This window comes from Lacerta agilis, chromosome 9 (assembly GCF_009819535.1).
Source record: "Lacerta agilis isolate rLacAgi1 chromosome 9, rLacAgi1.pri, whole genome shotgun sequence".
NCBI classification, from domain to species: Eukaryota; Metazoa; Chordata; class Lepidosauria; order Squamata; family Lacertidae; genus Lacerta; species Lacerta agilis.
In genome coordinates, this window is record NC_046320.1 from 59,682,746 (window position 1) to 59,743,693 (window position 60,948).

Here is a 60,948-nt window from a genome sequence, read left to right on the forward strand (position 1 = left end):
GCAGGACTTGGCAGAATGGTTCAGTGGCCTCCTCCCACTTGCTACTTCTCTACTTGACATTGCCTCATCATGAGTCCCAACTCACCGTAGCGACACCCTCTGAGCCTAGAGTGTCATTCTGTTTCTTTTCGAGGCACAGCTCCACAGTCCTGTTGGTTGCAGCATCTCCACCAACATCTCTTCCCCCATTAGGATGGCCAACTTCTCTGTCATTGTCGCAAGTCTGATTGCTATGCTTCCCTCTCTTGTTTCCCCCCAGAGCTGTTGTGTCTTCATCACGTCCATCCCCCCAGCCATCGCTAGAACCTTCTTCATTTGGACCTCCGCTATGACCACTGCCAGCTTCATTAACGTCCGCCCAGTGAATGCTTTCTCCATGGACCATATTTATCATCGATGCCCTTGTTATGTTTCCTTCAGGTTCAGCATTTGCATATCCACCTCCACCTGCACCATTTAGTCCTTGGATGTTGTTACTCTGGTCTCCTGGGGTGCCACCATATCCTTCTCCAACCATGTTGCCAATGTGGTTTTCCTTTCCATCGTCATTTTGAGTGACTGTGGAAAGGTCTGTCTGGATGGTATAATCAACATTCCCATCTCCAGTCCCACGACTGGTGGCATCACTTGAGTTTCCACCTTCCAAGTTACCCCTAAGAATTTCCTCTCCAGTAACATCCCTTTCAGCAGTGGGTTCTTCTCTACTTCCATTTGTTGTGGCATGACTAGGGTTGCTCTCAGGTCTTCTGTCAACATTTCCAAGAGCATTCACTAAACCATCAGCTCCATTGATTATATCTGTGTGTGTAGCAGATCCAATTCTTCTACATTCTTCATGGCCAACATCTCCTCTGTTGATGCAATCAGTGGTATTTCCACCGGTATTTCCATTGTTTCCACTTTCATAAAATCCCTCGTCATTCTCTGCACCATCGTGTTTGCTGGTATGGCCCACAATTGATACATCCTATGGAGAGAAACATAATTAGGAAGCAGGAACTGAACAGAAATGAAAAGGGAACATAGGAAGCTGTCTTATTCTGAGTCAAGTCATAGGTCCTCCTAGCTCAATGTTGTCTCCACTGACTGGCAGCAATGTTAGAAACTGAGATATGAAAGCTAGCAGCTAAATGGCACCTTAAACCTAGGTTATGGGCACAACAGTGAAATGTCTAGGCACACTTTTTTATAAAAAGATTACAAAGCTGAAAGTCAAAACAAAATAAAAAATTCTTTCCAGTAGCACCTTAGAGACCAACTAAGTTTGTTCTTGGTATGAGCATTCGTGTGCATGCACACTTCTTCAGATACACTGAAACAGAAGTCACCAGATCCTTAAATATAGTGAGGGAGTGGGGAGGGGTATTACTCAGAAAGGTGGTGGGAATGGGTGATCAGCTGATAGGTGTGGAAAACCTGTTGACGACTCTTAATGGCTGCAATTAGTCTTGCAGGGAAAGGCAAGGGGTGAGATTACCTGAAGCGTATGTAACCTGGGGTACCACTGTACTAAAAAATGAATCTGATGCAAAAGGAGACTGGAACCTAAGGTGGTGATCTTAAATCAATGCAAATAAATAAATAGGTTTCTTTGGGGGCATTTCCTCCTCATGCCACTTCGGGGAGCCTTCTCTACTTGTCTAGGTCCCTTGTGTGAGAATCCTGATCTTCCAGGGTTCTAAATTGTGGGGATCTGCCTCCCTACAGCAGAAAGTTCAGCCACCAATACATGGTGGAGCAATTAAGCTGTCAACAGTGATGCTCTGAGGGGGTGTGGCTAGGGAGGTCCCTCCCCTTCTTCTTGGAATAGGGCTAGCACATGGGTAGGCAAACTACGGCCTGGGGGCCAGATTTGGCCCAATTACCTTCTAAATCTGGCCCGCGGACGGTCCGGGAATCAGCGTGTTTTTACATGAGTAGAATGTGTCCTTTTATTTAAAATGCATCTCTGGGTTATTTGTGGGGCATAGGAATTCGTTCATTTCCCCCTGTCAAAATATAGTCCAGCACCCCACATGGTCTGAGGGACAGTGGACCAGCCCCCTGCTAAAAAAGTTTGCTGACCCCTGGGATAGCATGTCTTTAAATGCTTTTCACAGCAGGGTGTCAACCAGTTTTCGAATTGCAGGATGGCCAGAGATGTGATCTAACCCTCTTAGCTACCATTTTCAGAAAGCTACAGAGGAAGTATTGATTGCCTAAATTTGGAGAAGATGGGTTTGTGGTCTTCTCTTCATAATCCAATTGCTCTTTCAATTCCTTAAAAACAACAACACCAAAACCTGTCTATCTGTCACATTCTATTACCCATTCCTATAAAATATAAAATCAAAAAATCAAAAAATCAAAAAATCCATCCAGTAGCACCTTAGAGACCAACGAAGTTTGTTCTTGGTATGAGCTTTCGTGTCCATAGGTATCTGAAGAAGCACACGAAAGCTCATACCAAGAACAAACTTCGTTGGTCTCTAAGGTGCTACTGGAAGGGTTTTTTGATTTTTTGATTTTATATTTTGTTTTGACTATGGCAGACCAACACGCCTACCTACCTGTAACCATTCCTTTAACTTTGGGGTTGTTTTTCAAGCAACATATATGTCAATGCATTTCCAACAAAACCTTTTCTAGCACTTTTTATTTATTTATTTATTCTGCTAGAGGTCACTCCCCAGTGACCAGAAATAAAAGGAGTTGACACGTTTTGCTTGACTGCTGTTGATCTTGCTTAGCTTTAATTGACGGCGACAATGGCAGGTGGGTGGGCTGTTTCCAAGGCTTCAGGCCACATGCTGGAACCTGTGACAAGAGCTAAAACGGGAGCTTAATTTGGCACAGACAGGAAAACCACTGTTCTTTAAATATTAGTTTTTCAGGAAGTGCCAAGTTAGGCCTGGGCGGAATGTCAGATTTCAAAGGAGTGCAGGATCAAAACGACACGGTTGGGTGTAAAGATAGCATCACCTGATCGTCTTGTTTATTCCACCAAGGAATAGCTGCCATTATTAGGCTGCATATGCAGTATAACATTCAAAGCACTGTTATAACACTTGGACAGTCATGGCTTCACAGAACGGTTTAACAATCCCTCTTTTTAGGGAACCCTTCCCAGTTTTGCCTCTGGCATTGCCCAACACTGGTATGTAAGAAGGAATTGTGGCCCTCAAAGTCAGAATAATCCAAATGTTCACCGCTCCACCTTAATCTGCAACAAACCAGCCAGAGTATTGTGGGACAAGAGTAGGGTCGCATCCTCACCAGGCATTTAAAGCACTACAGTGGTGCCTCGCAAGACGAAATTAATTCGTTCTGCGAGTCGTTTCGTATTGTGAAAAATTCGTCTTGCGAAGTACGACCATAGGAATGCATAGGAATTTAATTCCCATAGGAATGCATTGAAACTTTCGTCTTGCGAAGCACAACCATAGAAAAATTCGTCTTGCGAGTCACCTAAAAATCGCAAAACCCTTTCGTCTAGTGAGTTTTTCGTTGTGCGAGGCATTCGTCTTGCGAGGTACCACTGTATTATATTGCTTAACAGTCATGGCTTCAACCCCCAAGGAATTCTGGGAGATGCAGTTTGTTAAGGGTGCTGAGAGTTGTTAGAGGATACCTGTTCCCTTCACAGAGCTACAATGTTCAGAGTAACCCAGGACCAGCCCAATACAATTTGCCGCCTGAGGCAAATCACAAAATGGTGCCTTACTCCCCCTCCCCACCTCCAGTGCATGAGTGAAGATCTACATCAGGAATAAGGGAGGAATAAAGATCTACATCAGGATCAGCTGCCCCTGTGGATTCTGCCGCCAAAGGCAGTTGCCTCACCTTGCCTCATGGGTGGGCCGGCCCTGGAGTGACTCTCTGCCCAGGCTATACTTTATTTGCTGTGTTGCATTTGGAATGAGAGAGTTGGGCTCCCCAGATGCTCATAGTAGGGGGCCAATATGGTTAAGCCCTTACTAGGAGCAGTGGATCTTGAATATATGTCAAAGGATATCTGAAATCTGATTCAACTTTGTAGAATCAAATCACAGCCAAGAAATTTCGCAAAGATGAACTCACCTGATTCCCCCCGATGCTACTGTTGTTGTCCCTTGGCTCACTCTGTGAGAGCTTTTAAATAGGAAAACAAAGTTGAAAAGGCAATTGAAGCTCGCTTTTAAAAATTAACCAACAGTTATCAAGTGTCATATTGGTTTTTTTGTCTGATGTGCAGTGGAAATTTATGTAACAACACAGAAAATTCTACAAAACAGCAGCAGGGAAAGATTTAAACTAAAGAGGCCATGGAATAAGGACCAATTTAATTTGAGAATTTCCCATCATTTGTAATTTGAGTCAATAGTCCAATAGCACCTTAGACTGAGACCAACTAAGTTTTTATAAGCTTTCATGTGCAGTCACACTTCTTCAGATAAACAAAAGCTTATACAGTGGTACCTCTGGTTATGAACGCTTCGGGTTACGAATTCCACTAACCCGGAAGAAGCTGCTCCTGGTTGTAAACTTTGCTCCAGGATGCGAACGGAAATTGTGCGCCGAAGGCACGCACGCAGTGGGAGGCCCCATTAGCAAAAGCACACCTCAGGATAAGAACGGTTTCAGCTTAAGAACAGACCTCCGGAACAAATTAAATTCGTAACCAGAGGTACCACTGTACCCAGTACAAACTTTGTTGGTCTCTAAGGTGCTACTGAGGGACGTGGGTGGTGCTGTGGGTTAAACCACTGAGCCTCTTGGGCTAGCCGATCAGAAGATTGGCAGTTCGAATCCCCGCAACGGGGTGAGCTCCCGTTGCTCGGTCCCAGCTCCTGCCAACCTAGCAGTTCGAAAGCACATCAGAGTGCAAGTAGATAAATAGGTACCGCTCCAGCGGGAAGGTAAACGGCGTTTCCGTGCGCTGCTCTGGTTCGGCAGAAGCAGCTTAGTCATGCTGGCCACATGACCCAGAAAAACTGTCTGCGGACAAATGCCAGCTCCCTCGTCCTATAAAGCAAGATGAGCGCGCAACCCCAGAGTCGTCCGCGGCTGGACCTAATGGTCAGGGTTCCCCTTTACCCTTTAAGGTGCTACTGGACTTTTTTTTTATTATTATTTCAACTACGTCAGACCAACATGGCTACCTACCTCTCCTTAACAGTTACTCACATGCTTCATAAGGACTGCTGCTGATACTGCTGCCCAGCAAGGACCACTCTGCTGAGAGCTTGAGGGCCCTGCTCCTGCCTCAATCTACCTGGCCCAGGGTTGGGCATGACAGGTTTTATAAGCACTGCTGTTGCTGCTCAGCAGAGAGGGCTTCCTCTTTTAAATTGTTTTTTAAACTGTTTTAATATCATTTTAAATTCTTTTTTTTAGTGTTTCAACGGTTTTTAACTAGCTGTGAGGGCACTTGGTGGGATGTGCCTGGGAGGAGAGGAGTGGGAGAGAGCAGGGGGAGGCCCAATTACAGCGGTTCTGGGTAGGGGGAGGTATGGCTTGGAAGGAGGGGCAGCTAGGGGCATGCGGCCCAGGCAGTTAGTGATTGTGCAGTGCGCCAGCCCCTCCTCCATCCTAGGGAATTGCGGTTGTCATATCAGAAAGCCCTCAAGTCTGCGGCTGCTGCTGTTGAATGCCAAATTGGTGGCTTTTTGCATATGCTTTGTGAGCCCCACTGCAGCGCGCGAAGGTTTCTAGGCCACGGCATGCATCTTCTACCTAACAGCCATTGCGTTTACGTAAGAATGACCGTTCCCCACATCAAACGGGGTGCGCATTTTGCGTGGTTGCGTGCAGCCCCCTTTGATCCCAGGGCAGCACATGGTAGTTCGGGCTGACACCACCTTCCCAGGTCAGATACCTGTGGTCTCCGCCTACCCAGCCATCTGTCCAATCTGGCCTGGGGAGGTTTTGCCAGGGGGATTGGCCAGGTAGGAGGAGGGACCACACAGTGCATACAATAGAAAGTGAGACATACCTGAGACATACCTGAGCTTCCCCACTCTCCACTCCCTCAATTAACGCTTACTTTGCAGGATAACATTTCTTCCACAGGCGCACATGAACGCAGGCGCTGCTATGTCAAGGCCGCTGTTATAGGGCCGGAAAGGAATTTCCCTGCATTGGCAGGATTCACCTTTCCCATAGCAATTTGTCACAACTTTGGCGGTTGCAGGCCTTGGGCGGAATCCTTTAGTCATCTACCTAAATGGGCGGGCATAGGGCGGTGACCCCTCCGCCCCCATTGCGGCGGCGATACCAGGGTTCCCGTTAGAGGGGTCTTAGGGGGAGGCAATGGCCATATGCTCAGAGGTTGTCATTGCCCTCCTCCTCCAGCGGCGGCGAACAGGGGGCGGGCTATCTGCTTGAACATATGTTCTCCAGAGCTAGCCCAACCCCCACACATGCTGGATAACCCTGAATTTACCCAGTTCCCCACCCAATGCCTAAGCCCAGGTCTCCCTACATCTGAATCTTAATAAAGTTGTGGCCAATTTTAATCCCATAGAACCTTGTCTTGTGTCATTATTCTGCTCAGGGGCTGCCTGGGGGTTTGGGGGGACTCCGCCTGACCATGCAATACATTCCTTTCCGTCTCTGCATGCACCCATTTGACGGCTAATCCGTGCCCGTGGACATGTGTGACATATACGCAAGCCATTAAGAAGAACTTACTGGGGCTGCCCAGGCTATGGCAACAATGCAAAGAAACACAATTGTTCTCTTCATCTTCATCGACAGGCACAGCCTGACCTTACAAATGGGGCTGCAAATAAACAGATCATTCAGTAAATTATAAATCCAAGCACACATTGCTACATACACTAAACGCACTGTTCAGTGTATGGTTCGGGTATAATTTAATTGTCTCCAATTTTCTTTCTTTCTTTCTTTCTTTCTTTCTTTCTTTCTTTCTTGGATGTAGTAGTTTCAATGTCAAATGAGGACCTGGAAACCAGAGCTCAAATCCTCATTTAGCCAAGAAGTTCACTGGGGGGTTGCCCACATCGCCATTTAATATGGATTTGGAGCTTATACGTTGCTTCCTCCAAAGAATCCCGGGAACTGCCGTTTACCTCTCATAGAGCTATAATTCCCAGCACCCTTAACAAACTACAGTTCCCTGGATTCTTTGGGTGAAGTAATGTGCTTTAATGTGCTTTGCAAGTGCTTCAAATGTAAGGTCTGTACGCAACCAGTGAGGAGGAGGAAATTGAACTCTCCTTCTTGCATTGTTGGTCTATTAGCCCCAACCCTGCTCCAAACAAGACTAGAATGAGTTCCTGCATTGCACTTGCAAAGCTTTGTGGCACAGGCTGGCTAGTCTTTTCTAAGCAATTATAATTCAAGAAACTTCCTCAGTTGTAATTCAAGACTCTCATATGCAACAGAACATCAGTGCAAACAGTGTTTTCTACTTTTCATTTTAACATGCACATGGGCTGGAGAAGATGAAAGATCTGGAATATTTCCCTAAAATATGTGTATGGGGTGGGGGAGAGAGTATATTAATATATATTAGGAATTTTACATTCAAACTGCAAACTATTTCTTGCTACTCCTTTGGAAACCCAGGGCTTTTTTTCCCAGCCAGAACTTGCCAGAACTCAGTTCTGACACATCTCAGGTGGGCACCATTGGCATTCTAAGAGAGCAAGTGAGGCATTCATGGTGAGTTATCTTTTTCCTAGAAATATAACACTGAGTAGACCAGCTGAATAAGAAAAGGATTCCTGCTCCCTCCTAAGCCATCTCACACTTCCACCCATCTGGGTGATTCCGAGCAATGTTCCATCTTATAGTTTGATTCAGATTAGGCAATAGTCTATAAAGCCTTATGCTACAATGAATCTGCTAAACCCGAATGCACCTCAAGACATTTTTAAACAGCAAAACTAAGTAGCTGACACAGTGAGTTCTTACCTTGACCTCCAAGACAGACACTATCTTCTAGACCTCGAATCCACCTCACCGACTCCGGACGAAGCTTTGCCCCTCACCTTTGAACCTGCTGAAATTTAAACTCCGCTTGGGTAGGATACTAACCAATCATTGCTCTTGGGGCGCTGCAAGGTGCAACTTTGGTGGTGAAGTACATATTAACCACCCACGTTTCCTTAACAGGACGACAGGTTTTCAGGGGCCCGAAAATCAACTTGGTTCCAGTGTGACTAGACTGCATTCCCTCCACTTAATTAAAAAGTTCACATCAAGCCAGTATAGCCTCTCTTAAATATATAGAATCAGCTGCCTGCAGACACGGTGACCCAGACATTTCTTTTCCCATTGTGGTCATTTTACTTTATAATCTCCCAACTTTCCCCGGTGAATAGCCTTTACCGACGAAAAATGCACTTTGCTTGGGATGGGCATTAATTACTCTGAACAGCCGCGATAAAACGTTGATTGCTCCATTGGTGGGTCATCATGACATCCTCGGTTTTTCCTTTATGCCGATGGTTTTAAAAGTCAGGAAAGTGCAGAAGCAATTGCCGTTCAATTGGTTACCTGGCAAATCTGCTTGTGAAGGGAAGTGTGGCCTTGCATGATATCTCCAGACCAGCCTTCCACAAACTTCATCAGCCCCTGGCAGTGTCTGATAGGCCAGGGATGATGGGAGTTGTAGTCCAAAATCTCTGGAAGGCATCAGAATTTCACTCTCTGACATTCTGGAGAACGGCTGCCAGTCAATATGAGCTGGATAGACCAATGATCTGATGCTATTAAGATAGCTTCCTGTGTTCCAAAATGGTGCCGCCCGGAAGTTGTTGGACTTCGAATTCCATCTGTCCCATTCAGAACGGGCAACAGTCAGAGAAGATGGGTGTTGTAGTCCAACAACATTCAGAGCTCACCACATTGCTTACCACTGCCCTATAACCTGCTGTTTGTGCAGTCTTGACAAAAATGTCGCCATAACAAATGGAAGCAGCAGGGGACTGCAACAGACAGGGAAATTTAAGATGAGGCCTAGAATGCAAGTAAACATAGGAGCTCTTAGAGGGCAGGGAACAGTCCTATAGAATGCCTTAAAGCTTTCTCATAGAAGGAAGTTGATATCCTTTGGGGCTTGTTTCCTGTAATTATGCCTCCAATTTGTCTAAATATATGAGTTCTGCATGTAGCTGGGTCAGGAAGCAGCACCACATACCGCTTCAAAGCTCAGGAAAGTGCTATTCTCAATGTCAACAACCTTCTCAGGCGATAGCTTAGCTTGTGTTTTGAATGAGACAGTCTGACTTTGTAGGACCAATGGGGGCCTGTAGCTTCTGCAATTCATACCAGAACTACAACTTAAGCTTCTGTTCAATGCTTTCTAGGATCTGCATTGTGGTCCCCCAGTTCTGACTTGCCTTTATGCCAAAATCCCCCTCCCCCCCAAAAAAAAGCCATCCACAAACCAGCAATATTTTGACATAATTCTGTTTTATTGCACGCCACCCTGATCTCCGAGATTCCAGAGGTTCCAGGCACTCAGAGCCCGTGTTTCTGTTTGGGAATAAGGCACAGCAAAGACTGTGGTGTCTTCATTTACACACATACAGAACCTGAGCTTTCAACGGAGGGGTTCACAGCATTAACACCCCAAAACATAGCTGTCAACTTTTCCCTTTTCTTGTGAGGAATCCTATTCGGAATAAGGGAATTTCCCTTTTAAAAAGGGAAAAGTTGACAGCTATGCCCCGAAAGGGTCCTGTTTCTCCCATAGCCACAGCCTTGGAGTCAAACAGATATCAAACATCATGATCTGCCTGCTACTTTGCTTCTCTGTCCCATAACTCCTAACTCTAACATCTCTCACCTAAGCTCTGCCATTCATTAGCCATCTCACACCAAGGACTAATCTACACTCGTCATTTAAAACATTATCAATGCATTGTTAAAATGTGACATCAAAGAAGCCACCAACAATGGAAAACTCCTATGAAACTTTATAAAACTTTTTTTAAAAAAACAAGCTTAGCAGATCAATATAAATCCAGCCCAGGTTCCTTTTGATCTTTTGTTCTCTTAATGGCCCATCACACAAGCTATCACCTCACGGGAGCTAGCCTGGCTTAAATAGCTTTTAATACTTGCTAAGTTCAGAAATTAAAAGTGTCCAGCACACACTCCAAGCCTTAAATGAATTATAACATGTGTGGAGTCCAAGAATTATAGGTGCCAGACGCTCACAAACTCATAACACTTATTTGTCCATCTGTGATCAAAGCACACATAGAACGGTATGTCTAGCCACAGACACACAGTATTTGCAGCTGTATCGAGTGTTTCACTGTATTTGATAAGTTGCATTTCAATGGTGTCTGGCATTAGACACTATTTGATCATTGACATGTGTTTCAAACACCATGCTGGGTTTGGATTCAGACAACATTTACAGCTGACAGTTTGTAGTTCATATTGTGAAGACTGGCAGCAACAACCCAAAAAAAAAAAAAACAGCCAAGAAGTCTGAAGCAGTCAAATTTTGAAATTTGAGGTAGAATTTCACATTCAATATGGAAATGTGAATCCACCTGGTCACAACATTCTCATGAAGAATGGCTGAGAAATAGCCGTTTAGAAATATTGTCCATGTCTAGGCCATATTTTGAACATGTTTGTGCATCTGTCTATCAGTCTAGAACTCTAGAGCATATTTTTAAAAAGAAATTAAAGGATAGTGTGGAGGTCTCCTTTTTGATTAAATTATGTTATGTATTCCAAAAATTATGAGGTTTCAATAACCAGCCAGAGTGAGTTATTTAGAGGGATGGATGAATCTTGCATTTTTTGTTCCCCTCAGTTTCTAATCCTTCCAATCTTATGCAGTTCTCCACATTGCCAGCTCAGTTTGCTGACTTCCTTTAAGCCCTCGTGAAAACTCACCAGCATTTTAGTGCCAATTTCTTCACGTTTTAGCAAACAATTTTCACTAATATATGCGTTTTCATGCACACTTTTATCCTAGTTTTTTCCTCTTTTGCTACACACTATGCGGTCAGAAAACTGCATTGCAAAATTCAGAGATGGGTGGCTGTGTTCCAGTTCACGTCTTGCTTTAGGAAGGCTTGTGGCTGTCCACATGTTGTTGGGCTACAATTCCTAGCGTGGCTCATGAACAGGAATGGGAATTCCAACATGTGGGGTGCTGCAGTTCCCCCAACCCTGCTCTAACCACTCCACTCCACTGCATTTATTCTCTGTTTGTGTAAACTAGCCTTAAGTAAGCAGGCAGCAAAAGGTAAACTGCTGGAAGCCCGAAAACAACGAGTTGTTGTATAAGGTTACCTTTTTTTGGCACTCGGCAGGGTCAAAGAAGGTGTGCAGTCTAAATAACTATGCTCATCCCAGTTATTATCTGTCTGGCAAAACAATGTTCTTGTGGGGAGTGGCTGCCTTTAAATAGATTAAACCACAGTGTATTAAACACAAAAGGGGAAGTTACTTCTGCAGGTCGCTTTGGAAATGAGACATAACAGCTCTAAGAACCACACGCACACGCACAAACAATTGTGGTGGGTGGGTATGTTTTAAATCAGCTTATCAGAAAAGCATGTTCAGTTAGTTCTTTTTTCCAGCTGGATTATCTTTTTTAAAAAAAAAAAATACCTGTAGTCATTTTATCTTGTTGCCACTAAAGCTATTTATCATCTCACAAAAGTGAAGGCTTGTTCACGCTTCCACTAGAAAGCATGAGTCTGAGTGGTTTTGTGCTTGTCCCATGCTTTCCCCAGAAAACCTGCTCTTTAGCACCAAAATCAGAGCAAACATCAGTCTGGAGAAAACCTGGTTGACATTTGCCCCAATTCAGCAGCAAACAGCTGGTTTCTCCAGGGGAAAGTAGAAGTGTGGGTTTTAATTTATTTTAATTTATTTATTAAATTTGTATTCTGCCCTTCAGCCATAGACGCTTAGGGTGGTTCACTACGTCTTCTAAAGTCAAATTTTCTGGAAATTGGCTGTGTTGAGTGTTATATTGGATTGGGTTGAGTGAATATTGTTTTTATATAGTGGGCAGATAAAGAATCAGAAGTTCTTTACTTTCCGAATCTTATTTTCCTATCTTTCTCGTTTAACCTCTTTTCTATTCTTTTTAAATTTCTTTCTTTCTCTCTCTCTCTCTCTCTCTCTCTCTCTCTCTCTCTCTCTCTCTTTCTTTCTTTCTTTCTTTCTCTCTCTCTCTCTCCCCCCCCCCTGCCCTTTGTGTTTTTTATTGCATCTAGATAAAAGTCTTGGTTTGGTTGGGGGAAAAGAGGGGGAGGTATTAAGTACTGTTCAGGATAGCCGTTTCCGCAAAGATGCTTTGGAGAGGTTATCTTCAAGACTGGTTTTGTTTGTATATTGAATGTTGTTGTTGTTATTCATGTTACTCTTATTGCATAGCATGCAGCCACCTCTCCAGGTGTGCCTCCCCCCTTACTTAATTCTAGATAACAGGGAGGACGACCACAATGCACAAATTAATCCCTCCCATCTCCAAAGGTCCAGTATACCTGAAGGAGCGTCTCCACCCCCATCATTCTACCCGGAAACTGAGGTCCTCCTCTGAGGGCCTTCTGGCAGTTCCCTCGCTGCAAGAAGCCAAGTTAAAGGGAACCAGGCAGAGGGCCTTCTCGGTGGTGGCACCCGCCCTGTGGAACGCCCTTCCATCAGATGTCAAAGAGAAAAACAGCTACCAGACTTTTAGAAGACATCTGAAGGCAGCCCTGTTTAGGGAAGCTTTTAATGTTTGATGGACTGCTGTATTTTAATATTTTGTTGGAAACCCAGCCAGATGGGCGGGGTATAAATTGTTGTTGTTGTTGTTGTTGTTGTTGTTGTTGTTGTTGTTGTTATCCATGACAGACACACACCCTGAAAATCCTAATAGGTGTCAATGGAAACTTCTTTTTTTACTCACTTCTGTAGCTGCTAGGGTGGTGGGAGTTTCAGTCAACCCCCACCCCCATGCCTGCAATTAATGGAGACGTAACTTCATGCCATGCATTAAGTGTAATGTATAGTTTGACTCTGAGCTATACATGTAGGCAAATAGACAGATTCTTCCGCTGGGTTGGGCTACAACCCCAGACCCACTGCTGAACCTACTCTGAACCTCTCCACACACTGGCAACACCCCAGAACTTGCTCTAGCCTTCACCCCAACCCAGAAGGCAGATTTTCCAGGCCTCACCCAGCTACCAGAATTTTTCTTTTCAAAAGTTGGCACTAGGTATGTGCGTATGGGAGCGCCGGATCACCTCATTTGTGTCCTGAGAAATCTCTATGTGGAACAAGAAGCTACAGTTAGAACTGGATATGGAACAACTGATTGGTTCAAAATTGGGAAAGGAGTACAACAAGGCTGTATATTGTCTCCCTGCTTATTTAACTTATATGCAGAATTCATCATATGAAAGGCTGGACTGGATGAATCCGAAGCTGGAATTAAGATTGCCAGAAGAAATATCAACAACCTCAGATATGCTGATGACACAACCTTGATGGCAGAAAGTGAGGAGGAATTGAAGAACCTTTTAATGATGGTGAAAGAGGAGAGCGCAAAATATGGTCTGAAGCTCAACATCAAAAAACTAAGATCATGGCCACTGGTCCCATCACCTCCTGGCAAATAGAAGGGGAAGAAATGGAGGAAGTGAGAGATTTTTACTTTCTTGGGCTCCGTGATCACTGCAGAGGAAGGGAGGAAAGCAATGACAAACCTAGACAGCATCTTAAAAAGCAAAGACATCACCTTGCCGACAAAGGTCCATATAGTTAAAGCTGTGATTTTCCCAGTAGTAATGTATGGAAGTGAGAGCTGGACCATATAGAAGGCTGATCGCCGAAGAATTGATGCTTTTGAATTATGGTGCTGGAGGAGACTCTTGAGAGTCCCATGGACTGCAAGAAGATCAAACCTATCCATTCTGAAGGAAACCAGACCTGAGTGCTCCCTGGAAGGACTGATCCTGAAGCTGAGGCTCCAGTACTTTGGCCACCTCATGAGAAGAGAAGACTCCCTGGAAAAGGCCCTGATGTTGGGAAAGATGGAGGGCACAAGGAGAAGGGGACGACAGAGGATGAGATGGTTGGACAGTGTTCTCGAAGCGACTGGCATGAGTTTGGCCAAACTGCGGGAGGCAGTGGAGGATAGGGGTGCCTGGCGTGCTCTGGTCCATGGGGTCACGAAGAGTCGGACACGACTGAACGACTGAACAACAACAATGTACGTATGTGAAGTTTTTTGAACTCACTAAAGTGCTCTATGCTGACGGTGGCAGTGATTTATCGCTATTGCTGAAGAACACAAGTAAAATGGTTTCGATGTCCATCGTCCGAGTTTTACAGTGGCTTCTAAAGTCCCTTTAGAAGCAAACTTTGTTCATCTCCTATAAGGAAATACCACCTTTGACTAGCTGCTGGGGCTGCTTGTGCTGAGCTTGGAAGTAATTACACACTACTACTTGTGGTCGTCTTCAAGGAAATTGAGTAACTGCCACGTTCTTTGGAGAGGCATCCCTTAAGGCAACAACAGCAACAGGGAAGTCAGGACCATATATGGACTTCCTCTGGGTGCCTGGTCCCCTTCCCACAGATTGAAAGCCAGCCTTAACTGAGAGCTTCCATGAAGGAATCAATGTACATCCCTCTGGACAACTAGGGATGGGCTCACCTGTCAATTGTGGTTTCTCATTAAGTTTGGGTTCTTCACTTTCCCACAGCTTTTTTGTATTTTAAAAGTTCTCATCATTTCAGGGTAATATATGCAGAATTTTGCCTTGCAATTTTGACCCATTTTATGTATTTTATGGACATTTCCCTGTGTCCTGTGGCCTTTTCTTTTTTTAAACTGCATCATTAAAGTCTGGAGAAGTGAGCAGTTGTAAGGATAGTTGTGTTTTGGTTTGAGTTGTATTGCTTCAGGAGATGCAAAGTTGAATCATAGAGTCACAGAATTGTAGAATTGGAAGGGACCCCGAGGGTCATCGAGTCCGGCCCGCTGCAATGCAGGAATCTCAGCTAGATCATACATGACCGATGGCCATCCAACCTCTGCTTAAAAACCTCCAAGGAAGGAGAGTCCACCATCTCCTGAGAGAGACTGTTCCACTGGCAAACAGCTCAATGTCTCAAAGTTCTTCCTGATGCTTAGTTGGAATCTCCTTTCTTGGAGCACACAGCCAGCAAAAGTTGAATTTAAGGGAAATATGTGGTTGTCATCAAGTAAGGCCTACTCATAACAGACCTATTTTAATTAATGAACCTAAGCTACTGACTTCCATGAATTTGAGCCATAATTTTTCAAATGCATTAATAACATGTTGGGAGCCTTGAAAATAACAAGTAGATAAACCAATCAGCATCCTTTTCATGCATCTCTTGCAGAGTTGTTGTTTTTTACCCTGATGGACCTATGCTGCTGTTTGAGGCTTTTTTAAAGAGTCTAGTCATTTTAATGATAGTTTTGTGCTGATCTTAATGGTGTTTTATAGTTTATTGGCCTGATATTGCAGTATACAAATGGAGGTGTGTAAATATATTTTTTTTATAAATAATTTTAGAGGCAAAAATCTAAACTTTTTATCACAGAATTGCTGTAGGTCTCCATTGACCCCAGTCAAAGGAAACAGATACCCCCCACAACGCTGAGAGAATGGGGTGTGTGCGCGCAAGATACAAACACACACATGTATTCACACCGGTCCCAGACTGTATAGAATGGCCTTTTGTGTTCTGCATTATTTTGATTCTAGTTACAAAATGTGCTTGAAAAAAATTCCTCCTAAATATAGAGTTGACTTAGTGAAGCCTACTTAACAGGTGGGTGGGTTTGGTGTGGCTTCAGACTGGGCCATGAACATTCTGCACAGACATCCTGTTGACACAAGGGAGGGAGCCTCCCTTGGAGCACATAGTATTTATAATAGGTTGGGATTTTCAGCCAGTAGACCCCAAACATCTAATTTTCTATGGGAAAGAAAATAATGCTCAGCCAGTTCTCTCCATTGAGATGCTTATGTATCATGTATTCCCTCCCTCCCTCCCTCTCCCTCTCTGGTTTCTCCTTCAGGGCATACAGATATGGGAAACTTTGCCCATCCACAAAATAAAAGGGGTGTGTGTGTGTGTGTGTGTGTGTGTGTGTTTGTGTGCGTTTCCATTGCCTGGTTCCTGCCCCCACTGCCACATTCTGTAGTGAAACTGTAATTTCATCACAAGACCTTTTCTGTTTCCAGAGCTATTTTTAAGGCAATGATTTATTTATTTTATTGAAGCTACAGCAGAATATCCTCTCTAATGTGGCTGACAAATTCATAATCATTATTATATCCTTGATCGTAGTTCACTCTACATAGTCCTGATGTAGAAATGTGAGGTACTCCCTGCTCTCCCCATGTCTTCTAACACCATCCAGTTCATATTAATCATAGAATCGTAGAGTAGGAAGAGACCCTCAAGGGTCATGCAGGAATCTCAACTAAAACATGCATGGCCGATGGCCATCCAAACTCTGCTTAAAAACCTCCAAGGAAGGAGATTCTGTCACCTCTTGTTGGAGTCTGTTCCACTGTTGAACAGCTCTTACTGTCAGAAAGTTATTCTTGATGTTTAGTCGGAATCTCATTTCCTGTAACTTGAATCCATTGGTTCAGGTACTACCCTCCACTCCTGGAGAAATCAAGTTTGCTCCATCTTCCATGTGACAGCCCTTTAGATATTTGAAGATGTCTCCTCTTTTCCAGGCTAAACATTCACGGTTCCTTCAATGGTTCTTCATAAGGCTTGGTTTCTACATCCTTGATCATCTTGGTCACCCACCTCTGCACACATCCCAGCTTGTCAATATTCTTCTTAAATTGTGGTGCCCAGAACTGGACACAGTATTCCAGGTGTTTTCTGATGTCAGAAAGGAGTGAGACTCCTCCTCCTCCTCCTCCTCCTCCTTCTTCTTCTTCTTCTTCATCTTTTTCTTCCACTCCTAGCAGAGTAAGATTGTCTTCCATGAGCACAGTCTTAACAGTGAGTCCGTAACAGGTAGGTAGCCATGTTGGTCTGCCATAGTCAAAACAAAGTAAAATAAAAAATTCCTTCCAGTAGCACCTTAGAGACCAACTAAGTTTGTTCTTGGTATGAGCTTTCGTGTGCAGTCCGTAAGTGACTGTGGAGGCCAATTCTGGATCCACAAGTCCTTCCACAGTGGGGACATAGATTTCTAGGCAGGAGTTGCCTTCCTCTTAGCATGTTTCTCCCTTTCGTCCTGATTACATCCCTTGACACTTCTGTTGGTGCAGCCTAGAATAGCATTAACTTTTTTGCTTCTGTGACACACAGTTGTCTCATGCTGAGGTGTGTGTTCCCAAAGGAGACATTTTGGCTTTGAATGTGGCAGCAGGGGGAGAAATGGGTGGGCAAATCTGACCATTTGAAGTTGTCTCCATTCCTCATTTTTTTCCAATCTTAAATCCAATTCTCCACATTTCCATAGTTCAGGATTGGGAAGTGTCTGATGGAGATGGGCTTTCAGCAAAGCTGACGGAATGAGTCCTGCTTCCTAGCTCTCCCACTGAGGCAGTCCAATGGAAAGGCAGATCCCAGTTAGAAAATAATGTATAATTACTGTGGAAAATGTATAGATTACTTTTAGAAAGGCACACAAAGGATGAAGAGGTAATACAGTGGTGCCCCGCTAGACGAATGCCTCGCTAGACGAAAAACTCGTTAGACGAAGGCATTCGTCTAGCGGAAGGCTGCCCCGCAAGACGAAAAAGTCTATGGGGCTGCCTCGCAAGACGAATTTTTTTTTTGGCGCGAAAACCTCCGCGCTCCATTGCGCTTCGCTAGACGAAAAATTCGCTCTGCAAAGACACTCGTAGAACGAATTATTTTCGTCTAGCGGGGCACCACTGTATTGGTAATAATACACTGGGTGAGGGATTGGGGGCAAAGCAGTCAACTTTCTGATTGGGAAAGGTTATGGAAAAAGGATTAAAAATTTTCAGCATGTTGTATGTTGAAAGAGAATTATATGAAAATGATGTATAGGTGGTATCTGACTCCTACTAAATCAGCAAAAATGTATAAGACAAGTACAAATATTTGTTGGAAATGTAAAGCACAGGAAGGTACCTTTTATCATATTTGGTGGACGTGTAAGGTAACAAATGCATTCTAGGAAATGATATATAACGAAATGAAAAAAAAATGTTTAAAATGACCTTTATAAAGAAACCATAAGCATTTTTATTAAGAATTGTAGGTACCGAGATTCCAAAGGAGCAGAAAAGTCTTTTTATGTATGTAATGATGGCTGCATGGATGCTACTAGCCCAGAGATGGAAAGAAGATAAAGTCCCTACCAGAGAAGAATGGCAAACTAAGCTGTTGGACTACGCCAAAATGGCAAAACTGACCGGAAGGCTTAGGAAGCAAGAAGACAAAAGTTTTAAGAAAGAATGGGAAAGATTTACAATTATTTAAGAGACCACTGAAAGCAAATGAAAACATTAGCAGGGTTTTAACAACACTTGTAAGGTAACAAATACGTCGGATAATATGGAGAGATTTAAAATATGGATGGTGAAATAATATGCAGTTGGAAAAGATGACAATAGGACCCATGGAGGGGATGAAGGGAGGTCTTGAGATTCAGAAGAATCTCTAAACCTCAGTATGTCTTTGATATTGTTATAATTTTACACTTGTAAAATCAAATAAAAATTACTTGCACAAAAAAGGAAAGGTTGCTCCCAGCTGACAGCTGAGGGAGAGGAGGCCAGATGGAGCTCAACGAGTAGATACTCTCCCTCTTAAATTGGTTGGAATAGTTGGAATGTATACAATAGAAATCTCCTTTTTGCCCCTTCCACGTTTTTAAAAGGCTCATGTGGGGGGAAGCAGCTCCATCTCCGATCACAGTTCTTCCAAAAACATCCTCTTTCTGAGGCCTGAGAGAGGATGGTGGCTGATCCAGGCCTTTTGTCTTCCCACCCCATTTCCGAATTGGTGGAAACTTCTATCTTTGTTGCCTGTCCTTGTTAATTTTGGATGTTCCCAAGTATGAGATAATATAATTTTCCAAATTATAACCTGCAAGTACATTCTGTGGTTCAAATATTTTTCTGGCAATTTTTAAAGAAAAAAATAAAGGATAATTTAAGGCATACACACAGAGAGAGACACAGAAAGACATACACACACACACACACACACACACACACGAACACATACAAGGAAGAAATGCATCTTTATTAAGATGGTACGCAATTTATTGCGATGAACATACAGAAACAGGGCAATATAAGATACAAGTTGAAGCAGTTGCTTTAAGTCAATTGGCTTCCCTTTTGAGTTTGGGTTGTCATTTCACTCCAGTTAAGTCTGGAATAGAATTGGGGTTGCCAGAAAAAAAAATGCAATATTTGTATGTTCTGATGGTATAAAAATCACAAGCTAACATAAGATCAAGAGAAAGTTTAAAGTTTAAACATGAATTGTGGTCCTTCATATCTGTCGATCTGGCTCTAAACTTCCCCCTAGTGATCTTATACAGTAGAACATCCAATAGCATTGTTTGTTTGACTGGCATGGCACCTATAAATGGGTGAGAAGGCATTTGCAAAAATAATGCTCTTCTTTCTTAAGTACGGAAAGTATCCATCAATGCTTGGAAATCTAAGAAACCCAGTTATACTGAGATTCATAAATGGGTTATGTAGTTTGTTAGTTTTCTGCTAAACCAGTGCGGTCTTGAATGGCCTTGAATGGTTTAGTCTGCCATCTTGGTTCAATGGTATCCAAACAAGACCTAAACCTGCTCCTCAGTCTCAGGAACCACCATGCCAAATTTGGCGATGATATCTTCAGAGGGCAATGCAAAGAATAGATGGTTTCAGGGCTGAAACGACCTTGGTTACCCAGGTGTGTGACCTTTATCAAGAGAGGGACAGGGAGAGTGTGACCCTGCTGCTCTTGCTTGATCCATCATCGGCCTTTTATACCTTTGACCATGAGTAGGCAAACGAAGGCCCGGGGGCCAGATCCGGCCCAATCGCCTTCTACATCCGGCCCACAGACGGTCCAGGAATCAGCGTGTTTTTACATGAGTAGAATGTGCGCTTTTATTTAAAATGCATCTCTGGGTTATTTGTGGGGTATAGGAATTCATTCATTATTTTTTTCAAAATATAATCTTCCCCCCACCCCAAAGTCTGGGGGACAGTGGACCGGCCCCCTGCTGAAAAAGTTTGCTGACCCCTGCCTTTGACCATGGTTTCCTTCTGGACCAGGATGGGTATCAAAGGCACTGAATTACTGCGGTTTCTTTCCTGACAGAGAATAGCAGTGGGGGAGCATGTCTCAGGCCACTGGCACTTGTGCTATGGGGTTTTGCAGGGAGCTGTTTTGTCCCCCTCACACAAAAAAGCTACACTTGTGTTTTTCCCTCTTCCCCTCCTTTTTTTTTTTTTTTTTGAGAAAACCACTGAGACAACTGCAGGTGTCATACTGCTGCTGATGGGACAAGTTCTTAAGTGCTTTTGTTGAGTCTGAGCATTACTGTCTAATCCCGAGGATAGTGACGTCAATGAAAACACTCCCAGTGGTTTCCATGGGGTTTCCATGGGAAGGCGTTTAAGTGGGTACAGCTTAAGTTCCCTCCTTCTTTAGGCTGCTATCGTGAGACTCGGCCATTGGGAGTGCTCAGGGTGGAGTTTCGTAACCCTTGTGGCTCAGGTAGGGCCCCAATGAACCATGTTTGAGGTTAGTGTTCAGAAGGGAGGGGGGTTGGAGAGGACTTGGAATCACAGGCTCCAAGTATGGGGGAGCTGTGGGGGCCAAGCCCCCCCCAAAAAACCCACTTCTGCAGCAGCCTCGTGGGCATGTTGCGGGGCGTCCACACACATTTTCACTTTAAAAAAATACATGGCAAGCCGATGGGAAAATGTGGAGAATGGACTTGGATTAGAAAAATAAGAAACCAAGAGAAACCCAAAGCCACACATTCACCCACCCTGGCTGGTGAGTAAACTCCGCGGGTTACTTTCTAGGTCTTAGGAGATTCACCACAGTGAGAGGGTTTGGCACTCTCCGAACTGAGGCAAAGTATGATGAAGTTCCATACTGGAAATGCCTTCTTAATCCTGCAAAGAATAAAGCAAATCCCATGTGAGTATTAGACATAACAAAGTAAAACTCTGGAGTTAGAAGCCAATGGTTGGGATTAGCAGACATGTTTTGCACAAAAGCCTTGCAGAAACATCATGCCAGCTCCCTTAACCCTGTTAAGGTGTTTGGTTTTTACACACAATGGAAAATCATGTAAGACTGAAAGAGTGGGGTGGGGGTGCATTTTGCTAAGCCCCCACTCCCTCCAGCATGTCACCTTCTTCTCCCCACCATCCTTGGGCGCAAATCATTGGGATGAGACTCCAACAAGGGTGTGCTGGGCCCAAGCGTAATCCGAGAGGCGAGGTCCAGGTCCGGTCCGGAGTCCGAAGAGTCAGCAAGGAGTCAGTCCGACAGAGCCAAGGCAGGAAACCAGGCAAGGTCAGGAACAGGATCACAGGCAAAACCCACAGCCTGGGGCAGGGTCCGACAGCCTTTTATCTCTGACAAGGTAATGGCCGGTCCCGATCCCTCGACGACTCATCACCCTGTCTTGCCCGAAGGCGAACACTCCTCCTGCGAGTACTCAGGTCTCTCCTTCTCGCAGACCTGAGTCTCTGCAGCTCAGGAGATGCCGGTGGGTTACTAGACCCAGGGGCCGCCTCAGCCTCTCCTGACCCAGTCGGTAGTGGAACAGCTGTCAGTGATGGCCCAGCTGACAGCAAGGAGGTATTCCCCACATCTGGAGCCAGGACAGGCTCAGGCCCCTGACTCGGCCCAGCTGGTGCTTGTTGCAGGGGAACCTGTGCAGACTGGGGCTCTTCAGGATCATGACCCAGATTTGGTTCAGATGATATCTGAGACAAAGGATCCGGTGCAGAATGAGACTCCTCTGGTTCCAAGTCCGAGCCCCAGGCCATCACAAAGGCAGTGGCGGAGCTTCATTCTCTGGCACCGGGGGCAGGGAGCAGGTGGGGGCGGGGTTGGCACATGTCCCAGGGGCAGGTCGCACCGGCCAAAGGGGTGGGGCACGCATACTGGGGGCGGGGTGCGCATTCTGGGGCGGGGCGCGCAGCCTGCGGGGGCAGGGCGCCCAGCACGGGTGGAGGGGTAGCCGCGATGGAACTCCAGCAATGGGACTACAACAGGTGGGAAGAAGGCCTCTGAAGACCAGTTGATGGAAATCACAAACCGGGCACTGTTACACTCAGGTCCTGCTTGCAGACGTCCCATGGGCATCGGGTTGGCCACTGTGAGAACAGGATGCTGGGCTAGATGAGCCATTGGCAGCTTGCCTGGTCCACCGGGGCTCTTGTGTTCTTCCTTAATCTATGGGATTTCCAACCACAAGATGTGGTGATGGCCACTAATTTAGATGTCTTTAAAAGGGGATTAGACAAATTAATGGAGGATGACTGCGTGCTACCTCCAAGATCAGAGGTGACATGCTCTGAGTACCAGTTGTTGGGGAACACAAGTGTACTTATGTCCAGCTTGTGGGATTCCCATAGACATCTGGTTGACCTCTGTGAGAAGTCAGCTCACCTTTTACCCAGTGGGCAGTATTGCGGCCAAGCAGCCGGGGCTCAACAGTTTTCCAGAGTAGGGGTGGAGGTACGTGCCTCCCCCCTACATCACAGCTGGCAGTGTCATCTGTGCTGGGAGACAGCCCCCACCAATCAGCTGGCAGAGTGGGTGTGGCCGCAGGTAATTTAATCACAGTGTGGGCAATCTGCACCCTCTTCTTGCCTCTTTGTTGGATCACCCTACCCACCCACCCACCCACCCTCTTTTCATGCCTTGCTATGGCAATTGTCAGTTGCCATGTTATTGGGGCCAGGTAGGAATTTTTCCCACATGACAAATTGGCCATTTGGTTTTTCCCTACCTAGTAGCAATCGTCACAACTTTTGTGAGGTTAGGCATTGGGTAAGCCTTTGGTTGGTTGGAGGGGAGGTTGTTGCCTTCGCCTGCCCCTCCTCGGTAAGGGTATCCTGTTAAAGGGATCCGGGGTGTGAATACTATCTGAAGCCTGGATATGGGCTTAGGGCCATGTCACAGCCCTTAAAGTCATAGGGCACCCCCTATCAGCTTCCCTAAGCATTGTAAAGATATGAATATGATCACCTGGGCATACCAGTAATTTATTAATGAATTATAAGCCCATTTGTTTAGTCCAGTGGCTAAAGTGTGGTCTTGAACAAACAAACAAACAAACCCTTGGGATCAGATCCTGTCCCTGAGATGCAATAGTGGTCATAAGCAAAGGCCATCACATATAGATCCAACCATTTCAGCCCAGAGTGGGGCAGTCATCTTTATGGCACCATCACTATCAGTGCAATCCTGCGAATGTAGAGTCAAAAATAAATCCACTGTTTTTAAATGCACTTACTCCCAGGTACATGGATTTTAGCTTAATAATTTGGAGCTCAATAAGATGCACACAGTCTCATTCTCTGTATCCAAATCTGAGGAATGGATCTGAAGTTTCAGGAGCAGCCCAAATCACTTCAGACCAAGTTGGAAGAGATTGCTTTGCTTCAAACAAGGTCCACAACTCTTTGAAAAGGGTTGCCACTGTACAGGTTGTCCAGAGCAGATGCACACCCTAGGAATTTATTCCATTGTGGTACTCAATGAAGTGGAGATATTATTTCCCAGATGATATTGAGGTAGTGACCTTAGCTTCAGCAAGACTGCTGCATTAGTACATACCGGTACTTCATCAGTTAGGGGCAGTTCCTCTGACAATTGCTTCTTATCACAATAAAAAGATAGTCCAGGGATTTCTGCAGGTAAACCACAGACACAAAACCCAAACTCCTAATCTTATTGGGCATTAACAAATTATGACTCAAGAAGACCAGTGGTTTTTTTCTTCTTCAGTGGTTAAAGCCATGTCATTGGGACATGACTATAATATAAATACCAGCTGCTTACATAGAGCTGTGTGATCAAGTTGACTTCTAAATTTTTCTTCAGTCAGCCTTGAAGCAAAGCAAAGGTAAGGCTTGGGGTGCTTCCATTTTGGGGATTAAAATTGCAAACAGGTTCCTGAGTTGTCAAATATGGCTTTGCTAACAACATGTGTTTATTTGTTTTCAACTTAATGGGTTTTCCTTGAAAATTGAAAATCTGAAGGGGGTGGGTAGCATTTTGATGACAACAACACTGTGTGTTTGCTGCCATAAAGGAAAAAAATTTCATGCATTGGGAGCATCGGCCCCACAATAATCACCCATCTGGATGCACCCAAGGATTTTGGTGCAATTTAGAGAGTCTAAACTACTTGGATGTGTTATAAATGTACTCTACAGGTAAAATTACATATATTCATTACATCTTATTAGGGCTGGCATCCAGATTGGACTCCAGCTATGAGCCAAAATGTATATATAGTGGTCAAAAAGTAACCTGAACAGCTGCTTCCTCTAGAATGTCATAACATTACTAAAATATATTGCTTTCGTAGAAATAAGTAATTAATTTCAATGGGATTTACAGCCAAGTAAAATTTTATGCTGTTGAATTCTGGTGCTGGAGGAGACTCTTGAGAGTCCCATGGACTGCAAGAAGATCAAACCTATCCATTCTTAAAGAAATCAGCCCTGAGTGCTCACTAGAAGGACAGATCCTGAAGTTGAGACTCCAGTACTTTGGCCACCTCATGAGAAGAGAAGACTCCCTAGAAAAGACCCTGGTGTTGGGAAAGATGGAGGGCACAAGGAGAAGGGGACAGCAGAGGATGAGATGGTTGGACAGTGTTCTTGAAGCTACTAACATGAGTTTGGCCAAACTGCAAGAGGCAGTGAAGGATAGGCGTGCCTGGCATGCTCTGGTCCATGGGGTCACGAAGAGTCGGACACGACTGAACGACTGAACAACAACAACAAAAATTTTATGCAGAAATTGTCCTTGAAGAACACATGGGAGGAGGAGTGAACGGGACACATGGGAGGGAAGTGAGGGGGTCACACTGGCTGTGTCCATAATATCACAGTTGTTACCAGCTCTGTCATTCGTTGGCTGGAAGTTCTGAAGGGTAAATGATGTGCATTCAGGAGGAACCTATTTGTGTTCTAGCCAAACCCAGTAGACATGAAGGACTGGGAGTGGAGCCAGTGGGTTGTGAGATGCTGGGATGGCAGCAGCACATGTGGCTCCCCTCCCCTCTCTCCACACAATCTTGGATAACCTCTGGATAATTTTTGTAAAGAGTTCTGCTGACTACCCAATCTTTAGCAAGCTGGTGGGGGGGGGGTGTGGAACCTGCATCAATTGTTCCTTACTTATGTTTGCTTCAGGTTCCTCTGCCACAATGAAATTGCTGGTTTGTCTTTCCTGCATTCTGAGCATAGCAGCTGCTGTTCCAGTCCGTGTAAGTACCACTGAACCTGTGGAATGGGGAAACCTGTCAGGCCAACTACAGCTAGAATCTCTTTGTAATACAGTTGTTGCGCACTGTAACAACATGACAATGAGGTAAAAATAAGTAAAGGTGGTGGGGGATGTCAAAGAGATAACCAGAGTCATTTGGGCTGCTAAGCACATGATATATTTCCTACTCTGGGTATCAGTTCTGCATAGAAAATTGCAAGCGTGCCACCACATGTGCATTTTGCCCAGTGTGCATATAATGGGAAACTCTGTTTCACAGGCTCTTCCAATCCTGTGTATGTTATACAAACAGCAATTTATCACACCTGAGTTCACCATTTCAGAGATGTGAATGCCCCAAACTGGCATTCATGGAATAACCAACTCTGTATACTGATTATATAAACAAGTCCTGGCTCATATGAAGCGGCTGCCTCAATCTGCCTAATGGAAGGGCTGGGTGCACCCCTGGGCTTACCAAGCAGCATCTCCTTCCTTCCTTCCTGTTATGCCAGGCAGCTGGAAAGCCAGGCGCCAGCCTCTAGTTGCTGAATCATCTTCTTCCTTTCCTTACACCAGCTGCCCCTCTCCTCCTTTGCTCAGGGAAATGTCTCTGGGCTCAGAGACGTGTTAGGGAAGGCTGAGGGGTCTAGACACCTGAAATACATTTTCGAGCTAGGCCAGCATTTCCCAAATGAAAAGAAAACAAATGAAAAAGAACTGTTTGAAGAGGCAGAAGCCTCCATGGGCTGCAAGAGGGGTGTCTGGAAGCACCATGCTAGGGACTCTGGCCTTCTCCCAGCAAACTCTCATTGACCAATCCATGGGCAAGGACAAGTTGTGCCTCCAACCGCATTGTGAGATGAGAGAAGAGAGAAGAATTCACATAGGAGGTGACATGAACCGGGGGAAATGTTGAATATAGTATATGTGGACCCTTTGCTTGGGTTCTAAAGGGACACTTTACAAAACCTCCCAATGTCATCCTGGGAGGATAAAGCAGGCATGTCCAACAGGTAGGTCATGATCTACCGGTAGGTCACTGGACGTCTCTGGTAGATCACTGGCTCCTCTCAAAGAAGCAACTTTTGCTCCTCTGGAAAATTTTGGCCCCCCTACAAAAAGCTCAACATCTTTGCCCAGCATGTAAAAAAGGGGCTTTCCCCCTCCCTAAAAAAAGCTGAACAACTTTGACATGAACCCCCAAAAAGGGGGTAGATCACTTCCAGTTTTTAACTCTATGAGTATATCTCAATCTCTTGGGGGTTGGCCACCCCTGGGATAAAGCATGAAATCTAACCCTGTTTTTATTTCATATGTTTTTACAGCGGTCAGCAAGTGGCAGTGCCAGCAACGAGGTATGTGTATTTTTTAAAACAGTCTTAATTGTTATATATATATATTGTTTTATTGTATATTTAATGTTGTATGCCACTTAGAAGCCATTCTGGTATATGTGGTTTGTTTATTTATTTATTTGTTTGTTTGTTTGTTTGTTTGTTTGTTTGTTTGTTTGTTTGTTTGTACCCTGCCCATCTGGCTGGGTTTCCCCAGCCACTCTGGGTGGCTTCCAGCAGAATATTAAAATACAATGATTTATCCAGTATTAAAAGCTTCCATATATATATCTCAATAATTTCCTGTGTGCAAGAGCCTTAGTGCCATGGAAACAATATAAAAAGCACACATTCTGGAAGATGCTTTTGATTTCTGGGAGATTTTTTAAGAGCAGCATGAATATGTTTGCTTGTTTGTTACCTTAATTTCGACTCCACTATTTTTAGGGCAGACTCTTCACAAGGCCACTTGTAAACTTCATATATCAAACAAGTATGAGATGTATGTGTGTGTAGAAGCATAAAGTCATTAATCAAATTCCAACCAGTTTTTAAAATTCGCTTGATTTTGACAAGCTTCTGATGATGACTGGTCTCAGGTTCACCAAGATGCAGGTAGTCTTTCAAGTAACCTGGTCCTTAACTGTTCAGGGCTTAAAATATCAAAACCAGCTCTTTAATATAGACATGCTAAGGCTGATAGGAGTTGTACTCTGCAACACTCGGAGAGCAACAGATTAAAGAAGGCCAATATACATTCTTAAACGTAGCCCTGCAGAGAGAGCATTACAGGAATCAAGTGTGGATGTAAGCAGAGTGTGTTCAAACCACTTCCGCCACACTTGCAGTGTTAATTGTCTGTCTCCACCTTCTGTTTCTCTGGTTTTGCTGTTTCCACAGCGCATTCCCATCATGGTTCCTCAAGTGCCTCCTCAGGTTCCTCCTCAGATGCTTCCTCAGTTTCCTCCTCCACTTCCAGCACTGCCATACCCACCTCAGCAGGTAATACCAGCATGCCTATGCTTGTGGCAAGAACTAAGCTCATTCCAAGGGTGCCATGTTGTCAGGCTGGACTTGGATATTACCTGGGAGCAACAAGAGATGGTGTGCAAGTCCCTCCTCAATTAGGGCTGCTCCTGACTGCTGCTTTGTTGTGGGCAGCAGCGCCAACTATAGGGTTTGGAAGAGGATTCAGCCCCCTCAATATCTGTGGGCAGGGAGCTGAGTCCCCCCCCCCCAATATTGAGGTCATGTGTATGACTTCACATGATGCTGGGCCACCTCAATGTGGGGGGGGCAGGTCGGCGCCCCTAATTGTGGGTGTGCTTTGCAGCATGCTCTTGATACAATAATTAATTAATGCTGCCTTTATTCTGCTTTACTTTGTTCTTCAATGCTTCTCCAATACTACTGCATTATTGCTGTCGGGGTGGTGGGGTGGAAGAAGAAGAAGAGAAGAGTTTGGATTTGATATCCCGTTTTTCACTACCCGAAGGAGTCTCAAAGCAGCTAACATTCTCCTTTCCCTTCCTCCCCCACAACAAACACTCTGTGAGGTGACTGGGGCTGAGAGACTTCAAAGAAGCGTGACTAGCCCAAGGTCACCCAGCAGCTGCATGTGGAGGAGTGGAGACACAAACCCAGTTCCCCAGATTACGAGTCTACCACTCGTAACCACTACACCACACTGGAGTGGAGAGCTATAGCACAACAAAAGAAAGACAGAAATAAACCAGAGCATTTGTGCTGTAAAAGTTGCAGGATCTCAGCAGGCTGTTGCAAGATATGCACTGATTGGAAATGGAGCAGTGTGACTGCTCTGGAACTTTTTGCGGGCGCAAACAGTATTGAGAGCAAGATCTCGTATGAGCAGCCCAGTAGCATGAGCATAAGTCATTATGAATGCAGGATAAATAGGAGGTCTGGAGGGGATCTTTGTAACTCTGTGTTTTCCTAGGCATTGTATTAAACTCATTTATATACTCCCCACCCTCTCACTATATATAAGGGTCTGGTGACTTCTGTTTCAGTGTATCTGAAGAAGTGTGCATGCACACGAAAGCTCATACCAAGAACAAACTTAGTTGGTCTCTAAGGTGCTACTAGAAGGAATTTTTTATTTTTTTAATGTTGTAAGAATATTAAGGTTTTATATAATTGTTCATTAGTGTACTAAGTAAACATGTGCATGAATGTATAGGCCATGTCTGAAGCAGCACAGGAAGACAGACTTGACACCATTTTGACTCTCAAAAGTGACCAAATGTTTACCAAATGGTTCTCTGCAAGGAAAGGTAACAAAGTACACACAGTTCTATGTTGAAACAAAATATATTAAAAAAAACCTTCCAGTAGCACCTGTTTCAGTGTATCTGAAGAAGTGTGCATGCACACGAAAACTCATACCAAGAACAAACTTAGTTGGTCTCTAAGGTGCTACTGGAAGGAATTTTTTATTTTTATTTTGTTTCAACTACGGCAGACAAACACGGCTACCTACCTGTAACTCATTTATATACTGAGCACATTTGCATAGTACCTTCAATTAAAAATAACATCAAGGTGATACAGTATACAGCAATAAAATATGCTGCTGTAACATCCGAGAACTGACATACATATTTCTAGTATGAGGTTTACCTTTGATGTTGGTTCGATGCTGTTCTATTATGTGTAGAGCCCACATTACTAGCCCTTCCTTCAGCTGATTCCTGGACGGCTGAACACTTCCTAAAACCCTTAAAGCATTGCTATACCACCAGGTAGCGCCATTGTTTCAAACAACTGTAGTTCTCAATAAGAACTCTGGTGTGTACTGTACACAGGGGAGAAAATGACATTTCGTGCAACTGGGCATTTTGTTGAGAAGACGCCTTAGCAACCGGACAGAGACATTTAATGAGGGTGATATGAATAACAAGATAATTAAAGGTGAATATGTTAGCATGATTTGTTTCATAGCCTTGTTTCTTTTACAGATGATCCCCATCTATGTGGCCTATGATCCAGCTCAGGTAACTTCTTGATATCCATGCATGGGGGAATTCTAGCACAGAGGGGGAAAGCAAGGATTCAGACTGGGGGGATAAGGGCTAGGTGGGAAATCCTGTGATGAGTGTTTATATCTCAAAGATAAACCAGGTGAAGGTAGCTGTCGGGTCTTGAACCCTCGGTGAGTTAGGGACTTTCACTGCATCCAAAGACAAGCACCGGTAGACTGAGCGGATGAGACCAACACTGGGTCCATGAAGGTGGTTTCTGCCCATGTTGTAGAGCAGGTTTCCTCAAACTCGGCCCTCCAGATGTTTTGAGACTACAATTCCCATCATCCGTGACCACTGGTCCTGCAAGCTAGGGATCATGGGAGTTGTACATCTGGAGGGCCGAGTTTGAGGGAGCCTGTTGTAGAGGGAAATGAGGGGCAGATGGGGCTTGTCAACCTGGGAAGGGAGCCCACCTAGGAGAAGGAATACTCTGAGCATTGATCAGTGTGTTAGTAATTAACCTGCTTTGCCACAAGGAGGCAACCTAAATAGTGTACTGTAACCCATCAGATTTTTCTCACTTTTGTTTTAATGTGTGTGTGTTATTTGCTGTTGTGAGTCAATGAGTTGCTTTTGCTTTTTTAAAAAGTGACTAATAAATTTAAATATTGATATTGAATCAAAACCAATTATCTCCCTTGTTTTCTTCTTTTCCCTTAGGGTTTGCCCTCTATTCTCGCCAATCTGCCAGGCGTGGTAAGTTCAAAATTCTACTTGCTTTTTATACCACCACTTGTTTCAGACTTTCATAAGCAGCAGCCGTGGTTAACGCCCAGATTGAGTAAGAAATGAGAGTTCAAGAGTGAAATATCATCCACAGGGTAGTTCCTTCCTTGGTTATCTCCTGCCATGTCTCCTGCGGTTCCATCAGTACATTTTTTTATTATTAAAAAGAAGTTCACATTTTTGAATGTCCATGCTGACATGACCAACCTGTTTTCCTCCAGGTGTTCTGGATTACAGCTGTATGGCTCTCCTGGCTGGGGCTGATGCCCAGAACAGCTGGAGGATGTCAGTATGCATGCAATTCCATACAAAAACTCATGCACATTTGATCAAATGAACTGAAAAATAAATATACAATGCCAATTCTGGCTTAAACCAATTTCAGGACAGACTTCTTTGTGGGGATTCAAAAGAGCACGAATCAAGTAATGTTAGTTTTGATCACTGAGCACACTTGCAGCACAATACTCAAAGCCTCTCTACTCAGAAGTAAGCCACATTGAGTTCAGTGTTATACCTGTTTAACTAAAGGTAAAGGGACCCCTGACCATTGGGTCCAGTCACAGATGACTTTGGGGTTGCGACTCTCATCTCGCTTTACTGGCCGAGGGAGCCGGCGTACAGCTTCCGGGTCATGTGGCCAGCATGACTAAACCGCTTCTGGCAAACCAGGGCGGTGCACAGAAAAGCCGTTTACCTTCCCGCCAGAGTGGTACCTATTTATCTATTTGCACTTCATGCTTTCGAACTGCTAGGTTGGCAGGAGCAGGGATCGAGCAACGGGAGCTCACCCTGTTGCAGGGATTCGAACTGCCGACCTTCTGATCGGCAAGCCCTAGGCTCTGAGGTTTAACCCACTGCGCCACCCACGTCCTTATACCTGTTCACCTGGAAGGAAAAGTCCCTGTGAACTCAGTGGGAGTTACAGTTACTTTCTGAGCAAACATGGATAAGATTGCATTGTGGGATGCCTTTTACTTTCTCTGGGTTGCTCCCCAAATTTATGAATCGGAGAGATGGGAAAGGAATAAAATGCACCAAGAAAGCAACACTTCTTGTCAAATTCTGCATCGGTGTTGTAAATACTTTAGCTAAAGTGAATGATCCTATTAATTCCTCATTGCCACCACATTATGGTAGCTCCCGGATATAGAAAACGAGAATTTGAAACCAAGCTTTATATGATTGAATGAGGTCCCTTCTCTTTAGCTGAACCCTGGAGCTGGAGGTGCTGGTGGCCCAGTTCTGGTAAGACAATTTACTGTTCATCATTGTTACTAGATCGTAGCACAGTGGCAGGGGGCGGGGGCATCTGTTACAATAATGCAGTGTACTGATTTTTTGCCTCTCTCTAGATGCCTTATCCTGGAATTCCTGGGGTGGTACCGGTAAGTTCATTGATCTTCACTGCATCATATTTCCATAGTCAGAGATCCAAGGGGAAACTCAGAGGTCTTTGAATGATTGCCTGATTGTATGAGTGGGTTTGGGCCTTTGCACTTAATGAAAGGTATCCTGCAATAGAAGTGGGGAGAGACAGTCCTCAACACTTGTGGGGGAGGTCATGGGCACATTTGGAATTTTGAAAAAGTGGCTTCCGTGGAGTTGTTACCTGTCAGAACCACAAAATAATAATCAAAAGTGGCTTGTGATGCATCTGCATGCTTTTTAAGACATATTATTTCATTATTTGCCACTCTTAACATATTTATGATCTCAATACAAATTAACAATAAACAGAATGTTTAATTTAAAACCCAAAAGGCAAACAAAATCTTCAAAAGAGGGTTACCCATTATAGTGCTGTTTTGAATTCCAAAACACTCTAGAAGTTTCCCATTCTTCAAATTTATTGGCAAACTGTTTTCCTTTCCCTCACATATACATGCTAAATACTTTTATTCGATTCTGCAAGATCCCAGGAGTTCAATATACAGTACCAAGATCATAGCTTGCTTTTTATTCATACTCTGCCTATATGAGTAGGGGACATTTATGTTTTTCATAAGTATGGGACTTTTATATTTGGGGAATGTAAGATATCCAGCAAGTCAGGGGAAGTTGAACAGAGAGAGAGAGAGCTTGTTTTCTAGAGCTGGTGGTCACTAATCATACTGAGTTTTAGTGTATACCTTTCCTAGTTCTAGAAATACATTTCATTCATGATCGGACAATGCTGAGCTTGATGGGCAAATATAAAATATATAGATACCTTACACTGTGCTGTCATGCAGGGATGGGTGGGAAATAGATTGAAATCTACTGCAGATGTCCGCGTGATTTGAAGTAGATCGGCAAGGATTACTGACTCCCAATTACTTTACAGAATACCCCCTCCAAATATGTGTGTGTGTGTGCTAAAATGAAGAAAACGTGGGCAGATGGGGCAGTAACAAAGAGTTTGGAAGAACAAAGGGTTAGGAAGAACTATAAGCTCAGAGCACAGTTCAGTTTGGCACTAAAAACAAATTCCTGGGCTCAGAATTCCTTAACTCCTTAAGTCAGGGGTCACAGTCTCTTGGAAACTGTGGACACATTTGAGATCTGGAGAAACTGTTGCAGATCACACACAAAGACCAGTCACACACTGAGACCTATTCCGTTGGCTACAGTGGAATACTGCTTTCAAGTGTAATTCCAGAAGTGGGAAGGGGAACCTTCTGAGTACCAGGGAAGGTACCTGGGGGTGAATCAAATCTCTTTTTTTGCACATGGTTCTATTGGTGGATTTCCGTTTCTGGGTGCGGGAAGTGGGTAGCAAAGAAAGTAGATTCCTTTCTGCCTGATATCTGCCCACACCTTTCTTGGAGGATACCAAGATTCATGTTAAATGCTTTTCAATAGTCTTACTGTCTTATACATTTTTAGGGCTTCACACCTATTGTGGGGGTAAGTATTTTTACGTTTCTATTGGTACTAATAACAACCAGGTGGCGTCTGGGGGGGGCACCTGGTTTGTGCCCCCTCATAATTGTGCACCCAGGGCCACGGCCTCCCTGCTTCCCCTGCTATGCCCCTGCCTACCGCAAGGTTCAGTTTCTATGCCCCTCATCCACAGCCATGCTTGTCCCATGCCTTTCCCAGGTAAAACCTGTTCTATAGCTCAAAATTGGAGCAAAAACTCAACTTGCTATTTGCTCTGAGTGGTGTCCCCACCCCCAATGGAGAAAGCAACGTGATGAGAGGAAAAGCTGGGATAGATCTGTCATGAGGCTCTTAATCTCAGAGCTATGGGTTCAAGCACCACATTGGGCAAAAAAAATTCTGCATTGCAGGGGGTTGTGCTGCTAGATGGCCCTTGTGGTACGTTTCAACTCTTCAGTCCTATGATTCTATGCCCTAAAGGGAGGAGGCCTAAAGAAACCACTACAGCATGTGCATGAGCTCCTAAAGGCTTCCCCCAACATCTCCTCAAAAAGCATAACATAGTATTATGAACAAATCATGGCTTATGAATGAGCCTCAGGGCTGAGTACTCCCCACTCTTCTTCCCTGTGTTAAGCCAGAGTTCCCCATTACATCTGAACTGATGAACTTTGACTGAATGATGGGATAATAAACCATCCAGAACCATGGTGGATGAAGCTTTAAAAGATCATCCAAGCTGTGACAGAGTTTTACTAGGGACCAGAATCAGACATTGGGAACAACTGAGCAGATCCTGCCTACATACTTTCTGTATAAGGACTTTTAATCAATGAAGCATTACTTTCTTCAACAGAAATAGCACCCCAGCTGATATACCCTCTTGCGGTATGTACCAAATGTTTTGTTGGCAAATTCCATTTCATGTCATTTATAGCTTTGCTGCTTTATGAAATGCTTAACTGTCAGCAAGCCAAGGTATGTCAAAACCTGTACAGCATCCCGTCATGTGTGCCAACTTCCCTCATTTATTCAGGACACATTCCAGTGAATGTTTAAAAATGCTTAAGGCTACAATCCTATTCCATATACCTGAGAGCAGGTTTCATTGTATCCCCACGTAAAAACACATAAAATTGGGCTGGGTGTCCCATGGCTTTCAGTGAGACAAACGGAAACCAATGGGATTTTCAAGAACTTTGCTTTGTCTGAATTATATACCCTTGGAGAGCAGATTTGTAGCACAGTGAGACAAGTGACCAGGGCTAGCCCAAGACATTTTGGATGTCCGAGGAAAACCACAAAATGGCATCCCCCTCCCTGCCAGGGAAGAAGGAATGAGTTAAGATCTACATCAGGAACAGGAGAATAAAGATCTACATCTGCTGCCCCTGTGGGTCCTGCCGCCTGAGGCGGTTGTTTCCCCTTGCTTCATGGGTGGGCCGGCCTTGCAAGTGACAGAGAAGCTTGTAAATCTGTCACAGGAACACACATCAAATCAGACTATTGGTCCATCAAGCTCAATATTGCATATATTAACTAGCAATGGCTCTCTAGAATTTTCAGGCCGAGGTCTTTTTCCTACCTAACCCTATCTGGGATCTTCTAGGTACAAAGTGTATGCTCTACTACAGAGTGAAGCAGAGTAGATTGATGGGATCTTGCAAAAAAGAAAAAAGAGCTGTTGCCTATGCTTTTTAAGCCCAGTTGTAAGAGATTCATTCAGCTTCAAATCTGATTTTGTGTTCTAAAGGTGACAGCAAGAACATGAAGGATGTGCTCCATGCCTGCTTTTACATCCCTGCTGCAGTCTTCAAGCCACATTTGTATGCATCTTGAATGGCAGTTATTTACTTTAAATGGCTATAAGTAATAGTAATTTCTCTCTTTTTTTTACAATGATACACCATCTGTCATTTCTTGTGAAGAATTGTTTTCACCTAATGCAATATAAAAGCATCAGTTTCTAATCTAAGCAGTGTTCATATTTGATTGGGTAAATTTAAGCACTGACAGTTCCATTTTGATATTGTCAAATTTTAAAAGAAAAGACTGTTTTAACTATGGATTTAAAGTTCATTAACACCACTAAAGATGATAAATGTATGAATGCTGTATTGTGTAACACATAGATAGAAATGCATAAATTTTGGTTTGCTGCTCTGCCTCAGTAAGTGATTGAAATGTCTCGCTTAACAGATTTCAGTCAATAGGTCACTTTCAGTTAATTGTGTTTTAATTCCATTCCAATCAATGGGGGAAAATAGTTATGACTAACTTAAGTCCCACGGGACCAAGATGTAACTAACAGTACCCAGCCCACAATTTCTTTTATGTTTCTTGCTGGAAAGTGGGAGGGGTATTCCCTTTAAAAATTGCATGAATAAAGAATACAAATGAGCACATCAAATTTATGTTTATAGTCTGTTTGGATGTACCACTGTATAACACTTAAAACAAAAAAATGTTTAATGAACCTTAGCATAAAGTGTGAGCCAGATGGTTTTATTATATCAGCATTTCCCAAACATTTGATATCTGGGTTAATTTTTCTTCTGGAATAAATGGAGGCCATCTCACATTCGAAAAAGATTAAATACCAGCTCCCAGGATGATGAGCATGCATTCTCCTTACAATGGCAGGATTTTGTTGGCATCAGTCTGTCTCTGGAGCCAAAGGAGCAGTGATCCTTTGGGGAGTCAAGCTGTTGGGTGGTTGCAGAACCTGCTTTGGCTGTAGAGACCAATGCGGTAAAGATATGTTTTGTTGCAGCTGGGGCAGATGAAGGTGTCCAGTTGTGCTGCTGGCTTGAGTAATATTGTATTTCAGCATTTTGCCCTGCCATTTGTCCAGAGTCAGGACTCCGGGATGGAAGCACGATTGTTGGGAAATGTTGCTTTTGGGCCTGTCCGAGCAAAGCAAAAACAGGTAACATATGCAGAAGGCAAGGCATGCCAGAAACTGTGGCTGCTGTGCAATTTATTCAGAAAACAAAGAATAAAATCGCTACATTGTGTGTTTTAGAAAATATTGGCAGTTTGACATAACAAACAGAAGGGTACATAATGAAGAGCCATCCCAAACTTTAGCCAAAGGTTCATAAGAAAAAAAAACTAAGTGCTACAATATAACCAATGAGAAGTTGGCTGACATAACAGGTTAGCGTTATTGGTGATTTGCTGATAAGCCTTCCTCATTACAGGGCTGGTTCCAAAGTATAATGATATTTAGGCAGACCATGGCATGAAGACACTCCAACAGTGGCTTGGAGGCAAAGCTATTCTTCAGAGTGGTCCAAGGTAGTTTACAATTACTTTGGTGGTGGAAATATTAAGTGCTTGAACGCAGGTTTCTAAACTTCTCGTGGTTTCAAATAAGAATATTCTGTGACTGGAGTCCAGAGAGCTTCTGTTCACGCACTAAAACAACCAGTTCCTGTATATCAGAATATTCTCCAGTGGCCAAAACAGTGAAAGCTCAGCCAGTACAGGAAACAAGAATAATTAAAAGAGCTATTTGGATCCCAGTCTGTTTTTTAAAAATTGGAAATGGCAATATAAGATAAGCTTACTGGAGTGTTTCCTTCCAATATGAGCTAAGCTTAGTTGTGTGTTTCATTCATCCAAGTAAATATTTTAATACATGTTTGTGTTGCCCTCTGTTTCCTCAATCATAGGCTCCTGGGTCAAATCCTATATTACATTTTTTTTTTGCAATTATACCGAAGATTTCTTTTCCCTTCTCTACAAAGATTAGGATCAGTGTGGTAAAAACAACAATAGTATGGTGGCTTATTTTGTATGATGAACAAGAGATCATTCAGATTCTGACTTAAAGACACACAATGCAATTCTGTGCATGGTTTACTCATAAGCAAGTCCCTCTGGGTTCAATGGGGTTTATTCCCGGATTAAGTGCATAGGAGTGCAACCTAAATTGCTTCCTGATTATGACAATAAATATTAAGTGCTGGCACTAAAGGGTTATTTCCATAACATTAGATCAATGTCAGGAAGTAAAACAGATTGCAGCTGTTAATTTTTATAATTGTAAAATGCCTCTCAACACTCCTGTTGATCAACAAAAATCACACCCTTATACATGTTTTTATTTACGTATAATGGATGCAGAATGTGTTCTCGAATACCTTAGCAATATTTCTTGATAAAAAGAGAGGGCACCGTGCACCCAAAGCTCCAAATCTAGACATTTAGAAGTCACACTGATTTTATTTCATTGGAAAATTTAATGGGGATTTGGCATCACTTAAATTTGGCTGCCCATCCTTTGTGGCTTTAAAACAAGGATGAGGAAGCTGTGGAACTCTAGATGCTGTTGGATTACAACTCCTATCAGCCCTGCCCATTGGCACATGGTGGATGGGGCTGATGGGAACTGGAGTCCAACAAATCTTAAGGGCTGCAGGTTCTCCATCCATACATCAGTACAGTGGAACCCTGGGTTATGCACGCGATCCGTTCTGGGTCACCGTGTGTAACGCGGGTGTGCATATCCCAAACACATGTAAAAAAACCCGAAAACCCGGAAGTAGCGCGATTTGAGAGCATCTGCGCATGCGCGAAGTGCGCAGAAGCGTTCTGGACATCCGGGGGTCGTGCGCGGGTTTCGCGCACTCCAGAAATGCTTCCGGGTTGCGGGTGTTCTTAACCCGAACATCCACAACCCAGGGTGTGCGTAATCCGGGGTTCCACTGTAATCTCATTCTTCAAAGCAGCATTAACACCTCATTCCATCCCTAAACTTTTATCAGCCATGTTTAGGCTTTAGTTTAGGCCTTGATCTCAGCCCCATCATGGCAAACCAGGTTAGGATATTCCCTCCAGTGTGCTCCTCTTTTCTCTGCCACGAGCCTGATGAAGTCAGCATGACTGGCATAGAGTTTCAGCTTTTCTCCAATGTCAACCCATTTCACTTTCCCAGCATCGTCTCCTGCTTCCAAGTGTAAGTTCTCCATTGCTTCACCTGTTATGCAAAGAGAGATTCTGACATTAGTTTGAATCCTTTTACCTACAGCACAACCCATTAAATCATCCACCAGGACTTCTACCCCATGACAGCTTCCATGGCAAAGCACATTAAGTAAACAGTTCTTTTCACAGAACATTCTTGTGACAGAAGTTCTCATACCTTCGGTAGATTTGACAGCCCACCTTGTCCCAAGGAATCAGGCTTAAACACAAAGGAAGGGTGATAGCTCAGTGGCAGAGTGCATATTTTGCATGCGGGAGGTCCCAGGTTCCATCACTAACATCTTCAGTTAGAGCTGGGAAAGATCCCTATCTGAATAGCCACTGCAATAGTGAACTAGATGAACCAATGGATTGGTTTGGTATGCAGAAACCTAGAAAGCTGCTTAAAACTTAAAGCAACAAATGACAACAAGATGACATTTTTTGTGCAATGGTACCCATGTGGCAGGGGACCCAGGTGGCGCTGTGGGTTAAACCACAGAGTCTAGGGCTTGCTGATCAGAAGGTCGGCGGTTCGAATCCCTGCCACGGGGTGAGCTCCTGTTGCTCGGTCCCAGCTCCTGCCCACCTAGCAGTTTGAAAGCACGTCAAAGTGCAAGTAGATAAATAGGGACCGCTCCAGCAGGAAGGTAAACGGCGTTTCCATCCGCTGCTCTGGTTCGCCAGAAGCAGCTTTGTCATGCTGGCCACATGACCCGGAACCTGTCTGCAGACAAATGCCAGCTCCCTCGGCCTACAGAGCAAGATGAGTGCTGCAACTCCAGAGTTGGACACGACTGGACCTGATGGTCAGGGGTCCCTTTACCTTTACCTTTTTACCCATGTGCCACTATAAGCAACACTCCTGAGTCATCAGGAAACATTTTTTTGTTTTTAGTGTTGGATTTAAAAAAAAATCTAGCATAACAATGCACAGGTAAGTGTGCCAACAATTAGGTATTCAAGTATTACTTAAATTTCTTTTTCTGTCCTCCAATTTCCTATAGTCAAGAATGTGCAAAAAAATGGTTAGCAACTGGAAAAATAATTATCATCCTTCCCAGCTTCTAACAGAGATGAGGAACTTGTGGTCCTCCAGTTGTTGGACTACAATTCCCATCATCCCTGTCCACTGGCCATGCTGGCTCGTGCTGAGAATTGTAGTGCAGAACGTCTGAAGGCCCCTGGTTCCCTACCCTTGTTCCAACAACATGACAATGGGTGAGACCACAAAACAAGGAAGGCAGCATCCCTTACTCACCAGTTTCATCATGGTAGTTTACGGCTTCTGTCTCCATCCAAGCATTGTCTGTATTACGAGGATCATCCACATACCCTTTGTATACCTGGAAAGCCAAGATACAGGCTAACAACTGTATCATTTGGGCTCTTCCCCAATTAAAGAAGTCTTAGGCAGCTAATCATGTGAGTTTGTCAACTAAATAAATCTGCAAAAATGTGCATTTGAGATGGGAAATTTAAAGAAAAAAATATTTGTTTTTGATTGATGCATGCTTAAGTCACACCAGGTATCGTCTTGAAACAAGGCAAATGCCATTTAATGTATGCTTGCCACTGGCAGTTTTTAAAAGCACTTTTCTTTAAAATGTACAAAAAACGGGGTGGAGAGAATGTTGCACAGATTATTTTAATCAGTCCATTAAAGGTTGTTATACCGGTACTTCCTGCTACCAAAAACTGCTTAATAAGAAGCTGCTACTCTTTGAAATGTAATTGAAAAGAGTTTCATCGACCTTCACATGTAATATTTAATGTTAATGGGCTTGCAAAATTATAACAGGAGCAGAGAGGCCACTCACCACAAAGTAATCTTGACTGAACAGCCTATTCAGTTGTTTCTCCATCTCTTCTTTCTCAGCCTCAGTTTTCTGTAAGGAGTTCAAGGCCTCCTCGCTAAATTCTCTCTTTAGTGCAGCTGACAATTTTTCCCCTGGGTCTACCATGCCCTAAAATAAAAGGTTGTCACTTGTTACATCTTCCTTCAGAGCCTGGATGCTTTCCCTTTGAGGCTAATCCCACCTTTGTAGGGGAGGGTGATTATCATTATAAAAACTACATCAAGGGGTGAGACAGGAATGATACGAAATATGATAGCAGCAGATGACGGTTAAAAAAATGAAAAACAATGGAGATATCTGATGACAGATCCCTCAACATGTCAGTTATCCCCTTACTCAAAGCCTAATATGCCATGTAACAATTAATAGCCAGGTGCTGAGTGTTGTTAGTTTTTCTGGGTGTAGCTCAGGGGTGAGGAACCTAGGCAGGGGGTGGAGGGTAATGGCACTCAGAACTTTCTGCAGACTGCCACCACTCTCTGCAAGCCACAGCCCTCACTGGCTCTGCTTTAAACCCATGTTTTTGCTGGAATGTGCCCTTGAACTGTGACAGTACCACTTGCTCATCTGGATGAAGCAATCACAGAATCATAGAGTTGGAAGGGACCCAAGGGTCATCTAGTCCAACCCCCTGCAATGCAGGAATCAATACAGAGGGGTGTGTATAGGAGCTAGCGTGAGGCCCTCAGAAGAAAATGTGGCCCTCGGGATGAAAAAGGTTCCCCTCTCCTGGTGAAGATTTTAGTAATCCTTCAAATGCTTAGCAGGAAAGGGAGCTGTGACACACACACTGAGTCTTTTGGAGGCCAGCACATTTTTGAAAGCCAATTCTGTCAATTCTCTCTTCTCACCCCTGGAATGGCCCATTCCCCACAGTCCTTCCTTTTGATTGCAATGAATTGCAAGATACTGTTGCCAGACACTGGGTGAGCTACTTTATTGCCACTGCCATCTCTCTTCCACCTGCAAAGAGTAACAGAAAAAAAGATTAATACTGTATGTGGTTCAGCTCAAGACATGCAGGAAAATGCCACTTCAGATGTAACGTCAGACCATAGCTATGAGCCCAATGTCTGCATGTTTCCCACTCATACCACGTGCTCAGATTCTCTAGCTTGCAATTCAGCTGCAAGCCATGATTTGCTGCTACTTCTGAACCATGTTTCGCCGGATTTTGTTGCAGTTGCAAATGTAAGGCTTGCTGCTGAACTGGAAGTGAGGGAGGTAAACAGAGGAAATGAAGAGAAGAAGGAGAGAGAGTGTGAGCTCTGGGCTCATTCATGGAGTTCCATGGTTTGGTATTCTGTCTGAACCCACCCAGAGCATTGGAACTGAAATGAATGTGGAAACCTTGGGTCCACTCAGCAAAGATGCATTGTGAGGGCTCAGGCAACATAGCAATTGCTTCCATATACTGGTAGTTTTTAAGTCATCTTAAAGTAGAATTAGAAGCACATCACGATCAGCATTTTTAATATTTCACATATTGACTTGAACATAAAATATTCCCATCTGACATTATCTGGAATGATATTACTTACTTAGTTACAAGAGGATCTGCAGCATGATTTGGTCCCCAACGCCCCAAGAGACCTCGGCCCACTATTCCTGTCCTGCCTACAGGATTCCTGAAAAATAAAAGAGCACAAATGAATGCCTGGATACGATCCAAAGGCCCACACAACTTAAGTTCCACATGGCCAAAGAGGATTGTAGCTCATCTTTCTTGAACAGCAACACTCCCTCTTAACCAAATGCCACTTAGCACATGGAAGCCTTTCAAATGCAGTCTGTGATACAGAATTGGGAGCGGGGTGGATCTGATGTTCAAAGACCAGAATCCTACTGGGCATGTCTAGCCTCTTTGGTGCACCCAAAACAGGTCTTCGAAGCATATGTATTTTTAAAAGATTTAACGAAACAGTGTTATGACAGTGTTATAGCAGGGGTTCCCAAACTGTGGTCTGTAAACCACCAGTGAGCTTCATTCAAGTGGTCCACAGCATGTCTATATCAAGTATTCATATTGATTTTTAATTGCATTTTAATCTTTTATCTTATTTTTCATATTTTTTGTTGTATCACAATGTATGGGATGAAAATAGTATTACTATAAAATACAATGTAAGAAATAAAAGAAGCAATTAAATACAGCATCTAGCACACTGCATTACAATTGCTACAATAGGCGGGGGAACAAATGGTTTACAGAATATTAAAGATTTTGTTAGAGATGTTTTTCTTATATTCTCATTTTTTTAGAAAGCATTTACAAAGCATGTAATAGTTTCAGTGTTTTCTTTTTAAATGCTGAAGTACTGAATATAATTTTTTGAGGAATAATAATGTATAATTTGGTTTACATGCCTAATGCACAAAACATTGTCAAGGACAGCTCATGGAGCTATGAAACAGCATGAGATAAGCCTTTTCTTCCTGCTTCATTCTTTACACTTGGGACACATAACAACCATTACTTTGCCTTTCACAGAAAAGCAATACTGGTTGAAGTTATGCTCTTTTAATTATCTTTTAAACCCTTGGCCCGAATGGCAAGCAAGGCTTCAGAAAATAGCTTCAGAAGAGTTTTAGCTTGGAAACTTGCAAATATGTATTGGACACACATTTTTAGCAGACAGGCAACCAAGATTCTGAACCAGTGAATCAGTGCTGACCTCTTAGGTTATTTCTGCTAAGGTATGTGATCAGATCAAGACTTTCACTCACATACAGACTTTTGATGCATGCACAAGCACCAACACAGAATGTCAAATACCTGGGCCTCCCATTTTCCACGTGATAGAAACCATTCTGGCTCCTCCTCTCCACTTGCCCATCCTTCTCGTTGAACTTTGGAGAAAAGTTTTTCACCCTTTTCAAGAAAATAATAACCATACTGAAAAAAACAATTTAAAAACCCTTCAATCTGCATTACCAATATCCCAGTTTCAATGGAACTTATTTCCAACGTTAGCTGTGTTCAGGATCACAACTTGGCAGCCCAATCCTATGTCCTTTACTGTAATCCTGCTGCCCTATCCTCAAATTGTCTATCAGATCCTTCACTCTGTTTTTGCATTACTGTGTGTGGTATTTGGCTTGCTCATTTCATTTGTGCTTCTCTGTGATATCCATTTATCTTCATGTGCTGTGTATGTGCTTGGCATGAGTCTGTGTGCCAACTGTTAGAAAAAGTTTGTGGTGTGCAGGTATGTAGGGATTTGGACTTGTGTTGGGGTGCTCTTTTTGGGATGGCTGAAGGAAGAAATAGGTCTTAAGTGGAGTGTGTTATCTTTTCGGTATTCTTGTACGTGTTTGTGTGTGTGATGTTCATCCTATGGAACTCTGCACTGATATATGCCTTGCACTTTCACTTAAGGCTCATTTTTTTAGCATAGCCTGGCAGCCTGGCTCGAATACTGCAACTCACTCCTACATCACATGCCATTTTTGTCTAGCCAGGACCTACCTGTTGCAATGGTGCAGGGCAGACTTTCATTTTTTAATTGCTTGACAGATGCAAGTTTTGGACAACTTAGTTAAAAGGCTGCATTTAAAGCAATACACTCCTCGCACCCCATCCATAAAAGCAATTATATACAAACATTGGAACCTTGTTTCTAATGTTCCTGGATGCCAGAAACCACCACTTTTTGGCTTAAAAAGAACCAAATCTCTTAGAGATTTCCTAATAAAATCGGCTCCCTGCCACTGTCAGAAAGCATGTATGCATTAGCAAACCTTACATAAAATATTTGCCACCCTTGATATAACTACAGTTAGAAGTGCAATGAACAGAGCTGGATTTTTACATGTCAACAAGATTCCAAAATTTACGCTATAAGTGCCAAAATCTTACAGCAAGCTTTTCCACAATGGTGGGCTTAAGCACTGCATATTTTAACTGCAGCATTTGTGGCTCCCTCAGTCCAAAATTTGTCCCATTTAAGTCTTAGGGTATAAGTACAGTGGTACCTCGGGTTAAGAACTTAATTCGTTCTGGAGGTCCGTTCTTAACCTGAAGCTGTTCTTAACCTGAGGTACCACTTTAGCTAATGGGGCCGCCGCACGGTTTCTGTTCTCATCCTGAAGCAAAGTTCTTAACCCGAGGTACTATTTCTGGGTCAGCGGAGTCTGTAACCTGAAGCGTCTGTAACCCAAGGTACCACTGTAACCTGAACTGGAACTGTATTCAGCAGCCTCCCCGGAGAACCATCTTAATAACTGAACACAACTCCTCTTTCAACAGTTTCTCTCTTATAACTAAGAACGAAGGCAATATATGGACCCCCATCATTCAGCCCGGACACTGAGATCCAGCGCCGAGGGCCTTCTGTCGGTTCCCTCACTGCGAGAAGCAAAACTACAGGGAACCAGGCAGAGGGCCTTCTCGGTAGTGGCGCCCGCCCTGTGGAACGCCCTCCCATCAGAAGTCAAGGGAATAAACAACTACCTGACATTCAGAAAATACCTAAAGGCAGCCCTGTTTAGGGAAGTTTTTAAACTGTGACTTTGTATTGTATTTTAGTATTTGTTGGAGGCCGCCCAGAGTGGCTGGGGAGACCCGGCCAGATGGGCGGGGTATAAATAATAAATTATTATTATTATTATTATTATTATTATTATTATATTATGGTCACATTCATAAATATTATGCCCACCAAATACTTTTAGTCAAGCAAAAGCTAAGTCATTCTCAAAAACAAGCCCTCCCCTTTGGTCAACCAACAATGCTCACCCAATTTCTGGATCTGCCCATTTAGGTCCTGCCAAAACAGATTGTGCTGTATATTCCACAGGGCTGTAATCCTCCCATTCAGTTGACCAATCCACTTTATCGTTGGGAACTCTGCTGCGCTCGATGTTTGATCCTGGATATGGGGAGGTCCTTGCTTTGTTATGCAAATTTTCTCTTGCGTCTTTACAATTCGACATTTTACCAGTGTCACTGTGAAACCAACTTTCTGAAGATGGGCTGTAGAAAAATAGAAGGAGTTGCACACAAAGGGGAAAATAAACTTGATGTAATGTTGTGCATTGCAGGATTGGGACATTTCATACATAGTAAATTACATACAAACACCATCAAATATCACAGCCATCCAGGAAAACTCCACATCTTGTGTGATTTAAGTGCTAAATAACTAACTGTTAAAAACGTGGGCAAGGGGGGAAAGTTCATCCTTCCCCAGGAGGCTGGCCCAGTCGGTTGAGCATGAGACTCTTAATCTCAGGATCATAGGCTCAATGCCCAAATTGGGCAAAAGATCCCTGCATTGCAAGGGGATTGGACTAGATGACCCTTGTAGTCCCTTTCAACTCTGCAATTCTATAATTCTATGAAGGTGGAAATTTCCTTACACAAGCTGTTGACCTATCAACCAAACTGTTAGGGAGGTACATTTTTTTAAAGGCAATATTGCTTCCTCTGCTACTGAGCAATGAGTGAGTGCTGACAGGATTGCAGCCAAAGCACAGTCACTGAGAAACAAGGAGGTGGTATGTGCATGAAGGTTAAAATGCACACCTAAGGGAAAACTCACCACCACCACAAATGAACAATGAGTATGATCAGTAGCCATGGAATGCTAGTTGGAAAAGAAAGTCAGTAAAGGACAATTAGGGGACAGAGAGAGAGAGAATGGAGTATCTTGGAGGAAGTTGTGGTGGCTGGAAACCTGAATAAAAGCACTGCTTTTAGGAGGTGAGAATACACTGTAACATTTTGTTGCAGGCTCCATTTCCGCTATGCAGTTGTTCCACCAAGAAGCAAACTTGCTCCCACCTTTCAACATTCTAGCCAAGGAGCTTAAAGGCACTAACTCAGAATAACTCAGAAACCCTTACGCTTACATTTAAAATGTATAAAATTAAAATGCAGTTTATTAATTTTCCTTATCAATACAATTAAGTTGGCTGTGAAAACTATTAGGCTACCAACATTATGACATTATTCCCCACACATTTAGGAGCCCTTGCTCACTGATCTATGTAGAAAACAGGGCTGTAATATTAGACCTTGGGACAAATACCTGCAGGCTAGATTCCTGGCTGCTTGAAATAGTGGGTAGAAGTAAGTGCAGGAAGAAGACTTAGCAGCAACAGCAGTTAATGTCACAGTGAGAGAAACCACAGTAACCGTCCGGGCCAGGAAACCCCTTGCCATCCCATGCAGTGACCTCAAAGAGAAATGCCCACCAGTTGTGGAGCAACCTGGAAAGTCAGGAAGCCAAATAGAAAACATATTAGCATAGTATGTGCTGACCCTTCTCCATTCCCCGCAAGACAAACTGACAAGTCACTTCACAATTTATACTTTATACAAATTACGGGGCAGAAGGCAACCTTGTTGCAAATATCACATAAGACTTGCTACCTTGATTTTATGTAAGTTGCCATTCAGGGATGCGGGTAGCGCTGTGGGTTAAACCACAGAGCCTAGGGCTTGCTGATCAAAAGGTCAGCGGTTCGAATCCCCGCAACGGGGTGAGCTCCCGTTGCTCAGTCCCTGCTCCTGCCAACCTAGCAGTTTGAAAGCATGTCAAAGTGCAAGTAGATAAATAGGTACTGCTCTGGCGGGAAGGTAAATGGTGTTTCCGTGCGCTGCTCTGGTGAGTGCCGCAACCCCAGAGTCGTCCGCGACTGGATGTAACAGTCGGGGTCCCTTTACCTTTAAGTTGCCATTCACTGTTAACAATTAAAGTAAACTCGCCCCCAAGGTATCTGAAGAAGTGTGCATGCACACGAAAGCTCATACCAAGAACAAACTCAGTTGGTCTCTAAGGTGCTACTGGAAAGAATTTTCTATTTTGTTTCGCCCCCAAGATTCGGGTTGTGTAGCCGCAGATAAAACACATTTTTGCATTTTAATCTCCACAAGTATCAGTTGTTGCATTATTTATATAGGACAAGTCATTTTGCAAAATAACGTATGAAATGAAATAAGACTGCACTGCAGTGCAATCCTATACTTATTTATCCAGGAGTAAATCCCATTTAGTTCAATGGGAGTTGCTTCCAATCTGCATCTTGGTTTTTGTGGCAATTTAAGTAAACCATTCAGATTAGAAAGCACTGATTTAAATCCTTAACATTAGTCGACATTTTTCATTTACATATCACAGGGTTGGACTGTCGTCCCCCTGTCCCCCCCCCAAAAAAAAATGTATTGCAGTTTTTAACGTAACTGTTAAATTATGTTGATTTACAACTAGGCAGAACACTTGCAATTATTTTAGTAGGAGTACTTTTAAGGCATTGAATTATACTGTGTCATTTTCATACTGGGTACCAGGGCAAGAAACCTTGTGCTTTTAACAGCTGAAGAGAAGAGGACATTCTATCAAGTTTAGCTTTTCTTGCGCCTGCATTAAAGCTGTATCTGGCAACATTACTGTATACATCTGGCAGGGTGCAGATGGCAATATTCTTCTCTTGAGGGTAGCCTTACAGAAACATTTTATTACAGGATAAAAGTCATAAACAAACAAGGCTGCATTAGTATATTCAGACAGGCATACTTTGACTAGCCAGTCAACAACTATTTGTATTTTTTTCCTGATGTCTTCTGTTTTTAGCATATGGAAACACCTTTGATGTTCATAACATTGTACCGTTTGAAGGATCCCAACTCCCCAGGATCATTTAATTCAGCAACCTGCAGTGCTGAAATCACAGCCAAATAATCCCTGGAAGATGATGGTGGTCATCCAACCTCTTGTTTAAAAAAAAACCCTCAATGGAGTTTTCCAAAGGGAAAGCTATTCCTAATGTTTAGTTAAAATCTACCTTCTGGTGCATTTGAGTCCATATCATCATTACTGCTATATATTTATTTACACTCCGCCTTTTTCCCTGAATGAAGGCAGCTTACAAATAAAAATAAGAACAGATAAAAACATAGGATTATTGTTATTTATTATTAGGTGTTATAGAAACAGTTCTATAAACAAAATAAATATCCATTGAAGTAATTATTGTTATATATTTATTTACGCCCCGCCTTTTTCCTTGACTGAAGGCAGCTTACAAAAAAAAGTTATATTGTTTACAGTATTATTATTATTACATGGTATGGAAACAGTTCTATAAACAGAATAAATATCCATTGAAGTAACAGCCGAGACATAAATATGTTTTGTTTTATCTTTTTGCTCAGATGTGTTCTATTCTGATTTTTGTTTTACTATCAAGCAGTGTATATAAATCTTAGGGAAATATGAAATTCCCCACTCAGCCGTAAAAGCTCACGGGGCTGCCTCCTGTCAAGCGAGCCTACCTCGCAGGGTCGTCGTGGAAACCGAGGGCTTTGCGCTTCAGAGGAAAGGGAGGGATAGATCGCATATCATTTATTTTTTACATTCGCATTACAGTATCTATATAGGAAAAAAAGCGCGGGAACTGACGAGTGGGGGAGGGGACCAGCATCCCCGGCCTCCCCTCCCCCTCTCGCTCTCTCCTTAGCACTCACCCCCCGCAAAGCTTCCTCTCTTCAGCCCTTTTTTTCCTCCCAAGCTGCCGTTGCCCCCGTCTGGCAAATTTCTGCTCCGTGATTGGCTGCGACGGGGGGGGGAAATAAAACCCGTCGCCGTCCTTACCCAATGGGCCACGTCCTTGTGTCCTTCATCCCGCCTCCCTCCACCCCTCAGGGAAATGAAGCCGGGGGATTAGCGGCGTCTCGTTCGCCCCGCCTACTCTGGATGGTCGATAGGGCAGCGCGGGTGGGGATGTTGACGTCGCCTGTCACCTTTCCTCAAAAAAACCAAAAACAACGTCACACGTCGCCCGTATTCTGATTGGATTTCAGCTAAAGGAGAGGCGTCAGGCCTTTCCGAGGAGTCAAACCTTTCCAACTGCCCTCTCGCCTTTCCACACATAGAGGTAGAAGAAGTATAGACTCACACGCCATCCAAGAGATTGCGAATAAGCAGTATATTAATAGTGCACCGCATAGGTCGGAACCCACGGAGGTTTCCCTACATTGCGGGGGGTTGGACTAGATGACCCTGGGGTTCCCTTCCCGCTCTACAAAGCTACCCTAGAGCGGTTTGCCAAAAATCCATGTTTTGATCCGCTCTACATTTTTCCTGATGTCACCACTGCAGATGGTGACAGCAGTCAGGAAATCAGAAGACGCCTGCTTCTTGGGAGAAAAGCAATGACAAACCTAGACAACATCTTTAAAAGCAGAGATATCACCTTGCCCGACAAAGGTCCGTATAGTTAAAGCGATGGTTTTCCCAGTAGTAATGTATGGAAGTGAGAGCTGGACCATAAAGAAGGCTGATCACCGAAGATTTGATGCTTTTGGTGCTGGAGGAGACTCTTGAGAGTCCCATGGACTGCAAGAAGATCAAACCTATCCATTCTCAAAGAAATCAGCCCTGAGTGCTCACTGGAAGGACTGATCCTGAAGCTGAGGCTCCAATACTTTGGCCACCTCATGAGAAGAGAAGACTCCCTGGAAAAGACCCTGATGTTGGGAAAGATGGAGGGCACAAGGAGAAGGGGACGACAGAGGACGAGATGGTTGGACAGTGTTCTCGAAGCTACTAACATGAGTCTGGCCAAACTGCGGGAGGCAGTGGAAGGCAGGAGTGCCTGGCATGCTCTGGTCCATGGGGTCACGAAGAGTCAGACACGACTAAACAACAACATTTTTCCTACCTCTATGGTCCCTGTGACGACCGTGGCAAACCCTCTTAAAGGGATATCGCTGCAGTTCCAGTTCACAGAGAACTGACACCACAGAAATAGGCAGGAGTAGAGTGTCTGCGCTGACCAATGAGCAACATTAGAATCATAGCATTGTTAGAGTTGGGTCATCTAGTCCAACCCCCTGCAATGCAGGAATTATATAAAATGCATTAAAAACCTTGCCCACAATTACCATAAAAACAGCATAGCACCAGCCCTTTCCTTAAAACCAGTTAGTTCCCAAAAGCCTGTTGGAACAAGAAAGTCTAAGGAGGGAGTTCCAAACTAGGAGCTGCCACCAAGAAGGCCCTCTCCTGCATCTCTACCAAGCATGCCTGGGAGGGTGGTGGTGGGACCAGGAGAAGGGATAGGAGCATAGTAACATGACTGGGGTTGGGGTGCTTTAACACTTGGTTGTTCCCTGCACTGATTCCTGCATTTCAAGGGGTTGGACTAGATGACCCTCAGGATTCCTTCCAACTCTATGATTCTATCATGCTAGAATCGAGAATTTTACTTAAGGCTTTCACTTTAGACCTGCTTCTAATAAACTGGCTATTTGTTCTACGAAGCCAGTAAAACATTTCCAGGTGCTTTCTAGGATCTTTTCCTACCCTTGAGGGAAATTATCCTAAACACCCAGCTCATCCCTCAGTCAAGCCCTACCCAACACTCTCCATACACTCTTTCTGACAGCTGACTGCCTCCCACTCATTACCATTAAAACACACACACACACACACAACTTAGTAAATGAATAGCCTGTTGTACTACAAAGTCCTCCCAGCTGTCAGCCAAGTCACAGACGAGGAGGAAGAATTAAAATGAATCTCATACTGGATTTTCTGCGGCTCCTAAGCATTATAATCTATTCGTACCTGGAAGCTTGTGTGAAACTTATTATTCCTGCGAAAAGAAAATCTGTCAGTGGTGAGATTGTGCTTATCACTGGAGCGGGACATGGCATCGGAAGACTCACTGCCTATGAATTCGCCAAACGGCAGAGCAAACTGGTTCTCTGGGATCTAAATAAGGTACAAATAACTCCTCCTTTGAAACCCTTGAAACAAATGGGAATGGTAAATGCTGCTGTGTGGAGATAGTGGCTAGCAGGCTTCCTGGGTGCTTCCTGGGTGCTTAGAATCATTTGCAGTCAATCCTACTCATGTTGTCCTGGAAAGAAACTCCATTGACTTCAGTGGGATGTACTGTGCTCCTTCATTAAGTCTGTTTGCCCTTCTGTGGCAGGCGGCTTTGCGGGCAGGCCACTGGGGATGCTCCCAGGACTGGTGTATGGCAAGCCAGATCGTTCCCTGCCACCCTATTGACAGGTAAGGGTATCCTGTTAAAAGGATCTGGGAGGGATGGCTCCTGTCTGACGCCCAAACGGGGCTAGGGCCTTTCCACTCCTCCGAAGGGCACCACTGGGGGATGCCCTGATTTGATGTAGGTCATAGGTTGACTTCACCCTTGGATATACTTCCAGTAGATGGGCTGGAGTGATATTTGCAGTGACTTACCCCAATGCCTATGGCTAAAAACTAATAATAATAATAATTTATTATTTATACCCCGCCCATCTGGCTGGGCTTCCCCAGCCACTCTGGGCGACTTCCAACAGAATATTAAAATGCAACAATCTATTAAACATTAAAAGCTTCCCTAAACAGGGCTGCCTTCAGATGTCTTCTAAAAGTCTGGTAGTTGTTTTTCTCTTTGACATCTGGTGGGAGGGCATTCCACAGGGCAGGTGCCACTACCGAGAAGGCCCTCTGCCTGGTTCCCTGTAACTTGGCTTCTCATAGCGATGGAACTGCCAGAAAGTCAGAAAGCACAATGATGGGGGTAGAGACGTTCCTTCAGGTATACTGGACCGAGGCCGATTAGGGCTTTAAAGGTCAGCACCAACAATTTGAATTGTGCTCAGAAATGTATACATCTGTAACCAACAAAGTTGTGGCCCTATTTAATCCCATAAAACTAAAATACTGTGTACTGTCTAGTTATTTATTCTATTCCATGAACGAGGCAGTTCTGGGGCCTCGACACGCAAATATGCCTAGGGCTGCCTCCATGTTTGCTTTGCATAGTGGTAGCTTCTGATCTTTGTGTGGGAAGATGAAAGAGTAAAATCTACCCAACATGTAGCATAAACATGTGCATCTTTATGCTGACTTCAGTGGTGTTTATCCTCAAGTTAAGCATGCCTACAATGATAGACAGACAGACAGACAGAAAGACAGATACTTTATTGTCATTGTACGTAGTACAACAAAATTGAATGCCATCCCACATTTACAGCCACATATACGCATTTATACATTTATACATTTACAACCACACATACAGATACATACAGGTACATACCATCCATCACGACTCCCCAATGGCAGTTCGCAATACTGTTTTGCAACATTTGGCAGGTTATTGTTGTTGTTGTTATTTATTAAATTCATATACCACCCTAGACCCAGAGGTCTCAGGGCGGTTCACAGATAAGATCAACATAACTCCCTCCTGGGCAATCATTTGGGAGCTTCAAAAGCATTCCTCAGCCTGAACCTCACAGTGGCTGATGCCAGAAGACATCAGCACTCTTAGGGATCCGCAGAGGTTTGCGCAGTTGTGTAACAGAACTCAGTAACTCAGCATTTTGGCTAATCTACTTTATTTACATATAAACACACACAGAGCACTGCAACATGGCTCCCTCTCTCTCTAGCATCAGACAGCAAAGAGAAAGAACAAAGGACAATAGTCCCACCCCACAGAACACAGTAAGACTAACATCCTGTCTACATCACGTCCCATTCCTTTGGAATCAAAACACACACCCAGTCAACAAACCCATGACTGCACACAGGGAATGAATCTCCAACATGAACATCCCTGGGGGGAGCATCCCACAGAAGGGGAGCCACTGCAGAGAAGGCCCCGTTCTCATGTTGCCACCCTCTGGACCTCTCAAGGAGGAGGCACACAAAGAAGGGCCTCAGAAGAAGATCTCAGGGTCCAGATAGATTCATATGGAAAGAGGCGGTATTTCTTTGTAGGTCAACCATGCACCGGACACCTCCCTTTCTTTAACAAGAAGCACTGTGGGAAATAGATGGTTAAAAAAGGGAGTCGAGCCACTTTTTATTTTATGTCTTAAAATGGTTTGGATTTATGCTCACTATAAAGTCTCTGACTCTGCGGATGCAGTGCTGGCAGCACAGCCCTCGTTCTCATTAGTGAAAAGGTTTGAAGGTGAAATATTTGGATACTACCCCCTTGTCAATTGTCAGACATGTTTTAAATAGAGCAAGTGAGTGAGAGTGAGAGGGGGAGCAAATTGGCAGATAATCGGAGTTGTGTAGCTGGGTTTTTATTTTCTTTTTCTCCTGAACTAGATGACAGATAGGATATAAACACTATAAGTAAATAAATAAAATAAAGCTACACGCTTGCCCGAGGCTGGTCTAGTTAGGCATGAGTATTTAAGTTCACTCCAAAATTGAGACTAAATGTCCATATCTGAAGGCTCATGCTCAGATCAGAATGTTGATATGTGGAGGGTATGGTTTGTTAAAAGCTTACATTTCATGATTAACCTTTTGATGAGGTGGTTTGAGGTAGGGATGTTAGAGAATTCTGCCAGAACCAGAAACAAAACTGCCAGGAATGGAAATCACTCAAGTGAATGCAAATAGTATTTGCTACCATTGTAGGGGGCTTAAGTCCATGAGCATTACATAACTCTGTTTGTTTCAGCCATAGTGGATAGCAAGATGAGTAATGTAGCAAAAGCCGAACTGTACAGAAATGGAAACAGCACTGATTGCAACAAACGCAGGCTGAGATGCCTCCTTACATCCCTAGTTCGTTCATTTGTTCCTTCCTTTTCTGGGTGCTTTATAAAATTCAGTTTTTGCCATGCTTGCTGAAAAATTTTGAATGACCACTCATTCAATTTTGGCAGTAGCAGTACATTACAACATGCCGTCTCTTACTGAGTAATTGTAAAAGAAGAGTAAAAGATGGTTGCCCCCCGTGGACTAGGTGCCTGAGGGCAGCCATCTCCCCCCCCCCACACACACACAGTATCCCAGAGTGCACTCTGGAGGCACCATTTTACATCAATGGCACTCCTCAAGGTTACCTGGGGATGGTGACAGCACTCCCCCCCCCACAGTGTCCCAGAGCACCAGACATAGTGTCACTGTGGGGCATTGTGGGAAACTAAAATGGAGGCTTGACAGACCCAGGTGCCTGGCAAGAGGCTGGGCCTATCTCTGCCATCCACGTGGGGATGGCCTATCCAAATGGAGCCTATTTCTAAGTGCATCAGCCAAAACCCTAATCCGAAAAGTGAGTGATCAATTCCTGGGTTTTATCTGAGTGGTCATGGTATCCCCACCTGGAGGACAGAGACAGGGCCAGTATACCAGCCCCTGCCATAGGTCTAGGTGGGCCTCTGATGTAGGGCAGTATACATATTTAATAAACCTTTCCCTTCTGTATTTAGTGAACTTATGTAGTACAGTGGTGCCTCGGGTTACAGACACTTCAGGTTACAGACGCTTCAGTACAGACTCCGCTAACCCAGAAATATTACCTCAGGTTAAGAACTTTGCTTCAGGATGAGAACAGAAATCGGGCAGTGGCGGCGCGGCAGCAGCGGGAGGCCCTATTAGCTAAAGTGGTACCTCAGGTTAAGAACGGACCTCCAGAACGAATTAAGTTCTTAACCCAAGGTACCACTGTATTCCATATACCGTATACCACTTTCCCTCTGTGATGGTGTACATGCTTCTGCCCCTGAAAGGCAGTGACTGGCCCAAAGTCATCTCATGAGCTAAGTGGGCCTTTGAATTCTGGTCCCCCAGGTCCTAGCTAGACACTCGGTTATGTACTGAATGCAAGGAAATGAGCCATGTTTCTCCTTTTCTGCATGGCATAGCATGGCGTTGAGGAAACAGCTGAAGAGTGCAGAAATCTAGGAGCCACAGTTCATGCCTCTGTTGTGGACTGCAGCCTCAGAGAGGAAATCTACAGTGCTGCAGAGACGGTGAGACCCGAAAGCGGCAACTTTTGTTTGTTTGTTTGTTTTTGTGTGTGTGTCCCCCTTTCTCTCATCCCCCTCCCCTTTATGTGATATCCAATCTGAAGAACTCTGGAGTACTCAAAGGCTTCCTCACTATTTTGTGACATTTTGCTTAGTCCTATAATAAAGGTATTGCCTGCCTATGGACTCTGTGACTGTAAATCTAATCCCAGCTGCTCTTCCTGTTTGTCACATTTTAAAGGTGAAAAGAGACGTAGGAGATGTCAGTATTTTAGTGAATAATGCCGGTGTGATAGCAACAGCAGATCTCCTTTCCACTCAGGACGAGAAAATACAGAATACGTTTGAGGTCAACATCCTCGCTCATCACTGGGTAAATATTGTTAGGGTACTGCTAATTGGTGCTTTTCTTCTAAAAATAAATAAATGTTTAGGGGTATTCTCATTGTCCTATTCATATTGAAATACTGCCCCTCAATGAGGCTAAACTTAGATTCACAAAATGTTTAGGGGTATGCGTACCCCTGCATCCCCTCAGAAAAAAGCACTGCTGCTAATACATTAAAAACTACTAATACGCTGCTGCAGGTATACCTGATAATCCAAACTAAACCATGACCAATGCACTGCTGTCATTTAAATGCTAAATATTATGGTTGATACACACTTTGCCATAACTTAAGCTGATTTCCAGGGAGGCCACCACTGAGCTGGTCATCAAAATCATCAAGCTACACCCCTTTTCCCCTAAAGCAAACATATTTTCGAAAGCAATCTGTTTTAAGGGGGAATGACTGTCTTCTCCACGCCAAAAACCCTAGGCAGAAAATGCCTTGCAAGCAGGGCATGCAAGGAAGTAGCCATTGCCTCGATTTAAAATTCATTCTTCATACACAGTTAGGATAGCTCAGCTGGTAGAGCACGAGACTCTTGATCTGAAGGTCATGGGTTCAAGACCCGTGTTGGGCAAAAGATTCCTGCATTGCAGGGGGTTAGACCCCTGCGGTCCCTTCCAACTCTACAGTTCTATGATTCTATAAAGACCTTGGGCGATCAGCGTAGCTCCTATTTGGTCCTCATCACTCCTGAGGTTAATGTCATAGAGCATCTCCAGCAAAGTGAATGAAGATGCTTCCTTCCTTTTCTTGCCATGTCAGATCTATAGCATCTGATGGTGGCGTGCCACTGCAGGCCAGCCCCAATGGGGAACTTCTGTTTGAGGCACTCCATCGGGGTGTGACAAGGGTGCAGAAACTCACCATGGGCAAATGGTTGTGGATAAGCTTGCTCCTAGCTTAGAAACTGGGGCAGCTGATGGGATGTGGGAGTAAGCCTGAACAGGTTTGTTTGTGGACGGAGTGAGTGAACTCGTCTTCCAAGCGAGACATGGAACTCTAGGTAAAGTGTGAATGTGGTTCATGAACTCACATCCAGCGTGATTACAGGGTATTTGTGGGAGGATGTTGAAATATTTATTTGATTTCTGTTGCATTTTTATTGAATATTTCACTTGTGATAATATGCTCTTTAGGCCATAAAGCAGCAATGTAACAGTAATATAACAAAAGGAAATACTAGATATGTGGGAATCTAACAATGTCTTCCGCCTTCTTTTCAAACTTCAAGACAACAAAAGCATTCCTGCCAGCAATGATGACAAAGAACCATGGCCATATTGTCACTGTTGCATCAGCTGGTGGGCATGTGACAGCCCCTTTTATGGTGTCTTATTGGTGAGTGTAATAGAAACATTTCTGTTCATACCAAAGAATGCTCCAATTAGTCTAGAATAAAATTGTTATGTCTTCAGTGGTCTGTGTTTGCCTGAGCTTGAGTCTGGACTAAGGATTCTCAGCCCCTCTGTTCTAATTCGATACATGATATTAAATAGTGGGTGGACATAGCAGAAGACACAGTGATTCTCCAAGCAGCTCTGTTTATTCTCAGGCTGGAACAGAACTGAACTGAAGGGCTCAGCAGCCTGCTTATATAGAACTCAGCTACAAGCAACAGTAGCAACTTTCTGTAGTTACCCAATCCCTGAACGTCACTTTCAATCCCTCATTTGCATGTGAGGACCTGAGTGAGAACTGCAGCAGAATGAACCATATACACACACACCCTAGTGGCCTAGGGTGAGAACTTCAATACATAACACATGATATCCAATCACAGGACATTTCAGGATTTGGGCCTCTGCCATTGGCCCTTAAACTCTGACTTATGATTCGCAGCTTGGAAGTTTAGACAGCCAATCACGTTGGGAGTGGGAGTGGCCCAGGCCTTCAGAAATGTACCGGGTATATAAGCAGTTGCTTTGCCCCTGTTGTCCAGTTCTGTAGTTCAATAAAGGTTCTTGCTGTGATCACTATGTCTTCCCTTGTGGGTGATATCCAACAAAGGAATATTCAGGGTAAACCCACTGAAATCAGTTTAAGAGTTGTGGAGAACTTTGGTCAATTATAAGTGATTTATTTTCTGTAAGTTTGTTACTAATTCTCTAGTATTATCTGTCTTAGCAATTCATTGTTAGTGGTTATATTTTGAAAGCTTGCATGTTGCACATACCTTGGGTAATGTATATCAATCTGCTAAGGGGTCACGTTCACAGTGTTAGAACTAATAGATAGATAAGGTCCTTTACAGCTCAGGACCGGGTTACCTGAGAGACTGCCTTATCCCTTACACACCCAATAGATGTCTGTGGGGACATTTCTCTGGCAAGTTCCAAAGATCTCTACAGTAGCAGGGCTTTTAGTGTGACTGCCCCTGTTTTGTGGAATAGTATTCCTGTTGAGATGTCACAGGCATTGAGATATTCCTGCATTGCAGGGGGGTTGGACTAGATGACTCTTAGGATCCCTTAAAACGCTACAACTCTAGGCACCCACAACTGGATACATTATTCTTCTGAAAAGTACAGAACACTGATCCAGATCCCTACTCGAAAGTCAGTCCCACTGAATTCAGTGGGGTTTCTTGTCAAAAAGTATTCTCAAGACTTTCCCAGGTGGACAAATAGGTCTTTGCTATGAGTGTCATTTTTTAAGAAGTTGTATTAAATGTATCGGCTGTTTTGTGTGCTATTAACTGTTTTCTGCTTTTATTGTACAACATCTTAAAATGGTTGTGTAGACGATGATTAATAAATTAATAATAATAATAATGATGATGATGATGATGATGATGATGATGAATGTTTTCAAAGATCTCCAAAATCTCCTCTCCCCTTAGCTCAAGCAAGTTTGCTGCTGTTGGGTTTCACAAATGTCTGACTCAAGAATTGTCTGCTTTGGGAAAGGATGGGATAAAAACTTCATGCCTTTGTCCAGCGTTTATTAACACTGGCTTTGTTAAAAATCCAAGCTCAAGGTAAGTTATGAGAAGGCTCTTTCCCATTTTTTTCTAAATTCCCTTTTGAAACAGCTGCTCCTGTTCAAGAATAACATGTATAATAGTCCGATCCTTTGCATGTACCTGTACACTCAGAAATAACCACCATTAAATTAAGTGAGGCTTCCTCCAAGGTAAGCATGCATAGCAGGGGCAGGGCTGGGGGGCCTTTCATAGCCTGAGAGTCACATTCACCCCACGGACAACATTTCCAGGGACACAGCCAAATAACTCTTTGTACAGTAGATTACATCCCAGCCGCACAGAAGGCAGCTATTTCCACACATGCACAGCCTCGTCTATGCACAGCTCTTCATCCAGGCAAGCAAGAGTTATATTGGGTTGTATTCAAAGTACTGTAGTGCTAAGCCACATTCCCATCCAGTCAAGGGTTTTCACTTCTTGCTATGGGACTTTCCCCTTCCTGTCCCTACCCCTTAAAATTCTGTCCTGGGGGGTTTCCCCAACCCACTGGAGCAGATTATGGGAGGGCATGGGGTGCATGGGTGGGGGAGACTAGGATAAGCCCATTTAACAAGCGGAAATCCTTGCACTGATGGGCCAAGTTAGTTGAACCCCACCCACTGTCATAGTTCAAGGGCACATTCTATCCAGTCAAAAGCAATTCAGAGAGTGTGGGGTAGGGTAGCTGAGGGGCGTGGGTGGGGGAGAGGAGGCGTGGCCAGGAGCAGAGTCTCAAGAGCCAAATACAGAGGCCTAAAGGGCTAGTATTGTGATCTAATCCCTCTCTGGATGCATGTGTCCTGGCCCTCCCCAGCTAAGGCAGCCACACATCTGATAGTTAACTCTTTATCAACAAGAATAACACTTAAAGCAGTTTGCACGGTTGGAGACACATGCTTCTAGCCTCTAGGCAGCTGTCCACAGATCTAGGGCAGTTTCAGCAACAGGGAGAACCCCCTGCCAGCTTATATACCCTCCCCTGATAGGTTGCATGCCCATAACCTGAGACTTCTCATGCACAGAAGTTGTTGTAGCCCTTCGCACTTCAAGCCCCTCGTGGTTCTAGGAGACAGCAGGGTGGGGGAAGGTGGGGGGGGAGGATCTACTGACCCATCTGTTGGCTAAATAGCTTCTTCTTTCTTCTTCCACCACATGTAGCACAACTTTCTCTGTCTTCGACTATGCTGACTTTTCCTCCCCCCCCCCCCCGGCTCCTGCATCTCAAGCAGCGTCAAACCCCATAAATCACTGGTTCCTTCTCCTGGGTCACTTTCCTGGTCCCCTACCTCCGCCCCACACTCTTCAGAGTCCTGTCAGTCCCTGACATCATGGGATTAATTTCATGGGCTAGCAACAAAGGAAACCATTAGACCCTTGGAGAGATTGCAGAGAGTTAACAACATTTAAGAAACATTCTGGCAATTATTATAACGATGTTGCTAGAGCTAATCTCAAGCTACCCTGTGTCCATGTTTCTGGCAACATTTTAGTGAGTGTTTTCCTTTAATCGCAGGTTTTCGCCTATTCTGGAGCCTGACATAGTTGCGAAGAAACTCATTAATGGAATTCTTTGCAATCAAAACATGATTTTCGTTCCCTCGTTTGTGAAATTCCACCTGCTGCTGCAAAGGTATGTGGGGTGCACTTAGGAAAGGAGCAATGAATTTCTGAGTTGTTATTTGGGTTAAAAACATGCCGTGAGATCAAAACAACATCAACAAAAAGCAGGCAACCAAAGTCAAGTATCTAAAAGAATTCTGAGCTTCTGTGATGGCTGTAACTTGATGCTTCTTTTTTCTTTGCAGAACCTTGCCTGAGCGTGCCTTGGTGGCTTTGAACAAGTTCATAAACGTAAAATTTGATGCAGTTGTTGGATGCAAGGGGAAAGAACATTAGATGAAGAGATGCCTTCACCTGGGGTGTATATGAATCCATTATTCAGGTGTCTGATTAATGCCAGGCAGTGGGTAAAATATGTAACACCTTGTCTATAACCTGCAGATGGAATCCCCTGAACTTCCCACCCCAAATATATTAAAAGCGCAATATCTTGGTGAGTATATTGCTTCCTGGTGTGCTGCAATCACATGCTTTCTTCCATTCTTCATGTTTATATGCCACCTTATGGGAGTGGCTCATCCATTAAGGCAGAGATGCAGCAATGCAGCCCTAGAAGCTTCTTGCTGCTTTCCAGGAGGGAGAGCGATGAGCTGGTAGCAAGTTTGTGGCCGTGTGGGTGTACTGGCGGAGCCAGTTCCACTGGTGGTGTGCCTGTGCAGCTCCCCCTTGCAGTTCCCTTGCCTCTCTCCCTTGCAGTAAGCAGCAGCAACACCACTGCCATAGAGTGATAGAATGATAGAATTGTAGATTTGAAGAGGACCCTGAGGATCATCTAGTCCAGCCCCCTGCCATGCAGGAATATGCAGCTGTCCTATACAGGGATCAAACCTGCAACCTTGGTGTTATCGGCACCAGCTGAGCTATCCAGGCTTTGCTATTGCTGTGTCTCCACTAGGGCTGGGCGATATATCAATATATCATCCAAAACTGGATTGAAATCCATATTGTGATATTGGTTTCATAATTTTTGACCTGGCAATATATTGTAAATCATGGTG

At 43.8% G+C, this 60,948-nt stretch overlaps 2 protein-coding genes and 1 long non-coding RNA gene across 3 annotated transcripts; 2 read left to right on the forward strand and 1 right to left on the reverse strand.

Moving 5' to 3' along the window:
• Positions 1–33,309: 33,309 nt before the first annotated feature.
• LOC117053112 lies at positions 33,310–35,810 on the forward strand. The gene is made up of 3 exons (XR_004427358.1): positions 33,310–33,424; positions 34,257–34,288; positions 35,154–35,810. It is a non-coding gene; the product is annotated as an uncharacterized LOC117053112 (long non-coding RNA).
• A 1,323-nt stretch (positions 35,811–37,133) lies between these two features.
• On the reverse strand, positions 37,134–48,782 carry NUDT9 (nudix hydrolase 9). The gene is made up of 10 exons (XM_033160630.1): positions 48,701–48,782; positions 46,263–46,443; positions 44,969–45,205; positions 43,007–43,102; positions 41,772–41,858; positions 41,082–41,193; positions 40,192–40,338; positions 39,633–39,717; positions 38,118–38,384; positions 37,134–37,848 (listed from the first exon to the last, which is right to left on the reverse strand). The coding sequence occupies exons 2-9, from the start codon at positions 46,394–46,396 to the stop codon at positions 38,191–38,193; spliced, it is 1,092 nt and encodes a 363-aa protein (XP_033016521.1). The 5' UTR covers positions 46,397–46,443; positions 48,701–48,782; the 3' UTR covers positions 37,134–37,848; positions 38,118–38,190.
• Positions 48,783–50,725: 1,943 nt separating this feature from the next.
• Positions 50,726–60,395, forward strand: LOC117053114 (estradiol 17-beta-dehydrogenase 11-like). Its single transcript, XM_033160632.1, has 7 exons — positions 50,726–50,960; positions 54,869–54,976; positions 55,215–55,346; positions 56,600–56,706; positions 58,208–58,345; positions 59,844–59,960; positions 60,136–60,395. The coding sequence occupies exons 1-7, from the start codon at positions 50,751–50,753 to the stop codon at positions 60,224–60,226; spliced, it is 903 nt and encodes a 300-aa protein (XP_033016523.1). The 5' UTR covers positions 50,726–50,750; the 3' UTR covers positions 60,227–60,395.
• Positions 60,396–60,948: the final 553 nt, after the last annotated feature.

Bases quoted from the DNA above. Each gene is read 5' to 3' on its own strand.
- LOC117053114 (XM_033160632.1), top strand. From the start codon at position 50,751: ATGAATCTCATACTGGATTTTCTGCGGCTCCTAAGCATTATAATCTAT. The intron at 55,347-56,599 runs GTAAATATTGTT...TCAAACTTCAAG, and splicing joins ACATCCTCGCTCATCACTGG to ACAACAAAAGCATTCCTGCC. The intron at 56,707-58,207 runs GTGAGTGTAATA...CTCTCCCCTTAG, and splicing joins CCTTTTATGGTGTCTTATTG to CTCAAGCAAGTTTGCTGCTG.
- NUDT9 (XM_033160630.1), bottom strand. From the start codon at position 46,396: ATGGCAAGGGGTTTCCTGGCCCGGACGGTTACTGTGGTTTCTCTCACT. The intron at 43,103-44,968 runs GTGAGCATTGTT...TTTCTTGAAAAG, and splicing joins TGGGCAGATCCAGAAATTGG to GGTGAAAAACTTTTCTCCAA. The intron at 40,339-41,081 runs GTGAGAAGAGAG...CTTTTATTTTAG, and splicing joins GGGAATGGGCCATTCCAGGG to GGCATGGTAGACCCAGGGGA.